Source organism: Pristiophorus japonicus, chromosome 13 (assembly GCF_044704955.1).
Source record: "Pristiophorus japonicus isolate sPriJap1 chromosome 13, sPriJap1.hap1, whole genome shotgun sequence".
NCBI lineage: Eukaryota > Metazoa > Chordata > Chondrichthyes > Pristiophoridae > Pristiophorus > Pristiophorus japonicus.
The window spans coordinates 148,106,536-148,178,624 of record NC_091989.1 but is presented as its reverse complement, the minus strand read 5'-3'; the positions used below and the strand labels follow the sequence as shown (position 1 = coordinate 148,178,624).

General features: G+C 43.7%; 2 protein-coding genes across 4 annotated transcripts in view; one reads left to right on the top strand and one right to left on the bottom strand.

The window, feature by feature from the left end:
• Positions 1-20,543: 20,543 nt before the first annotated feature.
• Positions 20,544-47,328, bottom strand: marveld3 (MARVEL domain containing 3). 3 transcript variants are annotated; one of them, XM_070896970.1, is made up of 4 exons: positions 47,266-47,328; positions 43,851-44,517; positions 42,965-43,095; positions 20,544-22,515 (listed from the first exon to the last, which is right to left on the bottom strand). In XM_070896970.1, exons 2-4 carry the CDS (start codon positions 44,309-44,311, stop codon positions 21,896-21,898), a joined length of 1,212 nt encoding a protein of 403 aa, XP_070753071.1. In that variant the 5' UTR covers positions 44,312-44,517; positions 47,266-47,328; the 3' UTR covers positions 20,544-21,895. The 3 variants fall into 3 exon arrangements, with proteins under 3 accessions (XP_070753071.1, XP_070753069.1, XP_070753070.1); XM_070896968.1 differs by lacking the exon at positions 47,266-47,328 and adding an exon at positions 47,015-47,103; XM_070896969.1 differs by lacking the exon at positions 47,266-47,328 and adding an exon at positions 46,542-46,558.
• Positions 47,329-71,901: 24,573 nt separating this feature from the next.
• The window catches only part of cep89 (centrosomal protein 89), a 117,374-nt gene continuing 117,186 nt past the window's right edge, over positions 71,902-72,089 (top strand). The window contains exon 1 of the mRNA XM_070898102.1: positions 71,902-72,071. Coding sequence (XP_070754203.1) covers positions 72,033-72,071 — 39 coding nt within the window. The 5' untranslated portion in view covers positions 71,902-72,032. The remainder of the gene's footprint in view (positions 72,072-72,089) is intronic.

Below are 72,089 nucleotides of genomic sequence, written 5' to 3'. Positions count from 1 at the left end.
CCTATTTTCTATGTTTCTAAGGCAGAGGATGATATGATTAACTATACTGAATGGCACAGAGCTTGCATCCTGTGAGATTGCATCCTGTGGTCAGTTACAAAGGATACTGGCTCTGACTTTTACCAGGGCAGGATGGCCCAGTGTGTGGGATTGAACCCAGATTGAAGAGAGTTGTCAAGATGAGCATGGAGCAGAGGGGTGATGGACCCTGGAGAGGATGAGACAGTAGCTGAGAAATCATCTGGAGGAATTACTAGATAATCTACTTCAGCGTACAGTCACACACCAGAGGAAAGCACATGTGAGACTGCCATGTTGGTCAGCTAGGCAAGGGGAATGTAGGAGAAGTAGTGAAGGAGGTCCAGCAAACACTCCTCCTGTCCAGAGTAAGGGGCATCTCTAAACGGCTGGAATAGAATCTGGAAAGGTGGGGGGGAAGATCCAGTTGTTGTGGTCCATGTCAGATCCAACACCATAGGAAAGTTTAGGGAAGAGGTACTACTGGGGAGCTAAATTGAAAAGCAGGACCCCCACGAACCACGTGCAAATTAGCATAGGGACAGAAGTAATTGAACAACTATTTTACCTCAGTTTTTACTAAAGAAGCTAATGAAATAGACACTTCACTAGAGGATTAGTTTGAAAAGAGTATTAATACAGTTGGGATAGAAAGGGAGAAAATAATTGCTAAACTAGCAAAACTAAAAAGATAAAACCTGGGTCCGGATGGTATGCACCCACACATACTCGAGGAAACTAGGGAGGAGATAGCGGGGCAGTATAAAAGTTTCACGGAAGAGAGGATAGTGCCAGAGGACTGGTGGATAGCTAATGTTCCTATATACAAAAAGGAAGCTGGAACAAAATCTGGGAACTTCAGACCAGTCAGCTTAACGTCAGTGGTAGGAAAGTTACTGGAATCTCTACGAATAGAAGTGATAAAAGAGCATCTTGAGACAGAAAATATCATGGATTCCGAAAGGCTAAGTCATGCTTAACTAACCCCTGAGAGAATTCTTTGAAGACATAACGGGAAAAAGTAGACAAGGGTAATGTGGTAGATGTCATAAGGCCTTCGATAAGGTACCACATGGTAGGCTCATGATAAAGAATAGGGCATGTGGAGTCAGTGGCCAAATAGCTGAATGGATAGCAAATTGGCTAAAAAAAGAAAGCAGAGTGTAGGGATAAAGGGTAGTTATTCAGATTGGAGGAAGGTAAAAAACAGTGTTCCATGAGGATCAGTGTTGGGACCACTGTTATTCAAAATTTTACATTAATGATTTGATCTTAGGAACAAGTAACTCAATCAAAATTTGCAGATGATACCAAAGTGGGGGTTAACACTAAGGAAGAATGCAACATAATACAAGAAGACATTAGAAAACTTGCAGATTGGGCAGTTAAATGACAAATAAATTTTAACGTATAAATGTGAGGTGATGGACTTTGGTAGGAAAAATAAAAACATCAGTTGCACCTTAGAAATTAAGAAACTGAATGGCATCATTGCACTTAGCATAGCTATTAAAAATGCTAATGAAACACTGGGATTTATTTCTAGGGGTATAGAATTTAAAAATAGTTAAATTACGTTAAACTTGTATAAAATCCTGAGCAGGTCGCACCTAAGACTGCTGTGCACAGTTCTGGTCTCTATACTATAAAAAGATCATAGAAGCACTGGAGAAAGTGCCAAAAATATTTATAAGGATAGTTCCAGAACTGAGACATTTCAGCGATCAGGAAAGATTGAACAGATTGAGGCTTTTACTTTTGAAAATTTAGGAGGACACCTCATAATAGATGTCTTTAAAATTATGAATGAGTTGGACAGGAAAGATGTGGAGAGAATATTTCCACTTTTGGGATAATCCAAAACTAGGAGCCATAAATACAAGATAGTTATTAATAAATCCAATAGAGAAACGAGGAGAAATTACTTTACTCAGATGGTTAAAATATGGGATTTGCTACCACAGGAAGTGGTTGAGGAGAATAGCTTAGATGTTTTCAAAAGAAAACTAGATGAGCACATGAGAAAATCGAATAGAAAGATATGCTGAAAGTCTGAGATTAGGTTGATGGAATGGGAGAAGACTTATGTGGAATATAAACAGCAGCACAGACAAGATGGGCCCAAAGGCCTGTGTCTGTGCTGTAAAATTGAGGGTGAACTTTAAGGGGAATGTATCAAAAGAATCTATTACAGGATCAATAAGCACTGGAGCAAGGAAAGATAGGCAGGTATCAGGAATTGGGACGGAAAGGAATGTTGGATAATCCTTATCTCTTTAATAACAGATTCGTGAAAGCTAGAAACAGCAATATGTCTGACAATTAACCATTAATTTTTTTTCAAAACATTCATATATTGAGCAGTTTACATCATATTACGTCTGAGAACTTGTGTGTAAAGAACTTCCCAGGAATCGTAAGCGATTGCCTATTCAGGCTGTTCATGGTACCGCAACTTGAAGGTCGCTAAAGTTCCTAACTTAAGTTTTGCTTTGTATCCCTTTTTTTATACACCATTTTAAAAACTAGCATATGTTGTCTAATTCTTGCTGAATTTAGCTTTGTTGGGCATCTTCTGGCCCTTGGGTCAAACAGATTGCTGACCGCAACCATAGGTGGCCTCATCCTTGTTAAAAGCCGATTCCATTGTCTAAAGTTTCATGCTTCTCCAACGTTATCTGTGCCAGCATACAGCTCAAACCAATTCTGCCTACATTCGCAATTCTGTCTTTGTTCTGTATTAAAAAAATTTAAAAACATACCTATATTCTTACAAGGAATAGAATACAAAGTGGGTCTTATAATTTGGAATAAATGGAGGGGAGGGTAAGGGTCTATTTATTTAAGACCTGGATAATTAATGGGCTGCATGTAGTGGCACCACAAGTCCCGAGCAGAATGGAGATGATTGGGCGATTTCCCCCGTCATTCACGCCTGGGGACCGCAGTGATGTAAGTGACTGGGATTGATTTTACGCACATAAGTTTGTATTATGTAACTATCCTCCACTGACTTCATTTTTCTGGAGAAATAATCCTGCTGTACTCTAGAGTCTCTGTTTGCTGCAGTTTCAGTTACGAGTTCAGAGACTGCGATTGTTTGAGTAAATTAAAAACACATGTCCTGCCCTGCTTCCAACCCGTTGGCTGACACAGCAGGATCAATATTCATGGCTGATTAAATGCTCTTGGTCTTACTTTTTAATTATTTCAATTGACTGCTGGTCACTACTTCCTTCAATTAACTAATTACTGCAGCGGAGTAGGACAATCCTGTATGGCTTCAGTTGACTGCCAGCCTCAGGGCAGATCAATTGAATGCATTGAAAGTAATTGCTGCAGCAGAAGAAACAGACCTAGGTTAGGCTTCAATTAACTGCTGGCCACTGCAGGTCAGGTGATTAACACTGTGACCATACGTGCCTGTGTGCCCAAGTATCTGTGCAATGGGAGAGGTGGGCGCCGGAGGGACTGGAGTGCATCATCACCCCCGGCAACCAAATTTTAATTTGATTTTATGTTTTAAAGTTTAATTTGTTTTAATTGCCGGTGTTTTTAGTGTCCCCCTCCCCTTTTATAGGGGGCACTTGGAGGAAAAAGAATAAGATTTTAGTGCCCACAAAAAAACACAAGAAAAAGGGCCTTGGAAATGTTTGGTGCGCCCCCCAGATCAGGGGGGGACACGATTTAATGATTTAATGTTTTAATTTTCTCCCAAAAAAGAGTTCTGTGCAATGGGCTTAAACTTCCCATTCTGACCTGGGGGGCGTGTCCATTTTTGTGGACGGGGACTGCTTCAGCCAAATGGACGTTTGAACCGGTGTAAAAGATCACGGAAACTCCAGCGCAAAGTGATCATGGCTTCAACTCATGCTAAAATTCCACAGTCTTTCGTGCTATTCCTGAGATGAAGAGGTTGTCACAAATGAGGGCCTATACTCATTGCAGTTTAGAAGAATGAGAGGCAATCTTATTAAAATATATAAGATTCTGAGGGGGTTGGACAGGACAACATAGTTTCAGAATAAGGGGTCACCTAATTAAGACAGAAATGAGGAGGAATTTCTTTGACGGTCGTGAATCTTTGAATTCTCTACCCCAGCGAACTGTGGAGGCTGGATCATTGAATATATTTAAGGTGAAGATAGACAGATTTTTGAAAGATAAGGGAGTCGAAGGTTATGGGGAGTGGGCGGGGATGTGGAGGTGAGGCCAGAATCAGATCAGCCATGATCTTATTGAATGGCGGAGCAGGCTCGAGGGGCCAAATGGCCTACTCCTGCACTTATTATGTTCTTGTGTTATTTCATTAGATTTTTCCCAGATTAAGCTAATATCTGGGTGGGAATCATGTGGAAACTCCAGGCCATTGTCTTTAAATAAATAATGCTATGCAAGTTAGAGATTGTCATTAATGCAACTTGTTTTATTTGTGTGCAAAATGCAGAATATTCAAAAGTTTGATTCATAAAAGTTCATAAACATATTCACAGCATTATATTACTTCAAGCAATGAAATAGCAATTGAGTACTTCCAAGTTTGGCTCTTAAAAAGTCCCAAACAATGCAGAATTAGTTGACACAAACAGACTAAATTCTGATCATTTCTGCTGAAACAAACATGCTCGGCTGATTTCCCTAGTCTTCATTTGGATTTGCAATTCTGGCATTTGTTCGGATAACAATCAAATACTCTCAACTTTAGTATTAGTTTTAAGAATGTTGGAGAAATGACTGTGTGTTTGTACTGAAGGTACAAACATACCTACGTTACATACTTAAAATATCCACCCCCCGCCCCCCAACCCTAACCCTAACCCTAACCCTAAGTTGGAGCTTGATAGATCGCACGCATCTCAGGAGCAAGGACATTTGCATGGGCAAGATTGCGGTATTTACCCATACCTTGCCCAGCAAATGTCCTCAAAACTCTTGCGCCTGATAAAAGTAGGTGCATAGCCTATTTTTACAGGCATAAGAGTTTTAAAATATACAAAAACATAAAATTAAATTTTAAAAACATTTTATTGTTTAAAAACCCTGCCCACTATAAGGTAAGGTTTATTTTAACCCTAATTACAAAACTTGAGAGAAAAAATATTTTTCTGATTTTTTAAAAAAAAAAGACATTTATTAGCTTTAATTTCAATTAATTTTAATTTTGAGGTGTTTTTATTATGATATTTAATGTTTTTTTCCTACTCATTAATAGCAATGAGAACTCGTAGATACGGAGTTCTCATTGCTATTAATGAGAAAGCTGTGGAATACTGTACATGATTGAGCAGGTCGCACATGACTGCACCTTCTGTGTGGAAACCTAGAGGGCAGGAGCGTGCTTTGCAGCGTGGGAAGAGAAGGCCACCCCACTGGAATTCCACACTCCTCCGGGACCACCAGGTAAATTTGTTAAAATTCTCCTGTCGGAGGCATTCGTCCGAAAGAAGCCTCCAACCGGAATTTCAGGGCAGGTGATTCAAACTGGGCCAAAGCCGTATGTTCAACTTGCCTTTCTTCAGATGTAAATTTGCCCATTGAGTTTTGCCAGGCTATTTTATCAAATGCAGGCATCATATTTGAAGTTGTCCTCATCTGTTTTCCATACATATGCAAATTCCAGCAATATTCACTGATTAATCAAGAGTAAAACCTGGTTCATCTTTTCACTTTCCTCCTTCAAGTAACGCTGAGGTTAGCTGCAGTGCCTACTGCTTCCCCAGCTGACAATTCAGCAATGACCTAAGCTCAGATATGGGCCCTTCATGTTTTTATTTGTCTTGTAATACTCCTGTGAAGCATCTTGGGACATTTTACTACGTTAAAGGCATTAAATAAATACTTGTTTTTATTTGGCTCAGCACCATACCGTGCAGTGCATTAACTACTAAGCTATCTATGAAACATCTTTTGGAATTCATTGTAAAGAATAAATTGTCTTAAGAATGTGAATTATTTCCATTTTGTTGCCCCATCTTTCGGTAAAATTGCACTGTCAGTACTGCACTAACACAATAACATATGGCGAGGAGTATACCAAAGCAGGCTGCTGCCCCATCAGACCCAGCTAAATCACAGTTCATCCAGTTGAGACCATACCTTGCGTAAAGAAGTTCCCTCTCCTTACAAATATCTGTAGTATTAAGCTGGAGGACAAAATACAAGTAAAGACCAACTGCTGCTGCATAACACAAGGATGCTAACACATTGAATATGACTTCAAAAATCAACCACTTCAGGGACATGGTATGTAAATGTTGAGCACCCTTAACCATAATACCCAGAGTGATGGCAAACATGCCGATTGAAACTCCAATGCCAGTGTAGAGTTCAGGTGCTCGCATTAGAATAAACTCCCGGTCAAGCTTCTGTACTTGCTTCAGTTGCTCCCCTTCAAATGGAGAAAAGTCACTGTTGATGCTGAAGAAGCTTGTTGCCAGTCCACCATTACTGCTGTATCCGGAGAGAACAACGTATGCTGCCACCACACACACCAAGACCAGCAAATTTAACACAGCCTCCAGCATCTGAACTATACCTGACAAGAAAGGAATAATGGGTGAGTGATCAATTTTGGGTATATTGCAGTTAATTGTCAGTCAAGTCCTACTTTCCTATATCCTGCTCCCTTTGTAGCTCACAAGTGAATGAAAGGATATTTGTTCCTCTTTTTTTTTAAATTTGGCTAAGTGACCTTGTGATAGAGCACTGGTTACTTGAATTAGATTGGTTTGCCATTGACCTAAGCTGGTTGTGGAAAGTCCTGTTAAAGGTGATGGAAGAATAGAGATGGACCAAACTAAAATAGGCCTAAAACCATGGATAAAACACATTAAAAAGAAACACACACTTACCCTCTTTTCAAGAAGTCCATATGGGTAAATGGCATCAACAGAAGGTGTGCAAAATCAAAGCACATGGTATTGGGGGTAATGTACTGACGTGGATAGAGAACTGGTTGGCAGATAGGAAGCAGAGAGTCAGGATAAACGGGTCCTTTTCAGAATGGCAGGCAGTGATTAGTGGAGTGCCGCAGGGTTCAGTGCTGGGATCCCAGCTCTTTACAATATATATTAATGATTTAGATTAATGGAATTGAGTGTAATATCTCCAAGTTTGCAGATGACACTAAGCTGGGTGGCGGTGTGAGCTGTGAGGAGGATGCTAAGAGGCTGCAGGGTGACTTGGACAGGTTAGGCGAGTGGGCAAATACATGGCAGATTTAGTATAATGTGGATAAATGTGAGGTTATCCACTTTGGGGGCAGAAGCACGAAGGCAGAATATTATCTGAATGGTGGCAGTTTAGGAAAAAGGGAGGTGCAACAAGACCTGGGTGTCATGGTTCATCAGTCACTGAAAGTGGGTATGCAGGTACAGCAGGTGGTGCAGAAGGCAAGTGGTATGTTGGCCTTCATAGCTAGGGGATTTGAATACAGGAACAGGGAGGTCTTACTGCAGTTGTACAGGGCCTTAGTGAGGCCTCACCTGGAATATTGTGTTCAGTTTTGGTCTCCTAATCTGAGGAAGGATGTTCTTGCTATTGAGGGAGTGCAGCGAAGGTTCACCAGACTGATTCCAGGGATGGCTGGACTGTCATATGAGGAGAGACTGGATCAACTGGGCCTTTATTCACTGGAGTTCAGAAGGATGACAGGGGATCTCATAGAAACGTATAAGATTCTGACGGGACTGGACAGGTTAGATGCGGGAAGAATGTTCCCGATGTTGGGGAAGTCCAGAACCAGGGGTCACAGTCTAAGGATAAGGGGTAGGCCATTTAGGACTGAGATGAGGAGAAACTTCTTCACTCAGAGAGTTATTAACCTATGGAATTCCCTACCTGTTAATGCCAGTTCATTGGATATATTCAAGAGGGAGTAAGATATGTCCCTTATGGCTAAGGGGATCAAGGGGTATGGAGAGAAAGCAGGAATGGGGTACTGAGGGAATGATCAGCCATAAGAACATAAGAATTAGGAACAGGAGTAGGCCATCTAGCCCCTCGAGCCTGCTCCGCCATTCAATAAGATCATGGCTAATCTGGTCGTGGACTCAGCTCCACTTACCCGGCCTCTCCCCATAAGCCTTAATTCCCTTATTGCTTAAAAATCTATCTATCTTTGACTTGAAAACATTCAATGAGCCAGCCTCAACTGCTTCCTTGGGCAGAGTATTCCACAGATTCACAACCCTCTGGGAGAAGAAATTCTTTCTCAACTCGGTTTTAAATTGACTCCTCCGTATTTTGAGGCTGTGCCCCCTAGTTCTAGTCTCCCCCACCAAAGGAAACAACCTCTCTGCCTCTATCTTGTCTATCCCTTTCATGATTTTAAATGTTTCTATAAGATCACCTCTCATCCTTCTGAACTCCAAGGAGTAAAGACCCAGTCTACTTAATCTATCATCATAAGGTAACCCCCTCATTTCTCGAATCAGCCTAGTGAATCGTCTCTGTACCCCTTCCAAAGCTAGTATATCCTTCCTTAAGTAAGGTGACCAAAACTGCATGCAGTACTCCAGGTGCGGCCTTACCAATACCTTATACAGTTGCAGCAACACCTCCCTGCTTTTGCACTCCATCCCTTTCGCAATGAAGGCCAACATTCCATTTGCCTTCCTGATTACCTGCTGCACCTGCAAACTAACCTTTTGGGATTCATGCACAAGGACCCCCAGGTTCCTCTGCACCACAGCATGTTGTAATTTCTCCCCATTCAAATAATATTCCCTTTTACTGTTTTTTTTCCCAAGGTGGATGACCTCACACTTTCCGACATTGTATTCCATCTGCCAAACCTTAGCCCATTCGCTTAACCTATCCAAATCTCCTTGCAGCCTCTCTGAGTCCTCTACACAACCCGCTTTCCCACTAATCTTAGTGTCATCTGCAAATTTTGTTGCACTACACTCTGTCCCCTCCTCTAGGTCATCTATGTATATTGTAAACAGTTGTGGTCCCAGCACTGATCCCTGTGGCACACCACTAACCACTGATTTCCAACCGGAAAAGGACCCATTTATCCCAACTCTCTGCTTTCTGTTCGCCAGCCAATTCTCTATCCATGCTAATACATTTCCTCTGACTCCGCGTACTTTTATCTTCTGCAGTAACCTTTTGTGTGGCACCTTATCGAATGCCTTTTGGAAATCTAAATACACCACATCCATCGGTACACCTCTATCCACCATGCTCGTTATATCCTCAAAGAATTCCAGTAAGTTAAACATGATTTCCCTTTCATGAATCCATGCTGCATCTGCTTGATTGCACTATTCCTATCCAGATGTCCCGTTATTTCTTCCTTAATGATAGTTTCAAGCATTTTCCCCACTACAGATATTAAACTAACCGGCCTATAGTTACCTGCCTTTTGTCTGTCCCCTTTTTAAACAGAGGCGTTACATTAGCTGCTTTCCAATCCGCTGGTACCTCCCCAGAGTCCAGAGAATTTTGGTAGATTATAACGAATGCATCTGCTATAACTTCTGCCATCTCTTTTAATACCCTGTGATGCATTTCATCAGGACCAGGGGACTTGTCTATCTTCAGTCCCATTAGTCTGTCCAGCACTACCTCCCTAGTGATAGTGATCATCTCAAGGTCCTCCCTTCCCACATTCCTATGACCAGCAATTTTTGGCATGGTTTTTGTGTCTTCCACTGTGAAGACAGAAGCAAAATAATTGTTTAAGGTCTCAGCCATTTCCACATTTCCCATTATTAAATCCCTCTTTTCATCTTCTAAGGGACCAACATTTACTTTAGTCACTCTTTTCCATTTTTTATATCTGTAAAAGCTTTTACTATCTGTTTTTATGTTTTGCGCAAGTTTACCTTCGTAATCTATCTTTCCTTTCTTTATTGCTTTTTTAGTCATTCTTTGCTGTTGCTTAAAATCTTCCCAATCCTCTAGTTTCCCACTAACCTTGGCCACCTTATACGCATTGGTCTTTGATTTGATACTCTCCTTTATTTCCTTGGTTATCCACAGCTGGTTATCCCTTTTCTTGCCGCCCTTCTTTTTCACTGGAATATATTTTTGTTGCGCATTATGAAAGAGCTCCTTAAAAGTCCTCCACTGTTCCTCAATTGTGCAATGATCTTATTGAATGGCGGTGCAGGCTTGAAGGGCCGAATGGCCTACTCCTGCACCTATTTTCTATGTACTCTGTTCCATCATTCACTTTATTAAAAAAAAATCTAAATATTCCTATTTCCACGACTCCTCAGTTTGTTTTCTATTGTGAAAAGTGAGCGAATGTATTGTGAAGGAGGTCAAAAATACTCACGGGTGTTTATTTTTGTCTAGTTTCAAATTCAATTGTATTAACAAAAATTCAAAAACTGAAGAAAAACACAGGTCTCTTGTGCAGGTAGATCCTGGCTATTTAAACATTGCTATGTTCCCTTATTCCTTTCTTGACCTACTATACATTCTGCTCATCACATCTAGTTTCCTTTGGGAGTGAGCTCCAACAGATGAAACTCAATTATTATTGATTTCTCCCAACTCAAGATAGTTGACCAAAACTTAGAATATCAATACAACAATAACATTCGGTTAAAACCTGATCAATTATATTTCACAGATATAGCATGTGGGGTGAGAGCTGTTCTGTTCCATAATATTTCACTATTTGCCTCTATCTTAAATATATTTATTCAATTCATTAACACTGCAGTTGCCAATGAAAATCATGGCTTCAAATGCCTTGGTGACCAGGGCCTACATAATGCTCATTACAGTCATACAATTTGTTCATGCAATTTGTGCCCAACTTTTCACTGTACATGAGTTAGAATAGTACACAAAGTATGACAAGTGATTTCTTTCCATTTTCTATAAATAAAGATTATTCGTAAATGTTTTACAAGTACCTAATATAGGTCACTTATTTTTCACAATCAAGTTAACTTTATTGTGGCTCTTTTGGTCTTCTACTCTATTAAGCAAAATATTATTGGTTATGTTTATGCTTCAGATCAAAAAGATAAAATACAGAGAAAGGATACCATTCAACCCATCTAGCTCGTCCTTCCATGGTAAGTTCCAACCTGCCCAGCAAATGTCTCTGAATAGCTCCATATGTTTTGACTCCACTTCCCTACCAGGAAGACCACAGCAGATATTAATCATGCTTCTTTGTGTGAAGAAGTGCTTCTTGACCTTTGTCGTGAACTTGCCTTTTACCAGTTTAGACCTATAGCCCCTTGTCCTATAGTTGTGGTTTAGCTTGAAACAGTGCTCAGGATTAACCTTTCTTATTCTACTTGGTCTCTTCGTCCCCTTTAAGGATTCAAATTTTCCTTAATTTTCTTCATAATCCTAGTCCTCTGAACCTAGGAATCAACCTTGTGACTCTTTTGTGCATTGATTAGAGTTTGGAAGTTTCAACAACAACTTGAATTTATATAGCACCTTAAACGTCCCAAGGTGTTTCACAGGAACAAATTTTATCAAACCAAATTTGACACAGCCACATAAGGAGATATTAGGTCAGATGACCAAAAGCTTGGTCAAAGAGCTACGTTTTAAGGAACATCTTAAAGGAGGAGATGGCAGTGAAGAGGCAGAAAGGTTTAGGGAGGAAAATTCCAAAGCTTTAGGGCCTAGTCAGCTGAAGGCAAGGCCACCAAAGGAAATTGGAGGTGCGCAGAGATCTCTTAAGGTTGTAGGGCTAGAAGATGTTACAGAGATGGGCAGGGGCGATGCTATGGAGGGATTTGAACACAAGGATGAGAATTTTGAATTCAAGGTGTTGCTTGACTGAATTTTATCAAGTTCCTAATGGGCATTGGCCTACACACATTGGAAATCTCACTCGAGAGGTTGGTTGAAATGGAACACATCTTGTATTGGTGTAGTAGGGGGTCCTGTTCTGATTGTTTGGAGCAGAGTAGTGGTAGCTTTATTCTGCATCTAATCATGCTATACATAACCTGAGAGTGGTTGATAATACTGGGTGACTGAAATGGGAACAGTTCCATTTACCAGCATTAACAGCCCTGAAGGAAAAGCACAAAAATTAGGAAATAATGCTAGAAATTATTTTCGCGTTTTTCTCCGTTACTGGCATTAATTGTGTCTAACCACATGCAACGTCATTGCCATAAATAAATACCGCAGTTACCACAGACCGATCAGGGCAACAAATATCTGCAGTATTGACTCCGAAACCATCATTAGAAATTAGGGCACCTGTAGTTAGGGTTAGGGTTAGAATTAATCGCCAATTTCTCTCCTGCACAACACAGCTCCAATTGGCTAATGATGTACTAGACCTACATTTTTTAAAAAAATCATTCTTGGTATATGGACGGCATTTAATGCCCCATTCCCAGTTATACTTGAGAAGGTGATGGTGGGCCGCCTTGAACTGCTGGAGTCCATGTGGTGAAGGTATTCAGTAAATGAACTCAGTATATGGCAGTGGCACAGAGCAACTTCAAAGACTGGAATCCCTCACTTTGGTGTTGCATGCAGCTCGAAGGCTGGGTTAAAATATTTAATAAAAAATAATAACTTTTATTTATATAGCGCCTTTAACATAGTAAAACATCCCAAGGAGCTTCACAACAATTTTACAACATGTTAGATATTGGCTATTAAGTGAAAGAGAGAAAAAGCATGAGAAGGAAGTGTAAAAAGAGGTTAAATGCTCAGATCCAAGGTGGCAGCCAGGATGCGCACGCAGATACAGGTGGAAAAAAACCAAAACATTCAAATTACATTGTAAATACAATAGTAAAATCAGTATAATTAATTATAATTAAACAAAATTAAATATATACCATCATTATAAATTAAATTAACATTTAAAAATCAGCAATTGAAGCAACTTAAATCAGTTATTAGCTGTCTAAGATTCATTCTCTGTCCAATGATTCAATTAATCTGGAAGAACCAATCACTGTCCTCCATCCTTCTAATGTAAATTTTATTATTTTTTATTCCTCATTTTGTCCTCTTGTTAGGACCTGTAATAGCTCCAGGCTCGAGCTGCCTCCATTGTCAGGGGCTGCTGATGTTTAAATCTCCCTCCAGCTGCTCCAGGCTCGAGCTGCCTCCGTTGTCAGGGAGACATTTATGTTTAAAACCCCCTCCAGCTGCTCCAGGCTCGCGCTGCCTCCGTTGTCAGGGATTTAATCGCTATATTCAGCTAAAAACAAAACCTTGCCTGCTGTGGTTCATTAGAGAAATTATTAGACTTGGATTAGCAGACCAATGTTACCTTTGAAGCAAAACCAATAATTTATTCATGTGAAACTAATTGGATGGGAACCTGACATGCATTTCAAACTTTTTTTTTGTAAGTCCTTTCAGAAATATGGACCAAGTGTTAGCTCACCTGCTAGATAACTATTTTTCTTTTGTAAGCAGCAATACAATTTTTTAAGTACCTCGTTAGTGAAGTGTTCTTGCCACAACTCTGTAATAACATTTCATAAGTAGACGTTTCCATAAGCTGTTTTGAAATGTTTATACGATGCTGCTAAGAGATATTTTAAGGAAGATCTTATACTCAAAATGGATTCAAAGCTGAACAAAAGCAAGTGATGAAAGAAGCAGGAAACTGTAGAAGGATGGATCCTTCTCAATGCTGAAGCACAAGCAGTAAAACTGTCAACTCGCAACAATACTCGTCTTGTTCGTGCAAAGAACAGAATTATTTTCTTAAACCCTCACCTGCAGCAGACCACAGAACAAATAACCCTCAGCACAATTTCAGATAAGAAACAAAATAATGCAGACCTTGTCGGGCAACTGCTCTGAGCAGAATGGGTAAGGCAGCATTTTGATCCTCAGCGTGCTACATAGTGACACTACAATTCCCGGCCTGAATGGAGACGATTGGGGAATTACCCTGTCAATCACGTCTGGAGATCGCCTTGCTGCAAGTGACTGGATTGATTTTACGTACATAAATTTATATTATGTAACTATCTTCCACTCACCGCATTTTGCTGGAGAAATAACATATGTTTTTATCGGGAGATTTTGCTGTCGTTTCGGTTAAGAGTTCTGTGCTGTAGTTTGTAGAGACTCTTTAAATAAGTCTCGCCCTCCCCAGCTCACTGACTGGCACAGTGGTGTCAATAGACACTTTGTAATATAACACCATGCAGTTGGATTCAAGAATTTCTTCAATGACACATTTTCCTGAAGTTTTTTAAATTATTGATTGCTTTCATATGTTAGTTTTGGGGTTGGAATGTTTGTCCTTTTGCACCCAACATTATCAAGTAGTTCCATGGCCACTGGGCTACACTATTATTGTGTTCTGCCACCCCCTCAGAAAATAACCTAGATAGATGTTTCATTTCCGACACCAAATCTGCATCCATGAGTTTGCAATTTGCGTCGCAACCCAATTGGTGGAGTAAAGTTAACTTAACACAGAGGGACAGTTTTTCAAACACCATTCAATCTGATAATCGAATTGATCGAAGAGATAATCAAAGGCTGAGAATATTTAAGTGCAGTGTGCTAGCTGTGCTCTGAGTATCCTATCACTGTGGCAAACCACAAAAATCTAAATGCAATTATATAGCTTTTTCTGAATACATCAAGTCTCCTATGAACTGAAATAAATCAGTGTACTGCTCGCCATGTTCTTCCATCACTTTTGAAATCGGAAAGCAACAAGTAGCCAATGATTACAAACTTAGTTACACGTGAAATGATACAAGCCAAAAGACATAAGATGCTAAAAGTACAATAACCAGATTTACTCAAGTTACTAAAAAGAACTACAAGGATTTCAGTTTCTCTTATCTTTACCACTGTTGATTAGATGTTGGGTAATATTCCTTGTAGTAAATTATGTGACACAATAACATAAGAATTAGGAGCAGGAGTAGGCTACTCAGCCCCTCGAGCTGCTCCGCCATTCAATAAGTTCATGGCTGCTCTTCAACCTCAACTCCACTTTCCTGCCCTGTCCCCATAATCCCTTGATTCCTCTCAAGTCCAAAATCTATCTATCTCAGCCTTGAATATAGTCAGCACTTTAGGGCAAAGAATTCCAAAGATTCACAACCCTCAGTGAAGAAATTCCTCCTCGTCTCAGTCTTAAAAGGCCGCCCCTTATCCTGAGACTCTGCTCCCTAGTTCTAGGCTCTCCAACCAGGGGAAACAATCTTTGCATCTACCCTGTCAATCCTCCTCAGAATCTTATGTTTTAATGAGATCACCTCTCATTCTTCTAAACTCCAGTGGTATAGGCCCAATCTACTCCATCTCTCCTCATAGGACAACCCTCTCATCCCAGGAATCATTCTAGTGAACCTTTGTTGCACTGCCTCCAAGGCAAGTTAATCCTTCCTTAAATAAGACCAAAACTGTGCACAGGACTCCAGATGTGTTCTCCCCAGAGCCCAGCACAATTGTAGCAAGACTTCCTTATTCTTGTACTCCAACCCTCTAGCAATAAAGGCCAACATGCCATTTGCCTTCCTAATTGCTTGCTGTGTCTGCATGTTAATTCTGTGCTTCTTGTATTAGGACACTTACAACTCTCTGAACACTAACATTTAATAGTTACCCTTTAAAAAATATTCTGTTTATCTATTCTTTCTACCAAAATGAATAACCTCACATTATACTCCATCTGCCATCTTATTGGCCACTCACTTAACCTCTCTACATCCCTTTGCAGCCTCTTTGTGTCCTCACAGCTTACTTTCCCACCTAGCTTTGTATCAGCAAACTTGAACACATTGCACTTGGTCCCTTCATCTAAGTCATTAATATAGATTGTAAATAGCTGAGGCCCAAGCGCTGATCCTTGCAGCACCCTACAAGTTACAGCCTGCCAATCTGTAAATAACCAGTTTATCCCTTCTGTTTTCTGTTAACCAATCCTTTATCCATGCTAATACATTACCTCCAATTCCATGTGCCCTTATCTTGCTTATCATTTATGTGGCACCTTTTTGAATGCCTTTTGGAAATCCAAATATACTACATTAACTGTTTCTCTTTATCTACCCTGCTCGTTACATCCTCAAAACACTAAAATCTGTCATACGATTTATCTTTCATAAAACCATACCGACTCTGCCGAACCATATAATTTTGTAAGTGTCCTGTTGCCACTTCCTTAATAATGGATTACAGCATTTTCCCGATGACTGATGTCAGGCTAACTGCCCTGTAGTTCCCTGTTTTCTCTCTCCCTCCTTTCTTGAATAGCAGGGTTACATTTGCTACCTTCCAATCCACTGGGACATAATCCCTCAAAAGCTTTTAGTGGCTCACTCCTGTATAGGGCACAGCAACACAGAGATCTGAAAGTCTTTTGGTTTTCGAAGTGAATTTTGATTTGATGTAAAAGACCATCTGAAGATTATCCTTAATAAACAAACACAATAATTCCTTTAAAGAATTCTCTGATCTGAACAAGTAGCAAAATAATGTGGAGGCTGAAAATCTGAAATAAAAACAGAAAATGCTGTAAATATTCAGCAGGTCAGGCATCATCTAGTTTGTCAAATTTCAGGCGTGGACAATGATGGCTCCACATCTTAAATCTTATCTCAGTCATGATAACTTCCCAACTGCACTGTTTCTCGACACCCACTAAAAGAGATTACATTTTGAGGCGGCCATCACCAAGAATAGTTCACATAGATTAACAAATCAAGGGCACTATATGTATTTTCTACAGTCCATTATTCTCAGAAACAACAAAGAAAAGTCACTTAAGACAGCTGTTTTTTAAATTGAATATGAAGCCTAGGTCTGATTGGAACATTGTAATAACTGCATGCAAAGAAATGCTTGGATTCCTTTCCCAACTGACAATACTAAATTGATACATTAGCAAAACTTACATCTCGAGATTTTCTTAGTCAGTGGTCAAACCGGTTTTAGTCACCATTAAAGATGATAAGGAGAAAGCGTTTATAAGAGATAAGAGACTTAACCCCAAGTATATAAGGAACGAACTACGGGGAAAGTTTAGTGAAACCTAAGACGGGAGGAATTCATTGATGGATAGAAAATATTAAATTATGTAAATAAGGCAAAGCTAAATCATGACTTTAAACAGTACGGAGAAGATAGGACCATAAAATGGAAATTGGTGAAGTAAGGTTAGCCCAGATGTCACAAGCAACTTTACTCAGTGAAAAATTATCTGTCCAACAAGTAAATGGCAGCAGAACATTGGAGTTATTCAAAATACAATTGGATGCCATGCCTGGATCAAGTATCCCACTGACTAAATGAAAGCACTCAGCATTAACCTGGTGGTATGTGTGTCAGTTAAGATTTTTTGGCCAATGGATACATGTCACCTTTGATGAGATTGGACCTGCTGTTGATGCAAAACTTTTAATTCTATTGGTCAATACTAAGTATGCATCATTCTTCTCATGCCTTTGTGCTGTCTCAACACACACATTCCAAACTGCAAACCGGTAAAATGGTTTCCACTTCTAACCCAAAAAAACAAGTTTAAAAAAACAGATGCGGGTAGGACAAGAAACTTAAATATCCCTCCCATAGTTTGTATTTCCTGGTATTTGATTCAACAAAGAACATGAAAATCAAAGGAATTTTGAAGGACTCTACTGGTATCACGGAGCCTATTTGAGTGTTCAGTACCCACTTTTATTAAAAAACATTAAAGTAAATACAACCAAGATTTAAAATCCAACAAAGTTTAATTTTCATGTTCAGCTTCAAAGGGAGGGAAGGTGCTGGGAAAAAAGAGGCTGAAGATTAAACAACAACTTGTATTTATATAGCGCCTTTAACATAGTGAAACATCCCAGGGCACTTCACAGGAGTATTAGGAGACAAAAAATGTCAACGAGCACAGGAGAAGAAATGAGGGCAGGTGATCAAAAGCTCGGTCGAAGAGGTAGGTTTTAAGGAGCGTCTTAAAAGGAGGAAAGAGAGGTAGAGAGGTTCAGGCAGGGAATTCCAGAGCTTAGATCCCAGGCAACAGAAGACACAGCCATCAATGATTGAGCGATTATAATCAGGGATGCTCAAGAGGACAGAATTAGAGGAGCGCAGATAATTCGGGTGGGGTGGTGGGGGCGGGGCTGAAGGAGATTATAGAAATAAGGAGAGACGAGACCATGGAGGGATTTGAAAGCCAGGATGAGAATTTTGAAATCGAGGCATTGCTTAACCTGGAGCCAACATAGGTCAGCGAGCACAGGGGTAATGGGTGAGTGGAAATTGGTGCGAGTTACAACACGGCCAGCCGAGTTTTGGATTACCTCAAGTTTACGTAGGGTGCAATGTGGGAGGTCAGCCAGGAGTGCGTTGGAATAGCAAGTAAACTGCAAACTGGGGACGTTCTTCCTGAACCTAAACTGATTCCAGGACCCAAGTTTACCAAGAAAAATTAATTTTGGTTTGAGGCTTCCCAATCTCAGGAGGGGCAGATCTACACGAGATGCCTGCTTTCAGGCTGGCTCCAACGATGGTTCTGAAGATGCATGCTACTACGATAGCACAACAGAAAGATAGCACAAAATTCAGAAGCACTTGCCGGTCATGCCATGATTTTCCCAGGTCCTTCCCCTACTCCTGTTTCCAAAGGACCTACATGAAGAGCCAAGGAAGTGACAGATCATTTGGCCTCACTTTACATCCATCTCTGTCGATCCCAGAGGTAAAACCTTCTTACAAGTTACCAGTGAGCTTAGCAGTGTCATAAAGTACATTTGGTAGAGAAAGGCTCAAACCCACCCCTTAAGTCCCTACCTCAAGTAGAATGTGGTCACAACTTTATGATTCAACACAAATTCTTGCAAATTAAAGTGGAAATTCCCTTTGTGTTTAACGGCTAGCGGGGACAAAAATGTGAGAAAGAATATGACTTCCTCCAAAAACTTACTGGAACAAAGGATTTGTAGTCTCTACGCAACTCTAAAGCATCAGAGAGCTAATGTGTGTAGATTTTTCTCTCAAGATTGTCAAATTCCACTCTTGTGCCACAATTGGGGGAATTCTTATCACAATCTATTATCATAAAAAGTTGAACACTAAATGTGTCTCTAACCAGTATTTTTAAATAATACAATGGAGCAACAAGCAGTGATGAGGCACCAGGAAGTCTGTGTATCTCTTCATAATGCTTAGGATTATGGTGAAATTTCTCAGTTGAATATATTCCTGACCCCCTCCTCCCCCACCCTTTTAAGTGAAATTGAAAACGATCCTGCAAAATGTTCAACTGTGAGCAATTTGGCAGTGATCATACTGTGCCTGAGTGACTACCAGAGTTCTGCCAGACTGTTTGCCACGTTAAGTGAGCCAGCAATTAGAGAGATCACGAAATGCCCACATCAGTAAAATGTCAAGCAGTAAATAATTGGGCTAAAAATTCGCCAACCTTGCGCCCGGTTTTTCGGCGCTATTTCGCTGTTTTTGGTGAAAAACGGTGAGCCAGGAAATTCGGAGAAGTCTTACGTTGGCAGTTTTTAAGTACCGTTGGGCAGTGGACCGCCGGTGTGCAAGACTCAAAATAGCGCTTTCGCCAAAAATTTGGCTTACAGCGCACCTGTAGTTAGGACGAAAAAAATGCCCGGGAAAAACCTGCGTTGCAGCCCTTGGAACAGCGGTAGGTATGAAGACCTGCAAAAAAGGCAAGTTAAAGTTTTCATTTTTTAATTATTTTGCAGAGATTCAATAGTTAAGTGTATTGTGAATGTTTTTTGGAAAACATTTTTTGGTGTTTTCCCCCTTCCTTGCAACTTGCAGCGGTATCGGCCGCAGAGAAAACTTGCAGAAAATTCGCAGTTTGTGCCACGAATCCTCGTGCAACGCCAATTTTTACCGCTGGGCGTATTTTATCCCAAATGTTAGGTCTCGTAGAAATACCCCCATCACCAAAAATGGAATTTCTAGCCCATGTCCATGTTGGTTACAGGTCTGCAATATACTGCAGGATTGAATGGAAGGATCTGAAACTGCACTTGATTCTCCATATAATGAGTTGCAAAGCAAAGGGAGGTACCAATCTGACACCAGTCACTTCCTCAATCAGGAAGGGAATAAATAATCAGAGAACAAGTTATCCGAACCCACTCACATGCCTGTTTGATGTTGTTATAAAGTGAGATTACCAGATATGTGGATTCAGGTGCTTGTCCTGACATCTAAAAGGAAATGTACATGGTAATGTTGGAACAATTTATTAGCATGCATGAGCTGTGTAACTGCTATAACTTTGCCCTACTTTATGGCACCACTATCATTTCTATACAATTTGGTTCCATTCTGCTGACCTCCCTAGTAACGAACAAAAACAAACACAAATTGGACATTGCTTTTAATATAGTTGAACTATATACAACATCTTATCAACCTGATCAATACAAAAAAAATACTTTTCAGAAATACATGGTATATTATATAAAGTAGTAAAAGCTTAAGAAATACCCATCAATATAAAAGTTAAGCATACAAAAAATAAATTTACATTATAAACTCAAAATGCAATTCTTCTCTAGTTTAAAAAGTCAGTAGCTAGTTTAGGAATAAGTAGAATGCAGCCTGACAATTTTTGACTCAATTTTGAATTTGTTTAGCATTGTAATTGTGCTTAATACATACGTATTAACTACTGCACTTATCCAACATTTAGGGATTTTTAAAATCCTACTAAGTAAGGAGAGCAAGCTCTGGGAATGGAACACTTTTCTCATTTCCTCGTACCTAGCATTAAGTACTCCGAGATAAGGTAAAGCAATTTCTATTCTGCCATCAGAATATCTTTAAACCCTATTTTAGAACATTCCACTAAATAATATTTCCATTTCTGTCACCAACCATCTTTGTGGCCTGATATTTTAATGCCAAATTATAGTCACTTTTTGATACCATTTCAATTACTGTTCTATAGTATTCTTAGTCAACAGAAGATTTTCATCAGGGATAATAAGTTCAAGCCCAAGTTCCAGAGTTGAACAGACAATGTGCTAAACCCACTGAGCTGCCTTGTCCCGTTTTGTTTTTAAAAAAAAACAGTTTCTGACTTTTCAGTTGGTTAACTGAGAACATGGCACAGATCAACAGGACTAGTTTAAGATGAAAAACTGCTCCACAATGTGTAACTAGACCACTTGTGCAGCAGACGTAACAATTAAAAGGAAACTGTTAAAGTCCCATCTGATTAATGCGTTTGATTCATATCTGTCTTCTTCTATACAGTGTTTAAAGCCTGTTCAGTTGGTGTGCACAATTAACTGTGCAAGGCGGGATAGATTAATGCTTCCCTCTACACTGATGTGCACCTTTAATATACCTCTTCAGGTAAAATGGGAAGACTGCCACTTACCCATCTCCTTTTTGAGAGGAATAGGCCTGTTAATTGTCTCACGACAGAAATGTAAAATGCACTTTACTGCCTCTAGTGTGCTCCTCACTGTATTCCACCATAACATCAATTTATGTGCACTGTGTATTTTGGCTATTTGAGTGCAAGATAGACCAACTCAAAAGTAGAAGTGAGTTTTACAATCCCTCTCTGAAGGTAAAGGCATCTGTGTAATATTTTATATTCATCTACATTTGAGTGTTGCAGTCGTAGTAACATTTATCAAGCTTGCTACTTTGAGTAATGTATTAATAAATTCAGGAGCTTCTTGGCCCTACTGAAAACCTACAAAAGCCAAAACCTATGAAACAAAGGAAAGTCTAATACAGGGTATTGCAGGATTTTTTAAAGACCTTTTCTAGTTGTTTTTGTGACCGGTCATTGCAACTCGCAGCTGTAAAAGTTTTAAATTGCATGTATATCATCTACCTCGAATGTCAAAGATGTGAAATTTCATCTTAGATAAAACAGAATAGTGCAAACAGCTGATTTCCCTGTTGCTATGCAACAGAACTGTATGCAGATAGAGACAAATTAAACAATTGTACATTTGATATCATTTTCTCTCATACCCTTTAGTCTTCTAACCTTTCTAAATGCCAAAATCGCTGCTGCTGCATTGAGCACGTATACTATGATAGCCAGGCAGCCAGCTAGACCACCAACTATGTCAGCACCATGCAGACTGCAATTAAACCCATCATACCCTTTACTTTTGTACATACTCTCCCTCTCTTTACACACTTCTGAATTGTAGCCCTCAATCAAGTGTTGAAAATAAAAATAAACAGCAGGTATATAGGCAAGTGCTATTGCTATATCTAGAATAAATTCAATCATCATTAGGATGGGAAACCGCCAAGGTATCCGAGCCAGGCCTAAAACCAGCAAAAGGCAGGCAAAGGACATTAAAGCCCCACTGTACGCCATTGTGGCAGTGACTGTAGGCAACTTTAGCTGGTAAAACGCAATATCCAACGCTTCTACTTTTTCAGCCTCTGCTCCTTGAAATCCACTATAGGCTGATCCAAATGTGTAGTAGTAGAGACTTCCCAGGCTGGAGAGATCTGTGTAGCCTCCAGTGCCACTGTAGGAGATTGCCCCACACACCAGAATTAACAGATTCAGCAGCACCTCCACCAACTGACAGAGACCTGCAACAAAACAACCAAAACACAGCCAACTATTAACAGCTAATCGCTAAGATGCAAACCCTCAACTCTTATCTGCAGAAATAACTTTGGACAGTTTGACAAAATTACTATAGGAAAAGTGAGAAAATAAAAACGCCAGAGAATCTGTTTGCAATATTCACTTCATCTGCTTCAAGTCCTAAAGTACATCTTCCACTTAAAATGCAATAACTTGCGTATGGAACATTACTAAACAATCTTGCAACGTTGGGTGGTTTAACAAGGTGCACACAGAGACAGCGATCACATGAATTTTGAATGCTGAGAGGACGAAAATTTTGGGGGGAAATTGTGGAGGCTTACCCGGCAATTCTGAGGTGTCCCATTTCTAAGAATACTCTGATAATCCTGATTCAGCAAACAATAACTGAAATAAACTCTTACGTTACCAGGAGCAAACTGTGAAATGTAATTGCTGGTATTGTTGACTTTTTGGATTGATATAGAATGAACAGGTTGGCCTAAAAGCAATCAATGCTTGCGTGTTGTATTATAAATGCTCAATCTACACATTATAAACTCAAGTCAGATAGTGCAGTGTTTAGTATCCTATCCTTGAGTACCAAAACTTGTACGGTTGAAATTTAAGCGCTCAAAATTAAGTCAGCTTCCCATACTCATCTCAACTACTCCCAGACTTCTTTAGTTCACCAGGCACGTAGAACTAGTTCTGACTCATCTAATGGGATGTAGGAATGGGAATCTCAAGGTGCTTTTATCTTGCTGCTAATAAAAAAATTGTGTTTCTGGAGACAGCTTATAAAAACCTCCCAGCACCACTCTCTTGCTGGCCCTCTCCCCCAGTTTATTTTATCTCATCTAGCACCTCTTTCTCTATGGCCAGGATGTCAAGGAATATAAAGACTCATTTTCTGTGCAAGAGCATAGAATAATTCTAATTAGCGGTCTTTGTTTTAATCTGAACATATTAATTTGATATGACTGGCATCATCATGCATGAAGGGTGTACAAAAAGGGCATTAGAAAGGAATAGGACAAAAGACATGACAATTTTTCTCCCCAGTATAACTGTAAAACATTAGATCATTAAAAGGTAAAAGTGGTGAATTACTTAATGGTTATATTCCAGAAGTGTTAACAAGAAAGAAAGTACTGATTTTCTGTACAATTATTATTGGACACCAGAATATTTTGAAATCAATGCGGAGGAGTTACAGGAGTTAAAAATACTGAAGTTTAACAAACCCCGGTGGGTTTTAAGTCGGTCAAGTACAGGGCAGGGGGTGGGGTGGGGGTGGGTGCTCTAAGTGTCAGGAGGCACACCTGCCAATGGTGAGGCAAACGGAGGGGTGGATGCACAAGGGGTTAGTGTCAGAGACAGAGTTTGGGGAGGGGGTTTGTTGCACTGAAATTACTGAGATAAGGAGAGGCATAGTCATGAAGGAGTTTAAGAAAGGTCGAGAATTTTAAATCTGAGGCAATGGGGGGGGAGGGGAAACCAGGAACCAATGGAAGTCAGTGATATTATAGATGATGGGCAAGTGGGGCTTGGTGTAGGATAGAATACAGGCAACTTATTTTTTTTTGAATGAACTAAAGTTTACAGAGGATGGAAATGGACAAAGAGCCAGGAGAGCAGTAGAATAGGTGCATCTGGAGGTGATAAAGACTGGCTGAGGTTTGCAGCAGCAGATGAGCAGATACAGGCAATGTTATGGAGATAGAAGTCTTTCTGATTGATAGGATATGGAGTGGGACCTCAGCTGGGATTCGAATATGACCAGAGGTTGCTAGCAGTCTAGTGCTGACTCCACCCTAAGTCAACTTATCCCACCATGGAACCATTTACTTTAACTCTGGACTTCCTCCTATTGTCTCCTCTCTATTCTCCATTTTCTACCAGGCTATATGTATCCTAATAGTTGCTATGTAACCAGGGCTACAGAACCATTTTTCATGTCCATTTGCATGCACATTTTGGCAGCCTTTCCAGACCCGAGCCCATCACTTCTATGTTCACTTTTTTCACCCTGTTTTTTTTACTACTTTTCTCTTTGCCCCTCCTAGACCCCTTTCTCCTGTTGCCATGCCTCCTTTCATTTCACCCCTCTCAGGTACTCTGCCCTCCCAAACCCCTACCCCAACCCTTCAGCACTCCTCAACCTTCCTACTCTCCTGCTGCTGTCCCAGGCATGGCTCCCTCTGAGATAAGCCTACAGCTTCCCACTATGTCTTTCTTGGCATCCTCAAAAGCACCCATCAAGGCACTTGTAGCTGCATCCTTATGAGCAGCATCCCATCCTACTCTCTTGCTGACCTGCTCGGGCTAATCTTCTTCCCAAACTCACTGCTCCCAGTGCTGAATGTGGATTCTGCCAGTGGATCAGCTATCACTGTCCCTCTGCAACTCCCTCCAGAATATCTGTTCACATGTGAACAAGGCCCTTGCCACTTTGAGCTTATTGTTAATGATTGCATCGACATCATGGCCTTGACAGAAACCTGGCCGACAAGTAATGATACCTTTGAGCATCTCATCTTGTTCCACCCCTCTCACCTCTCATTTAAAATCCTCGTTCTCTACTGCCCACCCAAGTACCACGCTAATTTTCTCCCAGAGATATCTTCACTGCTTTCCTCCCACAGCCTCTGCTCTGAGCGACTTCTCGTCTTTGGTGATTTCAGCCTCCATCTCAATTCATCATGCTCTCTATATTCTGAATTCACTGCCCTCCGATCCTCCCTTAAGTTCTCCTTCCTTATAACTGCCCAACCCATATTCACAGCCATCTCCTTGACCTTGCCATCTCATATGGTCTCTCTACTTCCATTGTGTCAATCACAGATAAGGCTGTCTCTGATCACTTCCTTGTATCACTCTCCACCCACATTCAATGTTCCCTTTAAGCTACGCAGCGAACCAGCATAGCTTTTCAATGTAAAAACACAGGCGATACTTTGAATGGTCTGTGCGGGCCCTTTACGGGGCAACGCTGCGCCAAAAGAATTACTGGGAACTTTGCCCACATCTCCCTTCCAACCCTACTTCTTGTTATATCCGCCCTGGAAAAAAAACTCTCCCAATTCACCAATAACCGCACTTTCAAAATTCTAACTGTCTAGTCTTTGGCCCTCCATTCACCATGGCATTCCTGCAGCTACCGATCTGCTCAACCACACCCTCCCTCACCTCCACCTTTGATGCCTTAGTCCCCATTAAAACCATTACTCTTTCTCTCTCACTCATCCTGGCCATCACCCCTCACCGGCCGTTATCTCGACTCCCTTAAGTCCAAGGGACGCAAACTTGAATGGTTATGGAGGACATCTGGTTTACATTCTCTGCCAAATTTGGCTGCACCACATAATGCGCAATCGACTCCTGCTCTCATCTGCCAAAACTGCTCATTATTCCAGTATCACCTGGAATGCAAGGTTATCCTCGGCTTCTTTTCTTTACTGCAAACCATCTCCTAAAACCCCTGTCTCCTCTACTCTCACCTCCAACAAGTGCGAGGAGCCCATGGACTTGTTTGTCGCTAAGATCAGCTTCCCTCCCACTGGGCCAAACTTCCTCTGGTTTCCCCCCTACCCGAGCCTTGAACTCACCTCATCTTTCTCTAGTTTCTCTCCTATCTCCCTACATGCCCTCTCCGAGCTCATCTTGTCCATGAGACCCACTTCCTGCTCCCTCAAACCTATTCTCACTCCCTCGACCATATTCCCACTAAACTCCTGATCACTCAACTTCCCTTCCTGGCTCCCATGTTGTCTAATACTGTTAACGGTTCTCTCTTCTTAGGTACTGTCCCGTTCTTATTCAAATCTGCCATCATCACCCCGCTCCTCAAAAAAACAAACCTTGACCCCGCTGTCCTTTCAAACTACTGCCCCATCTCCAAACTCCCTTTCCTCTCCAATGTCCTTGAACATGTTGTCGCCTCCCAAATCCATTCCCATCTTTCCCAGAACTCCATGTTTGCACGGCTCCAATCAGATTTCCGCCCCTGTCACAGTACCAAAATGGCGCTAATCAACGCAGTTCCTTGATGACTTCATCCAAAAATACTGCGTCAGTTTCCACAAACATGCTGGCACCTCACCACCAGCTCTTTCGACCCCTCCACTGCCTCTAAATTGTCAGACTGCTTATCCGACATCCATTACTGGAAATTTTCTCTAAATAAATACTAGGAAGACTGAAGCCATTGTCTTCGGACCCTGCCACAAATTCCATTCCCTAGCCACCAACACCATCCCGCTCCCTGGCAACTGTCTGAGGCTGAACCAGACTGTTCGTGACCTTGGTGTCATATTTGACTCCAAGGTGAGCTTCCGACCACATGTCTGTGCCAGCACGAAGACCTCCACCTCCAGATCACCACCCAACTCCACCCCTCTCAGCTCATCTGCTATTGAAACCCTCAGCCATGCCTTGGACTTGACTATTCCAACACGCTCCTGGCCAGCCTCCCATGGTCTACCCGGTGTAAACTTGTCATCCAAAATTCTGCTGCTTATGTTGTAACTCACACCAAGTCCCTTTCACCCTCATGCTTGTTGACCTACATTAGAACCCAGTTAAGCAATGCCTCGATTTAAAAATTCTCAACCTAGATTTCAAATCCCTTCATGGCCTTGCACCTCCCTCTCTTCCCCCGCAGCCCCCCCCCTTCTCCCATCTCGAACTTCCTCCAGCCCTACAACCCTCCAATATATCTGTGCTCCTCCAATTCTGGCCTCGAGCATGCCCCGATTTTAATCACTCCACCATTTGCGGCCGTGTCTTCAGCTGCCAAGACCCCAAGCTCTGGAATTCCCTCTCTAAACCTCTTTGTATCTCTACATTTAAGACATTCCTTAAAACCTACCTCATTTACCAAGCTTTTGGTCATCTGCCCCAATATCTCATTATGCGGCCCGGTGTTAAATTTTGTTTGATAGCATCACTGTGAAACATCTTGGGACGTTTTACTACATTAAAACCGCTATATAAATACAAGTTGCTGTTATTGGTGGTGGTTCAGCATGAGATAGTTGCTGAGGCAGGGATGGAATCAGTGGCAAGGGGCGGTGGAGGAAATTGCGGCTTAAGCAAAACAGGATGTCAGACCAGCAGCCTGACTGCAGAGGCAGTGGAGCAGTCAAGATAAGTGGTGGAGAGGCAGAGCTGGGTGGCATTTATGTACTTGTGGAAACTGACCACATGTCCATAGATGGGCGAGCATGCAGATGAGGAGGAGGAGTAGGCCAAGAAAGGATCCTTGGTGGATTCCTGAGGTGATGGTGCAGGGGTGGGAAGAGAAGCCACTGCCCCTAGATAATTATTCATATCCATTACTGGCCCACATTATTTAATGGATACTTGACTAATTGTAAACGTTTGTGACACTTTACTTTGCAGTGTTCTTCTAATATTTTATGATAAACATACTTAACATGTGTATTGCATTTCAGTAATATTCTGCCATATGGACGAGCATATCAGACTGCAGACTGGAAGACAGGACTATGTTATACTTGAGGCATTGCAGGGAGACAACATAACTTGTGTGGTAGAGTAGTGCAGTCACTTTAAGAACTCTGGTACGTGTTCTCTTTGCTGCCAATGGCATCTCTTCTGGCCACAGCAAACTAGCAACATTAACAAAGGGTCTTTGCTGTCTCTGAGAGTGGTGTGCATCATCAAGACATTGGGGCAGATTTTCTTCATTGCTTGGGCAAGAATCTGGCTGGGTCGATCACTGCCCTTTGTAGAACCCATCTGATTTTCATTCCATTGAAGTCACCGCCCAAGGTGGCACTTCCCCCAACCACAAATAAATAGAATTAGGCTTGCTGTTGGCACTGAACATGCTTTCTGGCTAAGTGACTCAGCCTGCTCATATAGATCGATCAATAGGGCAGCTACTTTGTCACAAGCTGCAACTTTAAAACAACTGTGTACATTTTAAATCACTTTAAAAGTTCAACTTGATGATGCAGTGGGTTAGATACTGGATTTCCTCTGTGGGACCATATTTCAAATCCAGTGCAGTCTGTGGGATAAAGCTCGACTCTGTCTGATGGCTGCAAGTGTCCTATGTAAAAGAAAACATCTGTGGAGTCTCCATTAAGTGTCTAACAGACATGGGACTGCAACCCAAAACTGTCCCTAATTAGTAGTGCTGTTATTTAGAATGGCCTAATGGTGATTAGAGTGGAAAATAGAAGTGTGGAGTAGGAGTCCTCTTCTAAGGCACATTATTGGGGCAGAGTTCAGGGAGCTGTGCTCTGTGTCTGGCTTTGCTCCAGTGAACCTGGAAATACTTTATGCTGATATTGGGTGTCTGAAATGGAAATTGTTTCATTCTTCAGCATCTCTCATTTTGTTCATCAGTTCAAAGTTTTACCCGTGTTCTTTGATTTCCTCCCCTTTCTCAGGAAATAATCTGTTCCCAGCCTCAGACACTTAAAAACTAAAAAAATAGTTTATTTATATTCAGATTCAGATACTTAACAGTGACCAATTAATGAGTCTCCTTTCACTTTTCTTTGCAAGGAAAAAGCATAAAATTGTAGATGCTGGAAATCTAAAACAAAAACACAAAATGCTGGAGATACCCAACAGATCAATCAGCATCAGTGGGGAGAATAGACAAGTTGACATCTCAAGTGTGAATTTGAAGAATTTGCTAATTTTCTCAACACAATTGCTGATTAACCTGCTGAGTGTCTCCAGCATTTTCAATTGTTGTTCCTTTGCAACAGTTTTGGGTGGCTCGAGAGGGGTGGAAGAGAAAGAATGTGGCTAACACACTCTCCCAGACTAGTGAGTGGTATTCTCTAATCACAGTATGTTCATTCTGCACAATACTGCCTTGCTATTGCTAATCTTTAACAGGTTTTGTAGAATAGGAAGAAAACAACAGCTAAGTGCACATTATGCAAGAAGGGTCACGTGACTGGTACACACAACCAGTTAAACCAGAAATGCTGCATTCTTTCTCGTCCTGCTGATTTGCTCTGACTCAATGCAGGAACCAAAAGCACACTCAGATTTTCACCAATTTCATTCTGTGTAGCTCTGTGGTCCAATTCCATTTTGATTGCCATTTCAGCAGACACTGCATTTATCATATGTGAAATGCCTTAAGATGTTTGAGAGACTTGTTGAGACATGATATAAAGCCAAGATTTTTTTTAAGTTCTATTTATAATGCATGTTATTTTAAAAGCAATTGATCCAGATTCAACTCCAAAGCCAGCTTTTTACTTTAAATCTCTCACTGAATTTGACACAAATGCTATTGGGAGCACGACATGAAAAACAGAATACCAAATCAGGAAGAGGGAAATTGTGATTCAGATTACTTTTGTCATGATAAACAACAAGAATTTGGAACATAAAATGCTTCTTTTGGATCTGTTTATTGTGAATGTGAAGCACTTGCCAATATAAACACTGACCGGTTTCATAAGACTGCGATTAATTTGAATTTCACTAGTCTGCTTGCCTCCTAAACCTATCCCAGTATCGTTCAACAGCTTTAATTATAAATATGTCTGGTATGTGCAGCTGACCTCTTCCTTACTATTATTTCCTTGCACATACCTACTTATAAATAGCTCCTATCATAGAATGACACAGCATAGAAAGAAGCCATTCGGCCCATCTGGCTCTTTGAAAGAGTTATCCAATTAGTCCCATTCCCCTGCTCTTTCCCCATAGCCCTGCAAATGTTCCCCCTTCAAGTATTTATCTACTTTACGTTTTAAAGTTACTATTGAATCTGCTTCCACCATGCTTTCAGAACATGCATTCCAGATCATAACTCGCTGCGCAAAATGTTTTCTCCTCATCGGCCCCTCCCACCCCCAAGGTTCTTTTGCCAATTACTTTAAATCTGTGTTACCAACCGTTCTGCCACTGAAAACGGTTTACATAAGAACATAAGAAATAGGAACAGGAGTAGGCCATACGGCCCCTCGAGCCTGCACCGACATTCAATAAGATCATGGCAGATCTGATCATGGACTCAGCTCCACTTCCCCGCCCGCTCCCCATAATCCTTTATCCCCTTATCGTTTAAGAAACTGTCTATTTCTGTCTTAAATTTATTCAATGTCCCAGCTTCCACAGCTCTCTGAGGCAGAGAATTCCACAGATTTACAACCCTCAGAAGAAATTTCTCCTCATGTTGGTGAGAGGGGAGCGACCTGTCAAAAGCCCAGCGGGAGATCGAGAGCCAGCGGCAGTTGGTGAGAGGGGAGCGACCTGTCAAAAGCCCAGTGGGAGATCGAGAGCCAGCGGCAGTTGGTGAGAGGGGAGCGACCTGTCAAAAGCCCAGCGGGAGATCGAGAGCCAGCGGCAGTTGGTGAGAGGGGAGCGACCTGTCAAAAGCCCAGCGGGAGATCGAGAGCCAGCGGCAGTTGGTGAGAGGGGAGCGACCTGTCAAAAGCCCAGCGGGAGATCGAGAGCCAGCGGCAGTTGGCGAGAGGCGGGAGCAGTGTCGGAGCGGCCTATAAAAGGCGTACCGGTGCAGCTACAGCGGGAGAGAAAGCAAAATAGAAGTAGAAAGTAATCAAAAAGTGACGTCACAGCCAATGGGGTAAGTGATTGGCTGGTGATTGGTGAGTAGCTTTTCTTTTCTTTTTTATATCAGTAAGTGAACTGTAACATTGTTATTACCAATTTAAGGGTATCTAAGGTTAAGACATGGCAGGAGAGCTCGGCCATGTGATATGCTCCTCCTGTACCATGTGGGAACTCGGGGACACTTCAGGTGTCCCTGGGCGCTACGTGTGTAGGAAGTGTATCCGCCTCGAGCTTTTGACGGTCCGCGTTGCAGAATTGGAGCTGAGGGTGGATTCACTCTGGAGCATCCACGATGCTGAGAATGACGTGAGTATCACGTGTAGTGAGTTGGTCTTACCGCAGGAGAAGGGTCCACAGCCAGATAGGGAATGGAAGACCAGCAGGAAGAGCAGTGCAAGAAAGATAGTGCAGGGGTCCCCTGTGGTCATCCCCCTGCAAAACAGATACACTGCTTTGAGTACTGTTGGGGAGGATAACTCATCAGGGGAGGGCAGCAGCAGCCAAGTTCATGGCACCGTAGGTGGCTCTGCTGCAAAGGAGGGCAGGAAAAAGAGTGGGAGCGCGATAGTGATAGGGGATTCGATTGTGAGGGGAATAGATAGGCGTTTCTGCGGACGCAACCGAGACTCCAGGATGGTATGTTGCCTCCCTGGTGCAAGGGTCAAGGATGTCTCGGAGCGGGTGCAGGACATTCTGAAATGGGAGAGAGAACAGCCAGTTGTCGTGGTGCACATTGGTACCAACGACATAGGTAAAAAAAGGGATGAGATCCTACGAAAAGAATTTAAGGAGCTAGGAGCTAAATTAAAAAGTAGGACCTCAAAAGTAGTAATCTCGGGATTGCTACCAGTGCCACGTGCTAGTCAGAGTAGGAATCGCAGGATAGCGCAGATGAATACATGGCTTGAACAGTGGTGCAGCAGGGAGGGATTCAAATTCTTGGGGCATTGGAACCGGTTCTGGGGGAGGTGGGACCAGTACAAACCGGACGGTCTGCACCTGGGCAGGTCCGGAACCAATGTCCTAGGGGGAGTGTTTGCTAGTGCTGTTGGGGAGGAGTTAAACTAATATTGCAGGGGGATGGGAACCTATACAGGGAGACAGAGGGAGACAAAAAGGAGGCAAAAGCAAAAGACAGAAAGGAGATGAGGAAAAGTGGAGGGCAGAGAAACCCAAGGCAAAGAACAAAAAGGGCCACTGTACAGCAAAATTCTAAAAGGACAAAGGGTGTTAAAAAAGCAAGCCTGAAGGCTTTGTGTCTTAATGCAAGGAGTATCCGCAATAAGGTGGATGAATTAACTGTGCAAATAGATGTTAACAAATATGATGTGATTGGGATTACGGAGACGTGGCTCCAGGATGATCAGGGCTCGGAACTCAACATCCAGGGGTATTCAACATTCAGGAAGGATAGAATAAAAGGAAAAGGAGGTGGGGTAGCATTGCTGGTTAAAGAGGAGATTAATGCAATAGTTAGGAAAGACATTAGCTTGGATGATGTGGAATCTATATGGGTAGAGCTGCAGAACACTAAAGGGCAAAAATCGTTAGTGGGAGTTGTGTACAGACCTCCAAACAGTAGTAGTGATGTTGGGGAGGGCATCAAACAGGAAATTAGGAGTGCATGCAATAAAGGTGCAGCAGTTATAATGGGTGACTTTAATATGCACATAGATTGGGCTAGCCAAACTGGAAGCAATACGGTGGAGGAGGATTTCCTGGAATGCATAAGGGATGGTTTTCTAGACCAATATGTCGAGGAACCAACTAGGGGGGAGGCCATCTTAGACTGGGTGTTGTGTAATGAAAGAGGATTAATTAGCAATCTCATTGTGCGAGGCCCCTTGGGGAAGAGTGACCATAATATGGTGGAATTCTGCATTAGGATGGAGAATGAAACAGTTAATTCAGAAACCATGGTCCAGAACTTAAAGAAGGGTAACTTTGAAGGTATGAGGCATGAATTGGCTAAGATAGATTGGCTAATGATACTTAAGGGGTTGACTGTGGATGGGCAATGGCAGACATTTAGAGAACGCATGGATGAATTACAACAATTGTACATTCCTGTCTGGCGTAAAAATAAAAAAGGGAAGGTGGCTCAACCGTGGCTATCTAGGGAAATCAGGGATAGTATTAAAGCCAAGGAAATGGCATACAAATTGGCCAGAAATAGCAGCGAACCTGGGGACTGGGAGAAATTTAGAACTCAGCAGAGGAGGACAAAGGGTTTGATTAGGGCAGGGAAAATGGAGTACGAGAAGAAGCTTGCAGGGAACATTAAGGCGGATTGCAAAAGTTTCTATAGGTATGTAAAGAGAAAAAGGTTAGTAAAGACAAACGTAGGTCCCCTGCAGTCAGAATCAGGGGAAGTCATAACGGGGAACAAAGAAATGGCAGACCAATTGAACAAGTACTTTGGTTCAGTATTCACTAAGGAGGACACAAACAACCTTCCGGATATAAAAGTGGTCAGAGGGTCTATTAAGGAGGAGGAACTGAGGGAAATCTTTATTAGTCGGGAAATTGTGTTGGGGAAATTGATGGGATTGAAGGCCGATAAATCCCCAGGGCCTGATGGACTGCATCCCAGAGTACTTAAGGAGGTGGCCTTGGAAATAGCGGATGCATTGACAGTCATTTTCCAACATTCCATTGACTCTGGATCAGTTCCTATCGAGTGGAGGGTAGCCAATGTAACCCCACTTTTTAAAAAAGGAGGGAGAGAGAAAGCAGGGAATTATAGACCGGTCAGCCTGACCTCAGTAGTGGGTAAAATGATGGAATCAATTATTAAGGATGTCATAGCAGCGCATTTGGAAAATGGTGACATGATAGGTCCAAGTCAGCATGGATTTGTGAAAGGGAGATCATGCTTGACAAATCTTCTGGAATTTTTTGAGGATGTTTCCAATAAAGTGGACAAAGGAGTACCAGTTGATGTGGTATATTTGGACTTTCAGAAGGCTTTCGACAAGGTCCCACACAGGAGATTAATGTGCAAAGTTAAAGCACATGGGATTGGGGGTAGTGTGCTGACGTGGATTGAGAACTGGTTGGCAGACAGGAAGCAAAGAGTAGGAGTAAATGGGTACTTTTCGGAATGGCAGGCAGTGACTAGTGGGGTACCGCAGGGTTCTGTGCTGGGGCCCCAGCTGTTTACATTGTACATTAATGATTTAGACGAGGGGATTAAATGTAGTATCTCCAAATTTGCGGATGACACTAAGTTGGGTGGCAGTGTGAGCTGCGAGGAGGATGCTATGAGGCTACAGAGTGACTTGGATAGGTTAGGTGAGTGGGCAAATGCGTGGCAGATGAAGTATAATGTGGATAAATGTGAGGTTATCCACTTTGGTGGTAAAAACAGAGAGACAGACTATTATCTGAATGGTGACAGATTAGGAAAAGGGAAGGTGCAACGAGACCTGGGTGTCATGGTACATCAGTCATTGAAGGTTGGCATGCAGGTACAGCAGGCGGTTAAGAAAGCAAATGGCATGTTGGCCTTCATAGCGAGGGGATTTGAGTACAGGGGCAGGGAGGTGTTGCTACAGTTGTACAGGGCCTTGGTGAGGCCACACCTGGAGTATTGTGTACAGTTTTGGTCTCCTAACTTGAGGAAGGACATACTTGCTATTGAGGGAGTGCAGCGAAGATTCACCAGACTGATTCCCGGGATGGTGGGACTGACCTATCAAGAAAGACTGGATCAACTGGGCTTGTATTCACTGGAGTTCAGAAGAGTGAGAGGGGACCTCATAGAAACGTTTAAAATTCTGACGGGTTTGGACAGATTGGATGCAGGAAGAATGTTCCCAATGTTGGGGAAGTCCAGAACCAGGGGTCACAGTCTAAGGATAAGGGGTAAGCCATTTAGGACCGAGATAAGGAGAAACTTCTTCACCCAGAGAGTGGTGAACCTGTGGAATTCTCTACCACAGGAAGTAGTTGAGGCCAATTCACTAAATATATTCAAAAGGGAGTTAGATGAAGTCCTTACTACTCGGGGGATCAAGGGGTATGGCGTGAAAGCAGGAAGTGGGTACTGAAGTTTCATGTTCAGCCATGAACTCGTTGAATGGCGGTGCAGGCTGGAAGGGCTGAATGGCCTGCTCCTGCACCTATTTTCTATGTTTCTATCTCGGTTTTAAATGGGCTGCCCCTTATTCTAAGATCATGCCCTCTAGTTCTAGTCTCCCCCATCAGTGGAAACATCCTCTCTGCATCCACCTTGTCAAGCCCCCTCATAATCTTATATGTTTCGATAAGATCACCTCTCATTCTTCTGAATTCCAATGAATAGAGGCCCAACCTACTCAACCTATCCTCCTAGGTCAACCCCCTCATCCCCGGAATCAACCTAGTGAATCTTCTCTGAATTGCCTCCAAAGCAAGTATATCCTTTCATAAATATGGAAACCAAAACTGCACACAGTATTCCAGGTGTGGCCTCACTAATACCTTATATAGCTGCAGCACGACTTCCCTGCTTTTATACTCCATCCCCTTTGCAATAAATGGCAAGATACCATTGGCCTTCCTGATCACTTGCTGTACCTGCATACTATCCTTTTGTGTTTCATGCACAAGTACCCTCAGGCCCCGCTGTACTGTGACGCTTTGCAATCTTTCTCCATTTAAATAATAACTTGCTCTTTTCTGCCAAAGTGCATGACCTCACACTTTCCAACATTATACTCCATCTGCCAAATTTTTGCCCACTCACTTAGCCTGTCTATGTCCTTTTACAGATTTTGTGTGTCCTCCTCACACACTGCTTTTCCTTCTATCTTTGTATCGTCAGCAAACGTGGCTACGTTACACTCAGTCCCTTCTTCCAAGTCGTTAATATAGAGATTGTAGCCCCTCTAGTGACTGGTTGCCAACCAGAGAATGAACCATTTATCCCGACTCTCTGTTCGGTTAGTTAGCTAATCCTCTATCCATGCTAATATGTTACCCACAACCCCGTGAACTTTTATCTTGTGCAGTCACCTTTTTTGTGGCACCTTGTCCAATGCCTTCTGGAAGTCCAAATACACCACATCCACTGGTTCCCCTTTATCCACCCTGTTCGTTACATCCTCAAAGAACTCCAACAAGTTTGTCAAACATGACTTCCTCTTCATAAATCCATGCTGACTCTGCCTGACCGAATTTTGCTTTTTCAAATGTCCTGCTACTGCTTCTTTAATAATGGACTCCAACATTTTCCTAACCACAGATGTCAGGCTAACTGGTCTATAGTTTCTTGCTTTTTGTCTCCCTCCTTTTTTAAATAGGGGCGTTACATTTGCAGTTTTCCAATCTGCTGGGACCTCCCCAGAATCCAGGGAATTTTGGTAAATTACAACCAATGCATCCACAATCCCTGCCGCTACTTCTCTTAAGACCCTAGGATGCAAGCCATCAGTTCCAGAGGATTTATCTGCCTTTAGTCCCATTATCTTACTGAGTACCACCTCCTTAGTGATTGTGATTGTGTTAAGTTCCTTCCCACCAAAGCCCCTAGACCATCCACTGTCGGAATATTGTTAGTGTCCTCTACCGTAAAGACTGATACAAAATATTTGTTCAGAGTTTCTGCCATCTCCATGATCCCCATTACTAATTTCCCGCCTCATCCTCTAAGGGACCAACATTTACTTTAGCCACTCTTTTTTCCTTTTTATATACCTGTAGAAACTCTTGCTATCTGTTTTTATATTTTGTGTTAGTTTACTTTCATAGTCTATCTTCCCTTTCTTAATCATTTTTTTTTAGTCATTCTTTGCTGGCTTTTCAAAGCTTCCCAGTCTTCTGTCCTCCCACTAGTTTTGGCCACTTTGTATGCCCTTGTTTTTAATTGGATACCGTCCTTTGTTTCTTTAGTTAGCCACGGATGGCTATCTTTTCTCTTCCACCCTTTCCTCCTCACTGGAATATATTTTTCTTGAGAGTTGTGAAATATCTCCTTAAATGTACACCACTGTTCATCAACTGTCCTACACTTTAATCTATTTTCCCAGTCCACTTTACCCAAATCTGCCCTCATACCCTCCTTTATTTAAGCTTAGTACGCTGGTTAGAGATCCAACTTTCTCACCCTCCATCTGAATTTCAAATTCAATCATGCTATGATCACTCATTCCGAGGGGATCCTTTACTCGGAGATTGTATATTAATCCTGTCTCATTACACAGGACCAGATCTAAGATAGCCTGCCCCCTGGTTGGTTCCGTTACATACTGCTCAAGGAACCCGTCCCTTATGCACTCTATGAACTTCTCCTCAAGGCTACCCTGACCAATTTGATTTGTCCAATCAATATGGAGATTAAAATCACCCATGATTATTGCTGTTCCCTTTTTACAAGCCCCCACTATTTCCTGGTTTATGCTCCAACCAACAGAGTTACTACTGTTAGGGGGCCTATAGACTATGCCCACTAGTGACTTTTTCCCCTTATTGTTCCTTATCTCCACCCAAACTGTTTCAACACCCTTATCATTTGAACCAATATTGTTTCTTACTACTGCAGTGATTCCATCCTTTATCAATAGAGCTTTCCCACCACCTTTTCCTTTCTGTCTGTCCTTCCGGATTATCAAGTACCCCTGAATATTTAGATCCCAGTCCTGGTCACCTTGTAACCACGTCTCTAATGGCTATCAGATCATACCCATTTGTCTTAATTTGTGCCGGCAACTCATTTATTTTGTTACAAATGCTACCTGCATTTAGACAAAGTGCCTTTAAGTTTGTTTTTTTACCCTTTTTTCCTGCTCGTTTCCTCTCTCCTTCAAACTCACTTTCTTTATTTTTGCTTTCTAATTCCAGCTTTACTCCCCTCCCTACTGAATCTATTTTCAGGTTCCCATCCCCCTGCCAAGCTAGTTTAAACCCTCCCAACAGCACTAGCAAACCCCCCCCCCGCGAGGATATTGTTCCTGGCTCTGTTGAGGTGCAACCCGTCTGGCTTGTACAGGTCCCACCTCCCCCAGAAGCTGGTCCCATGCCTCAGGAAACTAAAGCCCTCCTGCCTGCACCATCTCTCCAGCCACGTATTCATCTGCTCGATCCTCCTATTTCTGTACTCACTAGCTCGTGGCACTGAGAGTAATCCGGAGATTACGACCTTTGAGGTCCTGCTTTTTAATCTCCTAGCTCCCTAAACTCTGCCTGCAGGAACTCATCCCTCTTCCTACCTATGTCATTGGTACCAATGTGGACCATGATCTCTGGCTATTCATCCTCTCTCCCCCCCTCCCCCCCCCCCCCCCAGAATGCCCTGCAGCCGCTCACATCCTTGACCCTGGCACCAGGGAGGCAACATACCATCCTGGAGTCATGTCTGCGGCCGCAGAAATGCCTGTCTGCTCCCCTGACTATTGAATCCCCTTCCACTATACCTCTTCCATTCTTCTTCTCTCTCTTCCCTCCCCCCCTCCGGTTGGAGAGTGGGGTGGATGCAGAGGACTACTACACTACCTGCCTAGTCCTCCTCTTGTGTCTGGCAGTCACCCACTCCCTCTCTGCCTGCACTCTCTTAAGCTGCGGGGTGACCGCCTCTAGCAAAGTGCTATCCACGTTGCTCTCAGTCTTATGGATGCACCGCAGTGACCCCAGCTGTTGCTCAAGCTCCAAAACACGGAGTTTGAGTTGGTGCAGCTGGAGACACCTCCTACACACGTGGTCGCCCCGGCTGCGCGAAGCATCCGGGACTTCCCACATGCCACAGAATGTGCAGTCCACGGAACTGAGCTGCCCTGCCATCCCTCTAGTTACACTCGCAACTATCTAGTAGAACTAAACTCTAAACCTTAGCACAACACACCCAGCCCCCGCTACTCAGCAAACAGTAATTTAATTATCTAGCTCTTTTGAGATAATAAAGATCACATATATTTATTTGCAGTTCCTACTTACAGCAATGCCAAAGGTTTCCTACTGAAAAGAAAAAAAAAGAAAAATACTCACCAATCCACCAGCCAATCACTTACCCGCTTGGCTATGACGTCACACTTAGATTTCTATTTTTTTTTAACTTTTTGTCCCTGCACCAGCTGGCTCCTCCCGACTCTCGGGTCCTTTTATCTGGGCCTGGAACTCCCACTCCTGTGGCTCCTCCCGACTCTCGGGCCCCTTTATCTGGGCCTGGAACTCCTGCTCCCGATCTACTCTATCCAAACTGCTCAATTAAATCTCGCCTTAACTTTCTTTGCTTTAAGAAGGACAATCCCAGTTTCTCTAGTCTCGCCATGTTTCATCCCTGGTAACATCCTAGTAAATCTCCTCTGCACCCTCTTCATGGGCCCTCCTAAACAGACAAAATCAAGTAGAAAAAGATATACAGGTATTAAAATGTCTATTGCTATGCATGCAGGTTTTTGCTCAACTTTTCTTCAGTTTCCTTTTTGCTCCTTTTAGAAAGCATGTGAAAAAGCCACGTCCAAGATAAGTCCTATTGAAAAAATTTGAAAGACCACTAGGGCTGACCATACTAAAGCATAAACGGGGAGATTTCATCTAAGTGGAGAAGAAATTCTAAATATTTCAGCTACATTCTGAGTGAAAGAACAGTATAGAAAAAAAAAATCTAGGAGGACTGGTCCCACCAATATAGAAACATAGAACAGTAAGGAAAAGGTCAGCTGCACATACCATACAGCCCAAAAATGAGGAGGGGCAGAAACAGCAAGCAAAGCAAGACTGCATCACCTGAAATTTTCATAACTGAGTCCTGCCACATCATTGTATGCTGTTTCTGTACCATCCAACTAAGCAATCGTTTGACATTACAACAGTGACTACACGTCAAAAGAACTTAATTGACCATCATGAACTTTGGGGCATCCTGATGTTATGAATGGTGCTTTATAAACATAACATAACATAACATAACAAGAAATAGGAGCAGGAGTAGGCCGCCTGGTCCCTCGACCCTACACCGCCATTTAATACGATCATGGCTGATCTGATCATGGACTCGGCTCCACTTTCCTGCCCACTCCTCAGACCCTTTTTCCCTTATCGCCCCAAAATCTGTCTATCTCCGCCTTAAATATATTCAATGACCCAACCTCCACAGCTCTCTCGGGCAGAGAATTCCATAGATTTACAAACCTCAGAAGAAATTTCTCCTCATCTCAGTTTTAAATGGGCGGCTCCTTATTCTGAGACTATGACCCCTAGTTTTAGTTTCCCCTATGAGTGGAAATATCCTCTCTGCATCCACCTTGTCGAGCCCCCTCATTATCTGTTTCCATAAGATCACACCTCATTCTTCTGAACTCCAATATGTATAGGCCCAATCTACTCAACCTATCTTCATAAGTCAATCCCCGCATCTCTGGAATCAACCTAGTGAACCTTCTCTGAACAGCCTCCAATGCAAGTATATCCTTCCTTAAATATGGAGACCAAAACTGTATGCAATACTCTAGGTGTGGCCTCACCAATACCCAGTACAGTTGTAGCAGGGCTTCTCTGCTTTTATACCTCTATTCCCCCTTGCAATAAAGACCAACATTCCATTTGCCTTCCTGATTACTTGCTGTACCTGCATACTAACATTTTGTGTTTCATGCACAAGGACCCCCAGGTCCCTCTGTACTGCAGTACTTTGCAATTTTTCTCCATTTAAATTATAATTTGCTTTTCTATTTTTTCTGCCAAAGTGAATAACCTCACATTTTCCCACATTATACTCTACCAGATGTTTGCCCACTCACTTAGCCTGCCTCTATCCCTGTGTAGATTTTGTGTGTCCTCCTCACAATTTGCTTTCCCACCCATCTTTGTATCAGCAGCAAACTTGGCTACATTACACTTGGGCCCTTCATCCAAGTTATTAATATAGATTGTAAATAGTTGAGGACCCAGCATCAATCCCTGTGGCACCCCACTAGTCACTGTTTGCCAACCGGAAAATGACCCATTTATCCCGACTCTCTGTTTTCTGTTAGTTAGCCAATCCTCTATCCATGCCCCCAACCCCATGAACTTTTATCTTGTGCAGTAACCTTTTATGTGGCACCTTATCGAATGCCTTCTGGAAATCCAAATACACCACATTCACTGGTTCCCCCTTATCCACCCTGCTCGTTACATCCTCAAAGAACTCCAGCAAATTTGTCAAACATAATTTCCCTTTCATAAAACCATGCTGACTCTGCTTGATTGAATCATGCTTTTCCAAATGTCCTGCTACTGCTTCCTTAATAATGGACTCCAGCATTTTCCCAACGACAGATGTTAGGCTAACTGGTCTAGTTTCCTGCTTTTTGACTGCGACATTTTTAAATGGGGCGTTACATTTGCGGTTTTCCAATCCGCTGGGACCGCCCCAAAATCCAGGGAATTTTGGTAGATTATAACCAATGCATCCATTATCTCTGCAGCCACTTCTTTTAAGACCCTAGGATTTAAGCCATCAGGTCCAGAGGACTTGTCTGCCTTTAGTCCCATTATTTTACCAAGTACTGCTTCATTCGTGATAGTGATTGTATTAAGTTCCTCCCTCCCTATAGCCCCTTAATTATCCACTATTGGGATGTTTTTAATGTCTTCTACCGTGAAGACCGATGCAAAATATTTGTTCAACGTCTCTGCCATTCCCCTGTTCTCCATTATTAATTCCCCAGTCTCATCCTCTAGGGGACCAACATTTACCTTAGCCACTCTTTTCCTTTTTATGTACCTGTAGAAACTCTTACTATCTATTTTTATATTTCGTGCTCGTTTACTTTTATAATCTATCTTCCCGCTATCATTTTTGTATTCGTTCTTTGCTGGCTTTTAAAAGTTTCCCAATCCTCTGGCCTCCCACTAGTCTTGGCCACATTGTATGCCCTTGTTTTTAATTTGATACCATCCCTTATATAAATGCAAGTTCTTTCTTTTGAAATAAGAGATTTTCATTGATAACATTGAACAATCAGTAAGTTATGTTAAACTGTTGTCTAATTTTAAAAAAAGGTTAACTTGAACAAAAATTTTACATTAATTTCTATTTTCTGTTAGAACTTATGACTGTAGCAAGAACAAAAGATAACTTAATTATATAATACCTTTCACATTCACATGACATCCCAAAATGCTTCACAATCACAGAATTATTTTTGAAATGTACAGGCAATTTGCACCCAGCAAGATCTCGCAAATGACCAGTTAATCTGATTTTTTGATGATGGTGGTTGGGGATGAACTATTGGCCAGGAGATCAAAAAAATCCTCCTCTGCTCTTTTTTTAATAAATGCTATGGGATGTTTTATGCAGACTTGGGACAGGCAACCAGAGCCTCTGTTTAACACTCCAAAAATGGAACCTCCAATACAGTACTTGGCTGAATTGTCAGCCTAGAGTAAATGCTGAAGGACGCAGAATGGGGCTGGAACCCACGCCCATCTGCCTCAGAGTCAAGAGTGCTGCCATTAAGCCAAGCTGACACTCGCTGCACAGCCAAGGCAAAATAAACATTCTCAGCACTTTGGAGAATTATTGTTACAAGCAGAAATCTTAACTGAGATCCGTTAAGAATGTTTAGGATCAGTGTTGTCGTTTGACTGCCTCTGTTAAAAATGCCAAGTACAAAAATTAAGTAAACAACTGCATCTACAATAATCAAAATGTTATACTTATTTAGCAGACTGGGAAATCTTAATTAAATTATGCTGAATAGTATGTAGCTAACAATCTCCAGAAATAGAATAATTTTAAATATGGCCACTAATATAAAACTTAAGTCTTGCACTGCAGACTTCACATAAGCTATAGCTGAAAATAATTGATAGATTTATTTTCCAAGTCCAATTTACATGGATGGGCTTAGCAGATTTATTCATTTTCAATGAAGCAAAGGCAAACAAACAAACATGCCATCTTACCTCGATTTGTGAGGAGGTAGCGACATCTGTAGCAATTTAGGATCTCTCCTGAATCGTCAGGCTCAAAGTAATGCATCTCAGATCTTTTATCTTCAGTTATTACATATTCTGGTGGTGCAGTTTCAGGAGATCTATTTAAAAAAAAAAAAAGAGGATTTTTTTTGCTATATTGTACTCTGAAAAATATCTCACAGGTAAATAATGCTGAGATACTGTTCTAAAAACTTTGGCTAGAAGATTTGATCACATTTAGATTTTGATATGAATTGGTTTTAAGAAGTATGGAATGTAGTTTTGTCCTTATGAGATTATACCTTAAAAATTCTCCATTCAATTAAATAGAGTGTCCTTTTAAAAAGGTATACTTTACGCTTCACTTTTATACCAGGGTTCCACCACACAGCCCCAACAATCTGCTTAACACAAGCTCAGAACAACTCCTTCCCAGTATGACATTTTTGTTTCCCATCAACATCGTTTGAGAGAAAATACTAGTGTATTTGCATTTGAACTACAAGTTTTATTCCTATTTTTCTGCACATATTTTTGAAATGCAAAGATGAGCCCACCAGACACTCGGAGATAAGGTCATCTGTCTAAGCCATCAGAAAAAAGACCAATGTTTGATTCTTGGATTGTACTGACCTAGTGGCAATAGGAGATGCGCTACATTTGGCCACAGCAATCCTAAACACAATGCAGCTTACTCCTATTGGGAGAGAGTGTGTATGTGGACTGTGAATGCGCGCGTGTGTACGCCAAGTGAAGACAGAATTACCTTCGCTCCTGTTGTCCAACATTATGAAATGCACACTTTGCTGAACACAAATAGAACAATTTTTTGATTAGCCATTATTTTTCTCCAGAATTTATATTCCCATCTTACTTGTTATGTCTGTAGGAAATTTGCGAATCATCTGGTAAAGAAACTTCTTTTTCATTTCTGTAACTCGGCTGGTGATTACCGTGTGCTGAATCTTCATAAGTTTGAGAATGATGTTCTCTTTCTCGTTTGTGGTGATGGTCTCGATTCTCCCTTTTACGGTATTCCCTCTCTTTCCTGTGCCGGTCCTCTCTTGTATGATCCCTATTACTATGGTCATCTCTAACATGAGATCTTTTCTCTTCTGATTTTTCCCTCCTCCTGTCTCTGTCCTGATCCCTGTTTTGTTTAGAGTAATCCCTTTCTCTGGCGTTTCTGCTGTCACCATCCTGATCCCTGCGAGGATGGGAGCGATCATTGTGGCGACGGTGATCACGATGGCGCTCCTTGTTGGGATGATCTCTTTCACCTCTTGTTAAATTTTTCTCAGCACTGTTTTTCGGGTAGCTTGTCGACTGGGCCATCTTCTTTTAGAAACACCAAATATTCTGCAGTGGTTTTTAAAAAATTAAGTCACAAGCATACCATTTCTACTCAGGGCATTGACCACGACAATGTTAAGGGGACTGCATCCACAGGGCAACTTATAGTTCTTGAAGATTTCTTCCAGAGTCCCAAAAGTTAAAATAGCAGCAAGAATCACACTGGAGGTCTACTTCACACAAAATATCTGAAAGTATATTTGAAAGGAAATAAAATTTAAAGCCTGGTTAGACCCTTAAAAGCTAGCTACTAAATATGTAGCCATTAACAAGTTTATAAAGGAGTTTTAGGTTCTGGACAGTTTAACCAACTCAGTCTGTATCAGCCACATGCTTGCCCCAGAATATTCTTAAGGTACATTTATTTTAACAGTTATCCAAGCACTGCAGTTGAAATATTAAACTGAAGTTCTGACTAGAAAATCCGTGAGATAGATAAAATCTGGCACAGAAGGAAGCCATTTGGCTCATCATGTCTGTGCATCAACATCAAGCATCCAGTTAGCTCTCAATGACTGCTCGACCGATAGTTGATCATTGCATCAGCTTTGCCAAAGATTTCAACTAAAATGTTCTTGCCAATTGAATATTAGAATTCTGTATTGTTCTAACTTCATTTATTTATCTTTGTTTGTTAAGTGGCCAAACAACACTGTAGCCTGGAGACAACTGTACCATGGAAAAGAGCAATATTTCAACTATTTACCTGGTGGCTACAAACACCAAAGATGAAGAAAATGTATTGAGTAAATGATGCATTCCCCATATACAGGTCTAGAAATTGGATCGTGATGTGCCTGTTTTACAGGCGGAAAATGGGCACTTGGAGTTCAATATGGCGGACAATGTGTGTGTTCATTCAGCGCCAGAAGTGTGCTGTCCACTATATTGGTAGCGCCTCTGGTATAGGGAGGTATGCAAATAGGAAGCTTAATGCCAGTTTGTAGCCCCCTTTTGAAAATGTGTTTGCGACTGATAGCAGCAAGTGCCATGTATTCTCCAGCACTTGGCAGCCAAAACAACAACTTAAAGGAACCATTGGAGGCTGTCATTGCAAATATAAGTCTACAATTTTTTGCTTAACCTGCACAAAAGCACCTGCTTCTCCTGGCGCCACATTAAATTTATAGGCCGCTGCCATCCACTGCTCACCCCCTCCCCCCGGATCGTTCCTTAAGGTTTCCAACTCCAGCTGGACGTATTCCTGGAGGTTTCATCACATGACCACCTGCCTCCAACTATCCTGCCCAGTAGAACAGCCTTTCTCCCATCCCCAATATTTAAATAATTTATAAAGTGTTCAAAGAAATTGAAAAAAACTCCATTTTTTGAATGTCCAGATGATTTTTCTTCCGAGTTGCTCACAGCAGTGTCCAGGAGATTAACTCCTGGAGACTCCAGGGTTGGCAAACATGTAGCCCCTCCTGCTGCCTCTGGGGTCATGACCGGCAACTGCAAATGAAGGTGGTGGACCAATTTCCTGTGGTCCTACTGTCAGCCTCTTTATGAGCAACACTAGGATCGTGTCCCAAATCGAGTGTGATCCAATTGCTAGGTCATAGTCTGCTATATGCTCCAACCAACCTGGTTCAGATATATACAATTATGAGGGGCCTAGATAGAGTGGATAGGAAGGACCTATTTCCCTTAGCAGATGGGGTCAATAACCAAGGGGCATAGATTTAAAGTAATTGGTAGAAGGACAAGAGGGGAGGAGAGTTGAGGAAAACGTTTTTCCACTGGTGGGGGTCTGGAACTCATTGCCTGAAATGGCAGTAAAGGCAGCCACCCTCATTGCATTTAAAAAGTACTTGAATATACACTTGAGGTGCGGTAACCTGCGAGGCTACAGTGGGATTAGGCGGGATAGCTCTTTTTTGGCTGGCACAGACACGATGCGCCGAATGGTCGCCTCCTGTGCAGTAAACGTCTATGATTCTAATGTTTAACTCTGCATATAACATAGATATTGAGAACATTACAGACTGCTCAGAATACATGCCATGGTTATCCATCACATATTATACAACTGGAGGATAGTGCTATCTTCAGATTTTTCATTCTCCCTCAGATTAAAAAGTGTTAGAAATCCGTGCATTTCCAACATTAAAGTGAGACTTAATTATATACATTACTTTTTGAGGTGACGAGCCTGTTCAATGTGATTATTTTAGTTAATGCCAAAAATATTAGTTGTAACCGTCCTACTTACCTAAGCAGAGGGGTCAACAACCAGGAGTCATAGATTTGAATTGGCAGGAAGCTTAGAGGGGATTTGAAGGAATTTATTTCACCCAGAGGGTGGTGGGGATCTGGACCTCACTGCCTGAAAGGGTGGTAGAGGCAGAAACCCTTCACTACATTTAAAAAGTACTTGGATATGCACCTGAAGTGCTGTAACCTACAAGGGACCAAGAGCTGGAAAGTAGGATTAGACTGGCTAGCTCTTTGTCGGCCGGCACAGACACGGTGGGCCGAATGGCCTTTTTCTGTGCTGTAAATGTCTATGCTTCTATGGTTCCTATAACGAACTAACAACGCAGCAGGAAATAGTAGTGGTCTAATTATATCGTTTTAAGAAAGCAACAAAAAGTTCCTTGTTGTCCTTTTGGTTACAGTCCGCGGCATCTGACCCACGCGTTGCTGAAATTGACCCAATCACCGACCCAAATGGAAACCTCTTACCAGCGGGGAGTTTTTCGGAGGCGAGGTCGTAGAGGTCTTTTCACGCGATCACTGACCGTCTTCAGTAAAATGTTGACCGCACTAAATAGTTGGAAATCCGACACCGCTGCACCTGACCGAAACTCGCTCTGGAGAAACTCGAGACTGAGCCAAAACTTCCCCGAACTACAGCGGGCCCCCTATACAGTGATCTCGCTGGCCCCACGACGACTGCAGCCCTCGCCTCACACCGATATGAGAAAAGAACTTACCCCAGTTGGTGTAACGAACCGTAACGCGGCACCTGGAATCACACAATGCAAGAGTTCAGTCCATCCTAAACATGGGATGGGGGAGTTTGCAAGGACTCCAATATATCCCACATTTAATACTAAATAAATCAATCTTGCGTTTAATGAAAATTGTATTTGTAGTTCCAAAAACGATTCTGGGATTATTTTCTTTCCCTTCCTGCGTTTCTGTGGTGGCGATTGCTCATCTTTCCGGGCTCCTCCCAACCTATTGACTTGACGCCCCGCCTTTGCCCGAAAGACTTCTAAACAGTGAATACATACATGTGTGGACTCCCAAGAGAAGACAGGAATCGTCTTCATTTGTGATGTCCTACATTATGAAAGTCCATTTCACGAACGCATATGTTGCAGATCACAAACACAACACTTTTTTTTGATTTCCCATTAGTTTGCTCTCGGGTTTACATTCTCATCTTATTTGTTATGTCTGAGGGAAATTTACTCAACTTGTAAAGAAATTTCGCTTCGCACCAATCAACAAAACTAATTAGGATTAAAAACAGAAAATGCTGGAAATCGCAGCAGGTCAAGCAGCATTCATGGAGAGAAACAGAGTTAACTGGAAAAGTTCGAGATGTAACAGATTTTAAGGAAGAACAGAGGCAGTGAAAGGGGGAGGGGAGGAAAGAACAAAAGGGAAGGTCTGTGATAGGGTGGAAGGCAGAAGAGATTATCAAAAACTCATTAGGATGTTGAAGTGATCAATCAAAAGTAGAATATAAGTCAGTAATGATCAGACGGTATAGTGCCATGTACCCTGGTCAGACCGCATCTTGAATATAGTGTCCAGTTCTGGTCACCAAGGAACAACAGAGAAAGTCCAGTTCTGCAGGTGGTGCAGAGAAGCGCTACAAAACTGCAACCCCCCATGTCCTGCATCTGAATTATAAGTAATAGATAAAATTGAGCTTTCAGCTTGGAAAGGTGTCGTCTGAGAGGTGATCTTATAAAGGAATATGAGATTGTTAAGGACATACACAAAGTTAACTTGGAATATCACTTCAAAATATACCATAGGAGTAGACCAAGGGGACATTAATAAACTTTAGGACTGATATCAGGAAATTCTTCATACATAGTGTGATCAATACATTGAGTAAACTTCCAGGTAGAGTAGAGTAGTGGAGGAAAAAGCCAGAATCATTTATGAGACAGTTGAATGTTGCAAAATGGGGGGTAGGAACGGATGTTAAGACTGCTCTGGCTGGATGAATTAAGATGAGCTAAGGTTCTTCCTCATCTGCAATTATCTTGTGATCCAAGGAAAGCAGATGTAATTTATGGAATAATGCAACCTCGTGAGGTTTTAATTTCCACAGAGAACATATATTCATGTTTAAAGTTCCTTCGGCCAACTGCCATCCCCCGACCATGCCTGCTCTTTGTTTTCAGCAGTGAGCACTGGATCTTTGCTCAAATTTGGTTTCCAAATTCCTGGACTTTTTAAAAAATTTCAAAATATACTTTATTCATATAAAAATTTGCACAATACATTGGAAGGCAGTTCAGTACATTTGGATGCGGTCAGCAATTCTATACAATACATTTGGATGCTAACAGCAGTACCGTTCAATAGATTTGCTTGCTTTACATTTCGAGGTACATTTCAGTATAATCCAGGATACATTGTAATACAGTCATCATATTGCTTTACTAATGGCACTATACGGTACATGGAATGGGTGAGGGTACAGTTACATTTCTTTGCAACATACATTGCTAAACAAAACTTGCATTATACATGGCACTGCATAGATTTTTTCAGATCATGGTGCTCTATGTATACAAAAAGTTTACAAGTACAGCCCGAGGGGAGTTTTATACTGATTCCAGCCCCTGGGTTTATCGTGACGGAAGGGCTTTAAACTGTGGCTCTTCCCCACCGTGCCTTTGCGGCGACTGCACCAATTTTTTAGTGCGTCCCTCAGCACGTACTCCTGGATCTTGGATTGCGCCAGTCTGCAACACGCAGACATGGACATCTCCTTGCTCTGGAAGACCAGCAAGTTTCGGTAAGACCAAAGAGCGTCTTTCACCGAGTTGATGGCCCTCCAGCAGCAGATGATGTCTGTCTCAGTGTGTGTCGCTGGGAACAGCCCGTAGAGCACAGAGTCCTGTGTTACGGAGCTGCTTCGGATGAACCTCGACAGCAACCACTGCATCTCCATCCAGACCTGCCCTGCATAGGGGCAATCCCAAAGGAGATGGATGACTGTCTCGTCTGCACCACAGCCAACTCGGGGGCAGAGTGCCGTGTCTCTGAAACACCGGCTGTGCATGAAGGATCTTCCTGGACGTTAAGACTATGCTTCTCCACTGGACTATACTGTAAGATTCAGCTGATGTGTCTCTGATCTGCTATTCAGTTGATTAACCTTTAAGGTAACGTGGGCTAGCTGACAGCTCATTCCCCACCACTGCTGTTACCTGTTGAACTTATAACTGTTCAACTGGCCCTAGAGGTTTTTCATATACAACTACGGTTGGTTCCTGGCCAGAAATTCACTCTCCTGGGCTGTAGTCCATTTCTCTGCTGCCCCTGGATCTTATGGTGACTTCCAACTTTGCCACGGTTTTTCTGTCCCTTGATTGATTCTGTACACTTCCTGGCTCATTCCTTCAGAAATACCTACAGCAATAGGTTTTCTGATACTCTATCCAACTCCAGGGACTTGAGCACATAAAGTTAAACTGACACTACAGTGCAGTGCTGAGGGAGCGCTGCACTCTCAGAGGTGCTGTCTTTGGATGAGATGTCAAACCGAAGCCCTGTCTGCCCTCTCAGGTGGACGTAAAAGATCCCGCAGCACTATTTTGAAGAAGAGCAGTGAAGTTATCCCCAGTGCCCTCGGCCAATATTTATCCCTCAATCAACATAACAAAACAGATTATCTGGTCATTATCACATTGCTGTTTGTGGGAGCTTGCTGTGCGCAAATTGGCTGCCACGTCTCCCATTACAACAGTGACTACACTCCAAAAAAGAAGTACTTAATTGGCTGTAAATTGCTTTGAGACGTCCGGTGGTCATGAAAGGCGCTATATAAATGCAAGTCTTTTACCCTTCAAATAGCTTCTGGGCTTACTCACCCATCACACCTGTCTCCAAACTTGGACATCAGTTTGTTGATCCTCCAAACTGACTCCACCTTACATACGTCAACTTTATTCCACCACAGGACCTCTGACTTTATCTCTAGACTCTCTCCAATTGGCTCCTCTCCATTCCCCATTTATTACCAGGACATATCTATCCTAAGGAGAGAGAAAAAAGAATACGAGAGTAAATTAGCAAGAGACATAAAAACAGATTGTAAACGTTTCTATAGGTATGGAAATAGATAGAGATTAGTGAAAGTAAACGTGGGCCAATTAGAGGCAGAGACAGGAGAAATTATAATGGGCAATAAGGAAACGGCAGAGACAGTAAACAAATACTTTGTATCTGTATTCACGTTAGAAGGCACAAAAACATTCTGGAAATAATGGGGAACCAAGAGTCTAGAGAGAATGAGGAACTTAAAGAAATCAATATAAGTGAAGACATAGTGATAGGCAAATTAATGGGATTAAGTAGCAACAAATCCCCTGGACATGATAACATGCATCCTAGGGTTTTAAAAGAGGTTGCTGCAGAGATAGTGGAATTAATCTTCCAGAATTCCCTAGATTCTAGAACAGTCCCCAAGGATTGGAAGGTAGTAAACATAACTCCACTATTTAAGAAAGGAGGAAGAGGAAAAAAACAGGAAACTATAGGTCAGTTAGCCTGACATCAGCAGTAGGCAAAATGCTAGAATCTATTATTAGGGACGTAGTAACAGGGCACTTATAAAATTATTAGGCAGAGTCAACATAGTTTTATGAAGGGGAAATCGTGTTTGACAAATCTGCTTCGAGTTAATTGAAGATGTAACTATTAGGATGGATAAGGGGAGCCAGTGGATTAGTGTGTTGGCTTTTTAAAAAGCATTTAAAAAGCATTAAAATGCCACACAAGATGTTATTATACAAAATTAGAACTCATGGGATTAGGGGTAATATATTAGCATGGATTCAGGATTGGTTAATGGACAGAAAACAGAGTAGGAATAAACAAGATTTTTTCAGGTTGGCAGGCTGTAACTAGCAGGGCACCACAATGCAGAAATCAAGCGCAGGCAGTGAAAAGAACGTGCTGCAAAACCCACCCCTTCCATCAATGACTATCTGTCCCACCTGTGACAGAGTCTGTGGCTCTCATATTGGACTGTTCAGCCACCAAAGAACTTGCTTCAGGAATGGAAGCAAGTCTTCCTTGATTACGAGGGACTGCCTATGATGATGATGATGATGACAAGGATCAGTGCTTGGGCCTCAGCTATTTACAATCTATATTAATGACTTAGATGAAGGGACTGAGATGAAGGGATGGGGTGTAACGTATCCAAGTTTGCTGATGATACAAAATTTGGTGAGAAAATAAGCTGAGAGGAGGACACAAAGAGGCAAGAACATGGCAAATGGAATATAATGTGGGGAAGTGTGAAGTTATCCACTTTGGTCGAAAAAAACAAAAATACAGAATATTCTTTAAATGGTGAGAGACTGGGAAATATTTTCATTCAGAGGGACTTGGGTGTCCTTGTACATGAATCACAGAAAAGTAACATGCAGGTACAACAAGCAACTAGGAAAGCCAATGGTATGTTAGCTATTGTTACAAAGGGATTAGAGTACAAGAGTAAAGAAGTCTTACTACAATTATACAGGGCATTGGTGAGGCCACACCTGGAGTACTGTGTTCAGTTCTAGTCTCCTTACCTAAGGAAAGACATACTTGCCTAAGAGGGAGTGCAACAAAGGTTCACTAGACTGGTTCCTGGGATGAGAGGATTGCCCTATGAGGAGAGATTGAGTAGACTAGGCCTATATTCCTGAGAGTTTAGAAGAATGAGAGGTGATCCAAGTGAAACTTCTAAAATTCTTAAGGAGCTTGACCGGGTTAATGCTGAGAAAATGTTTCCCCTGGCTGGAGGGATCAGAACAGGGGGTCACTGTTATGTATCCTACATGGCGACTGTTGTACTATCACAAGGTGTGCCACCAGAGGGTACAGCAGTGGGAGATTTGTTGGTTACCTGTACAGGTGTGCCTGGCCTAGTATAAAAGGCACAGGCCACCAGGTGTGATTCTCACTCTGAAGTTATCAATAAAGGACTAAGGTCACTACAGTTCGAGTACAACACATTGCCTCGTGGAGTAATTATCAGAGCATCCTACGACATAACAATTAGCGACGAGATTACGGACTTTCACGCGAGAATGGCTACCCTTGGTACGTTGCAGCAGTTCGCCTTTGTGGAGAGGCTCGACCATTTCTTCGCAGCAAACGACCTGGCAGGAGACAACCCGGCCACACTGGCTGACAAGTGCAGAGCTATCCTGCTAACCAGTTGTGGGCCCACAGTCTATGGCCTCGTCAGGGACTTGCTGGCACCAGCGAAGACAATGACCAAGACGTACGAGGAGTTCGTAACACTGATCCATGAGCAACTCAAGCACAAGGAGCGCATTCTCACAGCCAGACACCAGTTCTACACCCATCGACAGCCCGAAGGCCAGAAAATCGCGAAATACGCTGCAGACTTCAAGAGGCTGGCGGCACCGTGTGATTTCAGCAACCACCTCACCGAAGCGCTGCGTGACATTTTTGTCATTGGAATCGTCCATGAGGGCCTTCTTCATAAGCTAATGTCGGCGGATACCACAGTCACACTGCAGAAGGCCATGTTGGTGAGCCAGGCATTCATGACCTCGACCTGCGGCTCTAGGCTGGCCCCCGTGTCCAGCTCCATGCGTACAGGGATGCCATTTAATAGGACTTTCATCATCATGGGTGGCGTTTTGGTATATGAGCTGTGAATGTTTGCCTCATGAACCCGCTGAATTTCAGCGTCCATTGATTTGCCCCAAGCGTCATCCTGCCTCGCAGACCCCTCATCTGGTTCATCCGCCTCATATATTAGCCTGGTTACATGCTTTCTGCACATTCTGGCTAAATGGCCACTGAGGTTACAATTTCTGCATACGAACTGTTGAAACCTGCAAATCCTGGCAGCATGTCTGCCCCCACACCTCCAGCATGAACTGAGATTCCCATTGTTGTGAACAAAAGAGCTGTTACAAGGCATTTCTCGCTGATTGTCCCTTTGATTGCTCTTGAGCACCCTGTTAGTGGGTGTCAATGGTCCCATCCCGGGCTGCATTGTCCACTGGGGGGGGTGTAAATGTCCGTTCAGCCTACCATTGTCTCTGTTGGAGACTTACTCTTGGGTCTATTGCTGCCTGGGGTGTGTCGAACTGCCCTTGCCTGCCTGCGGGGCTCGTTTATGATATTGACTCCCTGATCCATCGCCACGTTGGAGGCAGGATTGTGCGCGTATGTTATCTTGGTTTCCTCCTCCCCCGCTATAAAAGTCTGAGCCATCAATGCCGCCGCTTCCAAGGTCAAGTCCTTGGTCTCAATTAGCTTTCTGAAAATCCTAGCATGACCGATGCCCTCAATAAACAAATCCCTTAGCATCTCCCCCCTGCAGGCGCCTGTGAACTTACAGAGGCTGGCCAAGCACCAGAGGTCTGCAACGAAATCCGGTATGCTCTGTCCTTCCCGATGTCGGTGGGTATAGAATCTGTGTCGGGCCATGTGTTGTACGCTGCTTGCCGGTTTGAGGTGCTCACCGATTAGTTTGCTGAGCTCTTCAAAGGCTTTGTCCGCCAGCTTCTCGGGTGCTAGCAAGTCTTTCATGAGCGCGTAAGTCTTAGGTCCACAGCTGGTCAGCAGATGAGCCCTTCGCTTGTCGGCTGCTGCGTCTCCCAGCCAGTCCTTCATGACAAAACTCTACTGGAGCCTCTCAATGAAATCATCCCAGTCCTCACCAACACAGTACCGTTCATCTGTGCTGCCGTTGGCCATTCTCGTGGGTCGTTGATTCCCGTTTCTCGTCGCCAATATAAAGTCCTTACACAATGCCACAAATCCACACGACGCACATTCTATGGACAAGGTCACTCCATGACCTGAACCTTTATTCACAGGACCAAGAAGTGATGACCCTGCGTGGGACCTCCCTTTATATACCTGGATGACCAGGTGAGGAGTGTCTCCCACAAGTTCACCCCCTGTGGTCAAGGTGTGCATTTCTTACGTATATACAGTATTGCAGTGTTGTTACATGAAAGTTACATACATGACAGATACATTTTTGGGAACTGAAGGAATTAAGGGATATGGGGATAGTGCAGGAAGGTGGAGTTGAGGTGGAGGATCAGCCATGATCTTGCTGAGTGGAGGAGCAGGCTCCAGGGCTAAATGGCCTACTTCAGTTCCTATTTCTTAAGTTTCTTTTTTCTAATCTTGTGATGCAACCATGCCTATATAACTTGAGTTTCCGTGTCCATTTGCGTGCACATTTTGGTTGCCGTTCCAGACCAAAGCCCATCACTTCTATTTCCCCATTTGTTTTCTTATTTTTTCTTTATCCATCCTAGACCCCTCTCTCCTGTCATCATAGATTCTTTCATTTCTCCGTTCTCGGGTACTCTGCCCTCCTAAATCCCTATCCCAACCCTTCAGTACTCTTTGACCTTCCTACTCTCCTGCCGCCATCCCAGACTTGATGCTCTCTTAAATAAGCCTAAAACTGCCCTCTGTGCCTCTCTTGACATCCTCCGAAGAGCCCATTCAGGCATACGACACTGCCTCCTTCCGAACAGCAATGGCTACTGCCCCATCCTACTCTCTTGCTGACCTTTCTACCCAGTATGCCCACTGGGGGCTAAACTTGCCAATCTCATTCCCGTCACATTCAGCCCTCCAAGATCTGCCAGCAGATCAGCTATCACTGCCCCTCTCCGCATCTCCCTCCAGAATGAACATAAGAACTTAAGAAATAGGAACAGGAGTAGACCATATGGCCCCTCGAGCCTGCTCCGCCATTCAATAAGATCATGGCTGATCTGATCATGGACTCAGCTCTACTTCCCCGCCCGCTCCCCATAACCCCTTATCCCCTTATCGTTTAAGAAACTGTCTCTTTCTATCTTAAGCTTATTCAATGTTCCACCTTTCACAGCTCTCTGAGGCAGCGAATTCCACAGATTTACAACCCTTTGAGAGAAGAAATTTCTCCTCACCTCTGTTTTAAATGGGCGACCCCTTATTCTAAGATCAGCCCTCTAGTTCCTAATCTCCCCATCAGTGGAAACATCCTCTCTGCATCCACCTTGTCAAGCCCCCTCGTAATCGTTTCGATAAGATCACCGCTCACTCTTCTGAATTCCAATGAGTAGAGGCCCAACTTACTCAACCTTTCCTCATAAGTCAACCCCCTCATCTCCGGAATCAACCTAGTGAACCTTCTCTGAACTGTCTCCAAAGCAAGTATATCCTTTCATAAATATGGAAACCAAAACTGCACGCAGTATTCCAGGTGTGGCTTCACCAATACCTTATATAGCTGTAGCAAGACTTCCCTGCTTTTATACTCCATCCCCTTTACAATAAAGGCCAAAATACCATTGGCCTTCCTGATCACTTGCTGTACCTGCACACTATCCTTTTGCATTTCATGCACAAGTACCCCCAGGTCCCGCTGTACTGCGGCACTTTGCAATCTTTCTCCATTTAAATAATAAGTTGCTGTTTGATTTTTTCTGCCAAAGTGCATGACCTCACACTTTCCAACATTATACTCCATCTGCCAAATTTTTGCCCACTCAATTATCCTGTCTATGTCCTTTTGCAGATTTTTTGTGTCCTCCTCACACATTGCTTCTCCTCCCATCTTTGTGTTATCAGCAAACTTGGCTACGTTACACTCAGTCCCTTCTTCCAAGTCATTAATAGAGATTGTAAATAGTTGGGGTTCCAACACTGATCCCTGCGGCACCCCACTAGTTACTGGTTGCCAACCAGAGAATGAATCATTTATCCCGACTCTCCGTTCTCTGTTAGTTAGCCAATCCTCTATCCATGCTAATATATTACCCCCAACAAGTGTTTGTGCACTTGTGAACAAGGCTCTTGTCATCTATGAGCTTATTGTGGATGATTGCACCAACATCATGGCCTTAATGAAAACCTCGCTGACGGGTGATCAAGCCTCTCCCTGTGTATAGCTTCCACCTCAATATGGTAGTGATCATGCTTTTATCACCAAAACCACACCTTGGTCTGTCAACCTACTCCTCTGGCACCTTCTCCTCCTTTGAGATTCTCACATTCCTCATCCCCTCTCATTTAAAATCCTCGTTTTCTCCAACCCACCCAAGTACCATGCCAAGTTTCCTGCCCAAGATATCTTCACTGCTTTCCGCCCTCAGCCTCTGCACTGAATGACATCTCATCCTCTGAGATTTCAACCTCCATCTCAACTCATCCTGCTCTCTCTCTTCTGAGTTCATGGCGTTACTTTTCTTTCTTAATCTCACCCACCACTTAAACTCCCCTACCCATATTCACGATCACCCTCTTGTCCTTGCTATTACACATGGTCTCTCTACTCTCATCATGTCAATCTCAGATAAGGCTATCTCTGATCTCTGCCTTGTATCACTCTCTGCCCACAATGCCTTTCCCACTCCCAGTTCCTTCCACGTCCTCCCCTGGAAATAACTCTCCCCAAAATCACTTACAACTGTACTTTCAAATTCCAAACTGTGTTTGGCCCTCCATTCAACATGATATTTCTGCAGCTACCGACCTGCTCAATCACACTCACACCTCCCCCTTTGATACACTTGACCCCATTAAAACCAATACTCTCTTTAACCCTGGCCTTTCCCCCTGGTGCGGCCCTCATCTCCGCTCCCTTAAGACTAAGGGACGCAGACTTGAATGTTTATGGCGGGCAACTGGTTTAGCCATTCTTTGCCAGATCTCGCTGGATAACATAAAGCATTATCGGGTCCTGCTCTCCTCCGGAAAAACTTCGCATTACTCCAGGATCATCCAGGATCATTCTGGAATGCAAAGATAACCTCTGACTTCTTTACTCTACGAAAAACCGTCTTCCTAAACACCTCTCCCGTGCATTCTCCACCCTCACCTCCAACAACAAGTGCGAGGAGCTGATGAACTTCTTTGTCACTAAGATTGAGACCATCCATTCAGCTGCCTCTGCTGCTTCCCTCCCTTTCCATAACCTACCTATCATGTTTGTAACTACAATGTAACACCACTGTATTACTGTATACACTCAACTTAGATGCACACCTTGACCACAGGGGGTGAACTTGTGGGAGACACTCCTTACCTGATCACACAGGTAGATAAAGGGAGGTCCCACGCAAGGTCATCACTTCTGGAGTCCTGTAATAAAGAACTAAGGTCACAGAGTGGCCTTGTCCCTGGAATGTGCCTCGTGTGGTTTCATGCTGTAGAGTAAGGACTTTACATTGGTGACGAGAAACGGGAATTCACGACCCATGAGAATGGCCAACAGTAGCACAGAGGAACGGTACTGTGTTGGGGAAGACTGGGACGTTTTTGTCGAGAGGCTTCAGCAAAGCTTTGTAACTAAAGACTGGCGAGGGGATGCAGCGGCCAACAAGCGAAGGGCTCATCTCCTGACCAGCTGTGGGCCAAAGAGTTATGCGCTCATGAAGGACTTACTTGCATCCGAAAAGCCGTCGGACAAAACCTTTGAAGAGCTTAGCAAATTAATCGGGGAGCACCTCAAATCGGCGAGCAGCATATACATGGCTCGACACAGATTCTACAACCACCGACGTCGTGAAGGACAGAGCATACCGGACTTTGTGCGGACCTCCGGCGTTTGGCCAGCCTCTAAGTTCACAGACGCCTGCAGGAGGGAGATGCTAAGGACTTCTTCATCGAGGGTATCGGTCATGCGGGAATTTTTCGCGAGTTAATTGAGACCAAGGACTTGACCTTGGAAGTGGCAGCGTTGTTAGCTCAAACTTTCATGGTGGGGGAGGAAGAGACATAAATGATTTACGCGTGCAATTCTGCCTCTAACGCGGCGATGGATTAGGGAGTCAACATCATAAATGCTACTCAGAGCCACACAGGCAGGCAGGGGCAGTCCGACACTCCCCAGGCAGCAATAGATCCCAGAGCAGGATCTCAACAGAGACAATGGCAGGCTGAACGGACGTTCACGCCATCACAGTGGACAATGCGGCCCGGGATGGGGCCATTGACACCCACTAATAGGGTACTTAAGAGCAGTCAAAGGGACAGTCAGCGCGGAATTCCTGGCCATAGTCCCTTTGTCCCCAACAATGGAAACTTTAACTCATGCTAGAGTTGTGGGGGAAAACACTCAGCCAGATCTTGCAGATTCCAACATTTTGTCTGCAGAAAATGCAGTCTCAGGGGCCATTTAGCTCGAATGTGTAGAAAACCTGCAACCAGACTGATATATGAGACAGAGGGACCAGAAGAGGGTTCTGCGAGGCAGGATGACCTTTGGGGCAAATCGATGGACGCCAAGGTTCAGTGGGTCCATGCGGCGAATATTCACAGTTCATACACCAAAACACCACCAATGATGATGAGGGTTTTGTTGAACGGCATCCCAGTATGCATGGAGCTGGACACTGGGGCCAGCCAGTCACTCGTGGGCGTTCAGCAATTCGAGAAGCTCTGGCCACCCAAAGCCAGGAGACCCAAATTAGCACGTATTGAGACACAATTACGGACTTACACCAAGGAAATCATTCCGGTGCTAGGTGGTGCAATGATGGCTGTCACACACAATGGGCTCGTGAACCGGCTGCCACTCTGGATTGTCCTGAGCAATGGTCCCACTCTGTTGGGGAGGAGCTGGTTAGCCGAGATGAACTGGAAATGGGGGGGTGTTCACGCAATGTCCTCGGTGGAGCGAAGTTTGTGCTCACAAGTCCTTCAACAATTCGAGTCACTATTTCAACCAGGCATTGGGACTTTCAAAGGCACCCCGGACGCCAGGCCAGTGCGCCACAAAGCCAGAGCGGTGCCGTATGTGATGCGGCAAAAAATCGAGAGCGAATTGGACCGGCTGTTGCGAGATGGCATAATCTCGCCTGTTGAATTCAGCGGCTGGGCGAACCCCATCGTTCCCGTCCTAAAAGCGGATGGCTCTTTCAGGATCTGTGGCGACTACAAGGCCACCATCAATCGGGTGTCCCGACAAGACCAATACCCGCTCCCAAGAGCGGAGGACCTTTTCGCCATGCTGGCAGGCGGCAAGCTGTTCACCAAGTTGGACCTCACTTCAGCCTATATGACCCAGGAACTGGCCGACGAATCCAAACTACTGACCACCATTACCACACACAAGGGACTATTTGCTTATAACAGGTGCCCGTTTGGCATTCGATCAGCGGCCACGATTTTTCAACATAACGTGGAAAGCCTGCTTAAATCCATTCCGGGAACGATCGTATTCCAGGACGACATCCTCATCACGGGTCGAGATACCGCGGAACACCTCCACAACCTGGAGGAGATGCTACGCCGATTGGACCAGGTATGCCTGTGACTCAAGAAGTCTACATGTGTGTTTTTAGCTCCTGAGGTTAAGATTCTAGGCAGGAAGAGGGTTGCTGCAGATGGGATTCGGCCCACCGAATCCAAAATAGAAGCGATTCGACGAGCACCCAGGCCCTACAACACATCGGAGCTGCGTTAATTCCTGGGACTGTTGAACTATTTTGGGAAATTTCTGCCGAACTTGAGCACGTTGTTGGAGCCGCTACACATGCTCCTGCGTAAGGGTTGCAATTGGTTTTGGGGGGACTGTCAGGAACGGGCTTTTGGTCGGGCGCGAAACCTACTTTGTTCAAACAAGTTGTTGACCCTGTACGACCCCTGTAAACGTTTAGTTCTGACTTGTGATGCATCATCCTATGGGGTTGGGTGCGTGTTGCAGCAGGGTAATACTGAGGGTCTGCTACAACCTGTGGCTTATGCCTCCAGGTCGCTGTCTCAAGCAGAACGGGGATATGGCATGGTCGAGAAGGAAGCACTTGCATGTGTCTATGGTGTAAAAAAAATGCATCAGTACCTCTTCGGTAGGAAGTTCGAATTAGAGACGGACCACAAGCCACTCACATCCCTGTTGTCAGACAGCAAGGCTGTCAATGCCAATGCATCAGCTCGCATACAATGCCAATGCATCAGGTCGGCCCTCACGCTACCTGCTTATGACTACTCCATCCGGCACCGGCCCGGCACTGAAAACGGCGCTGACGCACTTAGCAAGCTCCACTGGCCACCACCGAGGGGACAGCTGAGCAAAGCGTTGAGATGGTCATGGCTGTCGATGCCTTTGACAGTGCAGGCTCCCCATCACAGCCCGCCAGATCAAAATCTGGACCAACAGAGATCCCCTCCTATCCTTGATTAAGAAATGTGTCATGAATGGGAGCATGGCCTGAGGAGGTCAGACTGTTCCACAGGTGGGTGACTGAGCTCTCCATCCAAGCCGACTGCCTACTATGGGGCAGCCGGGTAGTCATGCCCCAGAAGGGCAGGGAGGCATTCATCAGGGAACTCCACAGCGAGCACCCAAGCATTGTGATGATGAAGGCCATTGCCCGGTCACACGTTTGGTGGCTTGGAATTGATTCAGACCTGGAACACTGTGTTCGCACGTGCACGACCTGTGCCCAGCTGGGTAATGCCCCCAGGGAGACCCCGCTCAGCCCGTGGCCCTGGCCCACCAAGCCATGGTCACGCATTCACGTTGACTACTCGGGCCCGTTCATGGGAAGATGTTCCTCATTGTAGTAGATGCGTACTCGAAATGGATCGAGTGCATCATCCTGAATTCATGCAAGTCATCGACCACTGTGGAAAGCCGACGTGCGATCTTTGCAACCCATGGCTTGCCAGACATCCTGGTTAGTGACAATGGTCCGTGTTTCACGAGCTATGAATTCTGGGAGTTTATGTCGGGCAATGGCATCAACCATGTCAGGACTGCGCCATTCAAGCCGGCCTCCAATAGCCAGGCGGAACGGGCAGTCCAAATCATTAAGCAAGGTATGCTCAGGATTCAAGGACCCTCCCTACAATGCTGCCTATCGCGCCTCCTGCTGGCCTGTAGATCCTGCCCGCATTTGCTCACGGGGTTCCCGCCCGCAGAGCTACTCATGAAATGGACACTCAAAACTTGGTTGTCCCTCATCCACCCAGTCCTGACCAACATAGTTGAGGGCAAGTGCAAGTCACAAAATGAGTACCATGACCGTAATTCAAAGGGGAGATGTATAGAAATAAATGATCCTGTATTCATCCTCAATCACGCCATGGGGCCCAAATGGCTTGAGGGTACTGTAATTGGCAAAGAGGGGAATAGGATCATCGTGGTAAAACTCAACAATGGCCAGATATGCCGTAAGCATCTGGACCAAGTTAAAAAAAAAAGGTTCAGCATGGACACGGAGGACCCTGAAGAAGACCATGAGATGGAGCTTACACTACCACCAGCGAACGTGCAACAAGAGCAATCAGTAGAATGCACAGTCCCTGAGGTCAGCCTGGACAGGCCGGAATCACCACAGGTGACAGACACTCACATCAGCATCCAACAACCAAAGCCCCAACTGCAGCGCTCCACGAGGGAGAGTAGACCACCTGAAAGACTGAACCTATGATCCCAGTAAGACTTTGGGGGGGGGGGGGGGAGGTGATGTCGTGTTTGTAACTACAATGTAACATCACTGTATTACTGTATACACTCAACTTAGATGCACAGCTTGACCACAGGGGGAGAACTTGTGGGAGACACTCCTTACCTGATCACACAGGTATATAAAGGGAGGTCCCACGCAGGGTCATCACTTCTAGAGTCCTGTAATAAAGAGCTAAGGTCACAGAGTAGCCTTGTCCCCGGAATGTGCCTCGTGTGGTTTCATGTTGTAGATTGTAAATAGTTGGGGTCCCAATACTGATCCCTGCGGCACCCCACTAGTTACTGGTTGCCAACCAGAGAATGAACCATTTATCCCGACTCTCTGTTTTCTGTTAGTTAGCCAATCATCTATCCATGCTAATATATTACCCCCAACAAGTGTTTGTGCTGTCATCTATGAGCTTATTGTGGATGATTGCACTGACATCATGGCCTTAATGAAAACCTGGCTGACGGGTGATCGAGCCTCTCCCTGTGTATAGCTTCCACCTCAATATGGTAGTGATCATGCTTTTATCACCAAAACCACACCTTGGTCTGTCAACCTATTCCTCTGGCACCTTCTCCTCCTTTGAGATTCTCACATTCCTCATCCCCTCTCATTAAAAATCCTCGTTTTCTACTACCCACCCAAGTACCATGCCAAGTTTCCCGCCAAGATATCTTCATTGCTTTCCGCCCTCAGCCTCTGCACTGAGTGACATCTCATCCTCTGAGATTTCAACCTCCATCTCAACTCATCCTGCTCTCTCTCTTCTGAGTTCACGGCGCTACTTTGCTTTCTTAATCTCGCCCACCATTTAAACTCTCCTACCCATATTCACGATCACCCCCTTGTCTTTGCCATTACACATGGTTTCTCTACTCTCATCATGTCAATCTCAGATAAGGCCATCTCTGATCTCTGCCTTGTATCACTCTCCACACATAACCTCTTTCCCACTCCCAACCCCAGTCCCTTCCACGTCCGCCCCTGGAAATAACTCTCCCCAAAGTCACTTACAACTGTACTTTCAAATTCTCAACTGTGTTTGGCCCTCCATTCAACATGATATTTCTGCAGCTACCGACCTGCTCAATCACACTCACACCTCCGCCTTTGATACACTTGACCCCATTAAAACCACTACTCTTTAACCCTGGCCTTTCCCCCTGGTGCGGCCCTCATCTCCGCTTCCTTAAGACTAAGGGACGCAGACTTGAATGTTTATGGTGGGCAACTGGTTTAGCACTATTCCAGGATCATTCTGGAATGCAAGGATAACCTCTGACTTCTTTACTCTGCTGAAAACCGTCTTCCTAAACACCTCTCCCATGCATTCTCCATCCTCACCTCCAACAACAAGTGCGAGGAGCTGATGAACTTCTTTGTCACTAAGATTGAGACCATCCATTCAGCTACCTCTGCTGCTTCCCTCCCTTTCCATAACTTACCAGAGCAAACTTCCTCCAAGGTCCCACTGCCCTAGCCCTGAACTCACATCTTTCTCTAGTTTCCCACCTATCTTCCCTCATGCCCTCTCTGAGCTCATCCTGTCCATGAGACCCAATTTCTGCTCCCTCAACACTATTCTCACCAAACTGCTGACCACCCAACTTCCTTTCCTGGCCCCGATGTTAGCTGATATTGTTAATGGTTCCCTCTCCTCAGGTACTGCCCGACTCCCCTTCAAACCTGCCGTCATCACCCTCTGCTCACAAAACCCATTCTTGACTTGTAGGTCCTTGCAAACAATGCCCCCTCTCTAATCTCCATTTCATTTCCAAAGTGCTTGACTATGTTGTCACCTCCCAAATCCGTGCCCATCTTTCCTGCACCTCCATGTTTGAATCACTCCAATCAGATTTTCTCCCTTGCCACAGTACTGAAATGGCCCTATCTAAGTCACAAATGACATCCTATGTAACTGTGACAAAGGTAAACTATCCCTCCTTATCCTTCTCAACTTGTCTGCAATCTTTGACACGGTCGACCACATCATCCTCCTCCAATGCCTCTCCGCTGTCATCCAGCTGCGTGGGACTGCACTCGCCTGGTTCCATTCTTATCTCTCTAGTCATAGCCAGAGAATCACCTGTAATGGCTTCTCTTCCCTCACCCGTTACTTCTGGTGTCCCCCAAGAATCTATCCTTGGTCCCCTCCTATTTCTTATCTACATGTCACCCCTCGGCGACATCATCTGAAAACACAATATCAGGTTCCAAATATATGCTCTACCTCACCACCAGCTCTCTCTCTCTCTCGCTCTCTCTCACCCTCCACTATCTCTGATTTGTCACACTGCTTGTTTGACATCCAGTACTGGATGAGCAGAAATTTTCTCCAACAAAATATTGGGAAGACTGAAGCAAAACAAGGGAGTCAAGGGTTATGGGGAGCAGGCAGGGAAGTGGAGTTGAAGCCAAGGTCAGATCAGCCATGATCTTATTGAATGGTGGAGCAGGCTCGAGGGTTCAAATGACCTACTCCTGCTCCTATTTCTTATGTTCTTATGTCTTCGGTTCCTGCCACAAACTCCGTTTTCCAGGTCACCGACTCCATCCCTCTCCTTGGCAACTGTCTGAAGCTGAACCAGAGCATTTGTAACCTTGGTGTATTTGACCCCAAGATGAACGTCCAACCACATATCTGCTCCATCAACAAGGCCATCTATTTCCACCGTCGAAACATAGCCTGACTCTGCCCCTGCTTCAGCTCATCTGCTGCTCAAATCCACATCCATGCCTTTGTTACCTCTAGACTTGACTATTCCAAAGCTCTGCTGGCTGGCCTCCCATCTGTTCCTTGACTTAACCCTTTTTTCATTCTTAAATCGAGATGTTACATTGGCAACCCTCCAGTCATCTGACATAACTCCCAAAATCAAGAATATCTTAAAGATTGCGACCCTAGCCTCTGGTATTTCCTCCCTAACTTTCCTAAACATTCTAGCATGTACGGCATCTGTATCCAGTTGGTTTAGCAAATCATCGCCAGATCTCATTGGACCATATTCAGTACTATTTCCTTCTCTATACTTACAATATTCCCCCTAATTTTTTTTGTGGATGTGCAGCCCCTTTAAGGGGCCCATTCACAGTTTTGCGCAATTTAACATTGAAAAGGTCGGTCCCGGGCTATGCGGGACTATGAGAACTGCTTGGCCGCACGACCACACAGCTGAGAGGGAACGCTGCTATCTAATTGCTCCACACCCTTCTCTTGTACCCTTTCATTTTCACTACCACACAAAACCAACAACTTGCATTTTTATAGCACCTTTAACATAGTAAACATCCTAAGGAACTGCACATGAGCATAACCAGACAAAAATTTACATTGAGCCAAATAAAGAGACATAGGACACAAATTCTGTCAAGGAGGGATGGTGGAGAGGCAGTAAGGTGTAGGGAGACAATTCTAGAGCTTAGGGTCTAGTCAGCTGTAGGCACGGCGCCAATGGTGGGGTGAAGGAAGTAGGGGATCGGCAAGAGGCCAGATTTGGAGGAACACAGGGTTTTTGGGAAGATTATATGACTGAACCAGGTTACAGAGAATGGGAGGGGCAAAGCCATGGATAGATTTGAACACGAGGATGAGAATTTTAAAATGGAGGCCTTCAGGAACAGAGAATCAATGTAGGTGATGGGTGAACAGGACTTGGTGCGAGTTAGGATGCTGTCATGTATGTACATGCCGTTTGTAGCCACCAGATGGTGTCATTGTTGGAGGCCACTGAGCAGTATGCACATGGTGCTGCTCTGGTATAAAAGGCCAGCCATTTTGTGAGTCAGGCTCTTTGGGCCGTAATAAAGCAGAGCCAAGGTTGTACCTTGCTTAGTTAAACAGTACTCAGTTTGTATCTTTACTGCATACATAACATTTGGCGATGAGAATACAAGAACTTTTGTTTGCAAAATGAGCACGATTAGATTTTTAGAGCGATTCATGGAGGGAGAAGATTGGGCAGACTTTGTGAGCCGTTTGAACCAGTACTTCGTGGCCAACAAAATGAAGGGGGTCGATATTGCAGATCGACGCCGGGCCGTGTTCCTCACTGTGTGCGGTTCAAAGATCTACGGTCTGACAAAGAATCTACTCATGCCTAGTGATCCAACAGAGAAAACATACGAGGAGTTGTGTACATTGGTACGGGAGCACCTCAAGCCAGACGACGGCATCATCATCTTGAGATACAGGTGTTATACACACGTTCGATCAGAGGGCCAGAGCGTGGCGGAATTCATTGCCGACCTGAGACATCTAGCGGGACTGTGCAAGCTCGGGACGGTGTTGGCAGACATGTTGCAGGACTTCTTTGTTATCGGTATCAACCACGAGGTGATCCTGTGCAAACTTCTGGCGGTGGAGGAGTTGGATTTAAAAAGGGCCATCCAGATCGTTCAATCATGTATGACGACGGACAGGAGTTTAAAGCAAATATCGGTGAAGAACCGAACATTGGCAAGTACTGTAAATGCGATTGATTCGGCGTTCGGCAGAGCAGCACATGGCAGGGTCTACCCAGCTGCGTTCGTGAAACCTGTGGCTGCCCAAAGTCCGCCAGCAGGAATGTATCCGACTTCTCCGTGTTGGCGTTGTGGGGGAAATCATCGGCACCAGCTCCTCTGGCATCTGGATACGCAATCCGAGATGCCAGAGGAGAAAGTGTATGGACTGTACTCTTTCATAACCAAGAATAAACCAATTTTGATTAACGTGAAATTTAACAGGATACCGATATCGATGGAACTGGACACAGGAGCGAGTCAATCGATCATGAACGAGAGGGCATTTAATAAGCTGTGGGATACTAAGACTGTGAGGCCCAGGCTGAGCCCTGTTAACGCCAAGCTGTGCACGTAGACCAAAGAACTGATAAAGGTAATTGGCAGTGCACAAATTAACGTGTCATATAATGGTGTGGTTCACGAGTTACCGCTGTGGATTGTTCCAGGCAATGGCCCAACGCTGCGCGGAGAAAATCAGATGTGACTGGAACGACATAAAGGCGTTGTTGTCGGAAGAAGATACATGTGCCCAAGTATTGAGCAAGTTCCCCTCGTTGTTTGAACCAGGTATCGACAACTTCACGAGAGCCAAGGTGCAAATCCACGTGGACTCAGATGCAAGACCAGTCCATCATAAAGCTCGGGCAGTGCTGTATATGATGAGGGAGAAGGTTCAAATTGAACTGGACAGAATCCACCGTGAAGGGATCATATCACCGGTCGAATTTAATGAATGGGCCAGCCCCATTGTTCCTGTGCTGAAAAGTGATGGCACAGTCAGAATCTGTGGAGACTACAAGGCTACGATCAACAGGGTTTTGAAACAAGATCAGTACCCGTTACCGAAGGCTGATGACTTGTTTGCGATGTTAACCAGAGGGAAGTCGTTCACAAAACTGGACTTGACGTTGGCCTATATGACGTAGGAGTTGGTCAAGATGTCGAAGAGACTTACGTGCATTAACACACACAAAGGACTGTTTATTTATCACAGGTGCCCGTTTGGAATTCGCTCGTCTGCAGCAATATTCCAGAGGATTATGGAAAGTCTACTGAAGTCCGTTCCCAGAACCGTCGTGTTCCAAGATGACATCCTGATCATCGGTCGTGACTCCAGGGAACATCTGAACAACCTGGAAGAGGTTCTACTATGTTTGGATAGAGTGGGACTCGGACTTAAATGCTCGAAGTGCGTCCTCATGGCACCATAGGTCGAATTCCTCGGGAGGAAAATTGTCACTGATGGCATCAGACCTACTGACGTGAAAACCAAAGCCATCAAGAATGCACCCAAGCCACAGAACGTGATGGAGCTGCGTTCGTTCCTGGGTCTACTCAACTACTTTGATAACTTCCTACCTAAATTGAGCACCTTACTTGAACCACTGCACATGCTATTGAGAAAAGGCAACAACTGGGTGTGGGGCGCATTGCAAGAAAGAGCTTTCGAGAAAGCCACCAATCTGCTTTGCTCGAACAAGCTGCTGGTACATTATGACCCATGTAAACGTTTAGTTTTGGCCTGTCATATGGAATTGGTTGCGTGTTACAACTTCAACCTGTCGTGTATGCATCCAAAAGTTTGTCAAAAGCAGAAAGAGCCTACTGCATGGTAGAAAAAGAAGCTTTAGCATGTGTGTACGGTGTTAATAAGATGCATCAATACCTGTTCGGTCTGAGGTTTGAATTGGAGACCGATCACAAGCCGCTCATTTTGTTGTTTTCCGAGAGCAAAGGTATCAGTACCAACACTTCATCCTGCATCCAAAGGTGGGCGCTGGCATTATCTGTCTATGATTATGTCATTCGCCACAGACTTGGCAAAGAGAATTGTGCTGATGCTTTGAGCTGGTTGCCTTTGCCTACACCGGAGGTGGAAATGCCACAACTGGCAGATTTAATGTTAATCATGGATGCTTTTGAGAGTGAAGTTACCCCTATCACAGCTCAACAAGTTAAGAGCTGGACCAGCCAGGATCCGATATTATCGGTGGTAAAGGGTTCCATCTTCAAAGGGGATTGGTCTGCCATACCTAAGTAAATGTGCGAGGAGGCCAAACCATATATTCATCACAAGGACGAACTGTCTATTCAAGCAGATTACATATTGTGCGGCAATCGTATTGTAATACCTAAGAAAGGGAGAGAGAAGTTTTTGCGTGAGTTACACAGCACACATCCTGGTATAGTGATGATGAAGGCCATCACCAGGTCCCATGTATGGTGGCCAGGAATTGATTCTGAGCTGGAAGCATGCGTGCATCAGTGCAACACCTGCATGCAGCTCAGCAAAGTACCAGCGGAATCGCCACTGAGTCTGTGGTCGTGGCCATCCAAACCTTAGTCCAGGATCCATGTAGATTTTGCAGGTCCATTCCTGGGCAAGATGTTTTTAGTGGTGGTGGATACTTATTCGAAGTGGATAGAATGCATAATCATGTCATCCAGTACGTCCACGACAACCATAGTGAATCTCAATGTCATATTCGCGACACATGGCCTGCCTGACATAGTGGTGAGCGACAATGGGTCGTACTTCACCAGTCAGGAGTTTGTAAAACTTAGCGGCATAAAACATGTAAGGTCAGCACCATTCAAGCCTGTGTCCAACTGGCAAGCAGAACATGCAGTACAAATTATCAAGCAAAGCATGAGAAGAGTAACCCAAGGGTCACTGCAGACCCGTTTGTCTTGTATACTGCTGAGTTACAGGACAAGACCCCACACACTCACAGGGGTCTTGCCTGCTGAACTCATGATGAAAAGAAGTCTTAAGACCAAGTTATCTCTTGTACACCCGGATTTAAGTAATCATGTTGAATGCAGAAGACAGAGTCAAAAAGGGTACCACGATCGCGCAACTGTGTCACGCGAGATTTCTGTTAATGATCCTGTATATGTGTTGAATTATGGTCAGGGTCCCAAATGGATCGCTGGTACGGTCATGGCTAAGGAGAGCAACAGAGTATTTGTTATTAAGCTCAAGAATGGGCAAACTTGCGGGAAACATATGGATCCAACAAAGCTGAGGCACACAGATGAGCCAGAGCAGTCGGACGAAGAAACCGTCGACGAACAATCAATCTACCAGCACCTTCAGTGGACTCGAGGGTCATCAGAGAACCTGGAATTCCCATCACGGACTTGTTCAATAAAAATGGACTTGCAATTCCTGACATGGTCACTGCTACCCCAAACAAGTCAGCCATCCAGCCACCAGTCACAACAGACTCCGCACATTCACCCAAGGCTAGAATCGAACTGAGACGGTCATAGAAACATAAAAACATAGAAAATAGGTTCAGGAGTAGGCCATTTGGCCCTTCAAGCCTGCACCACCATTCAATAAGATCATGGCTGATCATTCCCTCAGTACCCCTTTCCTGCTTTCTCTCCATACCCCTTGATCCCCTTAGCCGTAAGGGCCATATCTAACTCCCTCTTGAATATATCCAATGAACTGTGATCAACAACTCTCTGCGGCAGGGAATTCCACAGGTTAGCAACTCTCTGAGTGAAGAAGTTTCTCCTCATCTCAGTCCTAAATGGCCTACCCCTTATCCTAAGACTGTGTCCCCTAGTTCTGGACTTCCCCAACATCGGGAACATTCTATCCGCATCTTACCTGTCCCGTCCCGTCAGAATCATATATGTTTCCTTGAGATCCCCTCTCATCCTTCTAAACTCCAATATATAAAGGCCCAGTTGATTCAGTCTCTCCTCATATGTCAGTCCAGCCATCCCGGGAATCAGTCTGGTGAACCTTCGCTGCACTCCCTCAATAGCAAGAACGTCCTTCCTCAGATTAGGTGACCAAAACTGAACACAATATTCCAGGTGAGGCCTCACCAAGACCCTGTGCAACTGCAGTAAGACCTCCTTGCTCCTATACTCAAATCCCCTAGCTCTGAAGGCCAACATACCATTTGCCTTCTTCACCGCCTGCTGTACCTGCATGCCAACTTTCAATGACTGATGTACCATGACACCCAGGTCTCATTGCACCTCCCCTTTTCCTAAACTGCCGCCATTCAGATAATATTCTGTCTTTGCGTTTTTGCCCCCAAAGTGGATAATCTCACATTTATCCACATTATACTGCATCTGTCATGCATTTGCCCACTCACCTAATCTGTCCAAGTCACCCTGCAGCCTCTTAGCGTCCCCCTCACAGCTGACACCGCCACCCAGTTTAGTGTCATCTGCAAACTTGGAGATATTACACTCAATTCCTTCCTTTAAATCATTGATTATATTGTAAAGAGCTAGGGGGATCCCAGCACTGAGCCCTGCGGCACTCCACTAGTCACTGCCTGCCATTTTGAAAAGGACCCATTTATCCCAACTCTCTGCATCCTGTCTGCCAACCAGTTCTCTATCCACGTCAGTATATTACCCCCAATACCATGTGCTTTGATTTTGCACACCGATCTCTTGTGTGGGACCTTGTCAAAAGCCTTTTGAAAGTCCAAATACACCACATCCACTGGTTCTGCCTTGTCCACTCTACTAGTTGCATCCTCAAAAAATTCCAGAAGATTTGTCAACCCGGACCGTCTCAACCTGTGAAAGACTGTGATAAGATCTCAGAGGAGGGTATTGTCATATATGTACATGCTGTTTGTAGCTACCAGATGGTGTCATTGTTGGAGGCCACTGAGCAGCACGCACATGGTGCTGCTCTGGTATAAAAGGCCAGCCATTTTGTGAGTCAGGCACTTTTGGCCGTAATAAAGCAACAACAAGGTCGTACCTTGTTCAGTTAAACCGTACTCAGTTTGTACCTTTATTGCATACATAACAGATGCAGGCACTAGCATTTTGGATTAATTTAAGATTATGGTGGGTGGAAGTTGGGAGGCATTGGAATAGTGGGGTCTGAAGGTAATGAAAGCACGAATGAGTGTTTCAGCAGCAGATGAAATGAGGCAGGGGAGGAGATAGGTGATATTACAGAGGTGGAAGTAGGGGATCTTGGTGATGATAGTTGCTGTGAAAATTCTGGTGAAGTATTTCTGCAATTCCTTCACCACTGTGAGATCATTCCCTTTTTATTACCTGCCAGTCTTTCTTCATAGCCTATCCTAGCCTTTCTAATCTAATTTCTTCAAACCATTTGCTAATGCCTCAATCATGTCCTTGAAAGTATCAGACCAGTGGTCATCCTGTAAATAAGTTAACATATATCGTATCGTCTAAGCTCCCAGTCACAACACTGGTTCCGAGAGAAGATGCAACACTGGGAAATGAGTGACAGGAGAGGAATCCAACCAAATGAGTCGACCAATCACAGAGAGGTGCCTAGATTTCAAACTGGCCTTGTTGCTAAGATAATCAAGGCCAGCTGCGATTGGATGGATTGTCGCTTCTGACCCAATGGAATGAGGTTTTATTTAGAGGTAGGCGTGGACGCAAAGCGTCCCTGGGAAGTGTGAGTGCGACATTTTGGTGTGGAAGTTTGTTGGCGATCATCTCGCAGTAAATGTATCAGTGCTAAGTGTCACCAGTGGATTACAACAGGGCAGCCTGATTTTCAACTGCAAATCAAAATGCCATTCAGATTTAGAAGAAAGGATAAAACGCCGTTTGTAAGTGAGATTATATTT

Excerpts from the sequence above, each read along its gene's own strand:
- marveld3 (XM_070896970.1), bottom strand. The coding sequence starts at position 44,311 with ATGGCCCAGTCGACAAGCTACCCGAAAAACAGTGCTGAGAAAAATTTA. Across the intron at positions 43,096-43,850 it reads ATTTCCTACAGACATAACAA|ATCTCCTGAAACTGCACCAC; the intron begins GTAAGATGGGAA and ends TTTTTTAAATAG. Across the intron at positions 22,516-42,964 it reads CTACCTCCTCACAAATCGAG|GTCTCTGTCAGTTGGTGGAG; the intron begins GTAAGATGGCAT and ends GTTTTGTTGCAG.